The sequence below is a fragment of the Camelus ferus genome, chromosome 5 (genome assembly GCF_009834535.1).
Source record: "Camelus ferus isolate YT-003-E chromosome 5, BCGSAC_Cfer_1.0, whole genome shotgun sequence".
NCBI lineage: Eukaryota > Metazoa > Chordata > Mammalia > Artiodactyla > Camelidae > Camelus > Camelus ferus.
In genome coordinates this window covers 86,505,912-86,578,000 of record NC_045700.1, presented here as the reverse complement: position 1 = coordinate 86,578,000, position 72,089 = coordinate 86,505,912, and the positions used below count along the sequence as shown (strand labels likewise).

Here is a 72,089-nt window from a genome sequence, read left to right as displayed (position 1 = left end):
GACTATATAGAAAGAAGTTGCCAAATATTTTTACTGTAATATTTCTGGATAATATCAGAAGATAATTTTTTTTTCTAATTACTCCCTCCCCTTCCACCTCCAACAGGTGTATTCAATATTAGACCAGATTGCCTTCAGGATGCTGTCCCAATGAATTATCCATCTGGGTTGCCTTTATATTTTTTAAATTGAAATGATGAATACCTGATTTAAAAAGTTTTACAGATGGTGTCTTCTCTTGTTTGGCCTTGTTTTAAAAGAAAATTTATGTTTTATCAGGGGAGAAAAAAAAGCTCATCTCACAGATTTCCCAAACCTCTCCAACATTTCAAATACTTGCTGCTGTAGAAATAAATGGAATGCTCTAGCCTGATTCATAAATGTCAAAAGGGTTTAATTCTGGACTTAAATTATATATAGAATTGGAAATGACATTTTGGATAAGTTTAGAAATGCACAGACTTAGAGAAATTCTAATTGGAAAGGTTATTATTACCTTACTCTTACTTGATATATAATTCTGCTATATAATAGCCCAATAGATGGTTGTGCAGTTTATGCTTGGACACTAATAGCATGTCTTTCAAAATATACGTGAGATTCAAGCTGTGTTTGGTAGAAAAAATGGTGGGGGGAGAAGAATTAATTAGAAATATGATACCCTCTACTGTCTCGGTAGAGGTGAATACCTTTGTTCTTATACTTACACTATCCAATCTTCACTACAAAAGTAGATATTGTCATGTGTTCTCAGAATTTTTAAACAACCTTACCTTGGGTTTTTCATACAACAGTTACCATATTTTCAAACAATAATGGCCTATAAATCTGACTTGTGCAAATTCATAGTATGGTCTATTTTTTTGAATGCAATTATTTCTCTGAAAATGATGCTAAGGTTGGCATCCGCTTTGAAAATTTTCCCGTAATTATAATGAGAACATGAAATGTGTTTTTAATGAAATCATATTGATGAAACTGTTAAGACCAATGTATAAATTGCTTAATCCCCTTTGTCTCTGTTTTAAGCACATAGAATTCTTCATACACATTGTATTTATTGCTTTCCAAATGTATTGGTCACATTCATTTAAAACGGTTTTCTGAGTATCAGAACCTGTCTTCAGTGTCTACCTCCATCTCACTCCACATGCGGTATCTCTGCACCTTAACTCATTCACAGTTTGACATGACATTAGGTTCAGGGGAAATAGTGCACACTTTGTATTCTTAGGTTTATAATTGATGTTTTCTCCAGTTTTTAAATGAACCCAAGGGTTTGGTGTGTATTAGTGCTGTGGTTAAGAACCCATAAGCCCGGGAGTCAGACATCCTGTGTTTGAATGTTGGACTTTCTACTTGCTCACTGTGTGACCTTGGACTAATTACTGAATCTCATCCTTCAGATCTACTCATAATAGTACCTCTATTATAAATTATATTTAAAAGTGATCTTCCATGTGAAAGTGTTAATTTCTCTTTCACAAAGTAAACTCACAATAAATTTTATTATTACCACATAACTTTTTTCTAAGCACAAATTTGAATTGATTATGCCTTCAGAGGCTAGTTTTCTGCACCAGGCTGCACTGGTTAAGAGTGAACACAGACATCTGCCTATCTGAATGACCAGTTCATCCCTGTTTTCCAAGGGTTTGCTGAGTTTTAGTGCTGGAAAACTTACTTCCTGGGAACCCTTCTTATGGCTGGGCAAACCAGGGTGCTTGGTAAGCATATCTAGAACCTACATCTCCAGCCTAGATTTGTGATTCTCTAATTTTATTTCCATCTCCACAATTGTTTCCAATGAAGTAACTGCTAATTATAATTATTAATTTAAAATATAAAAATTTTCAATACCTATCATTCAAAAATGTAAAAGTTTACTCTAATCATTGAGTTCTAGACTAGCAGAGACCTGCTACCTTGTTAGGATAGGTATTATTAAAATGTGTAAGGGGATTATTTTTCTTCCCTACACCCCTTTTGACAAATTTAATTCTGAGCGGTTCTCAAGGTTGGGATCTAGAATGCCTGCATTTTCATTCAACTCACTGGTCACTCCTTGCTCGTCTCCCTAGTGGTTGCCTCCTCTTTCACTGAATCTTCAAAGGTTGACATTCCATCCTAAGCTTGGATGCTCTCAGTGCTCTTTTTCTTGTAAGTGTCTCCTCCTTCCATCTCTCAAAAATCAACTTCTGACTTGGTCCATGTGTAAAATCCTTCAAACTCAACTTTTAAAAATCACCACAAACATACTCTTTCCCCAGGATTCTCCATCTCAATAAATGACACCATCAACCAGTGTTCTGCTCAATGTGGAATCCTGGCTGTGGCATCATCCTTGATGTCTCTTCCTGTCTCCAACCATATTCAGTTAATCACCATTCTCTCAGTTTTGCTTCCATCTCTCCAAATGTAACATTCTATTCTAAATCAATAATGCCTTTTATTGGTCTCCTCTTATCCACTGTTGCTGACTCAACATCGTGCTTCTTTTTTCTTTCTTCTCTAAGCAACCGGAATTGTCTTTATAGACAGATTTTATCATGTGCCCCTCTTCTAATATCTATCATTGGCTTGTCATTGCTCCTACAATAGCCTCTGAAATCTTTAACATGGACTACAAGGTCTAGAGATGATATCCTTCGTACTGAAATCTTAGCCTCATATCTTACCATTTCCCAACATACTCTCTGTGGTACATTCATCTTGGACTCCTTTCAGTTTTTCAATTACCCTGTGCTCCTTCACATCGCAGAGCTTTAGCGCACATCTAGGCAGCTTTTGCCTGCTTTTGCACCTACCTAACACATCCTTCAGTTCTCAGCTTATGAGTCATTACCTTCAACCCAGGACCATCAGCCCACACTCAGACCCATGCTAAGTACATGCACCAGCCTCTCTTGCTCCAACTCTGATCCCCTCTAAGGCAAGGGTGCTGGTGCTGTGAGTGGGAGAGCATACACTTAAAGGGACCAGAACCAGCTTGGACCTTACTGATGGCCTGGACTGGTCTAACCCAACATGAAACCAGAGGACATGGATGAGAGCAAGGCAGGGAAGAGTAGAAAATCCTCTGCTGGATAGAGTCTAGGTAGGGGAGACATCTTCACAGAATACCCAGCACACATCTTTTCTTTCATAATATTGTGCACAGCTGGTTCCTAACTTAGAACTCCTCTGTTTTCAATGACTGTGTCTTTGTCTGTTTTAGATAGCAACAGTAAGAATTTAGTTCTCTCATTCCAAGTATGACCTTTAATGATTTTTTTTTTCCTTAGATGTAGGTAAGATGACTAAATAAGGACAACCCATAAAATGTCAATTTTTTTGTATGGAAACTTTTCTCACAACACCTTTAAATAAGACATAGAAAGAAGTTTTTATAAAGATGTGATCAACATGGAATTGGTGTCATCTTAGCTAAAGGAAAATTATGGCTGTGTGCATATAATATTTTAATCCAGAGTGAACTTCATTTGGATAATGCAATTAAATAACAGACAAGAAACCAACAGAGGTGGATAAAGCCAATATAAGATTTTGTAACCAGAGTGTAAGATTTAATTCTACCTTGGAACACCTTTAAATATTGTAGGTCAAGCCTCCTATTATTTTGCAGTTTTGAGCTTGCCCTGTGTTACCTATGTTACTTGGACAAATAATCAAGAATGCTGTTATCTGATAATAGACATTCTGTTAGGTTCAACCATATGAATTGCTGATAATTGCCCATTTTGACCTCTGAAAACAGTTAACAGTGGCTCCACTTAATATATAATGCATGCTAACTCTCGAGTTTTAAAATAAATAACTAGATAAGTATATGCATTCTTGCTTTCTGATGCTTATTGGTTTCCTCAAAGTACTTGGCCTTTTTAAAGTGGCATTCATTTATTTGGTAGAATAATAGCAATTTTGATGGAAATATACAATGATGTATTGTAGTCAGTGCCAACTAGTGCATCTGTGTTAGAATTAATCTCTTTGACACTGCGCTGTCTGAAAGTAATTTGTTTATCTCCTCCACAGTGCATGCTTGTACAAAATTATTTTGTTAAAATAACACATAGACTCCTTTTTACTAAGCACTTTGAATGCAGTCAGCTGGTGTGCTGATGGGAACATAGCTAACCCCTCTAATATATTTTAAAAAATCAAAACTAGCATAAAGCTATTATTTCTTCTTTGGCATGTTTATTTTTTATGACAATGCTCCATGGATATATTCTCGTATTCAATTTTCACATTTTAACTCCTATAAAATTTGGCAGGAGCTGAGAGTATTAATGAGAACATCCTTTGACGGTATTTTTCAAACGTCTAATTCTGAAGACCTCTATCCACTTATTTGTTATTGGAAACAAACAATAATTTTGATGTGTTGAAGACTTAATAAGAAGCATGTACAACACCTATTTTTAATATAAACTTTCTCCCGTTGGTATTATATATTACATTTTTGTCCAACGGAGATAAATAGATGCTATCTAGAGAGATGTTTATTTTCAGGTTCGTGATAATTTCTAAGGTAAATAATTTGCTTTTAAACTGATGTTTTAATTTCTCTGACAAAATGCAATCTAAAATAATTCCCAATATAAACCATTTTTTTTCCTACTATAATAAAGAGTAGTGGGATTTCATACATTTCTGGGTCTTAAATAAACAGAGAATTGACAGTGAATATAATATCCTTAATTTTATAAACTTAATTAGCACATCTCCAGATCCTATTTACTACAAGTGAATTTCATTGTAAGAAAGGAATAAAGGGTAAAGAAAATAAATAAATAAAGGAAAAGAAAGCAAAGGAAAGAGAGGAAGAGAAAGGAAGGAAGGAAGGAAAGAAGGAAGGAAAGAAGGAAGGAAGGAAGAAAGAAAGAAAGAAGAAAGAAAGAAAGAAAGAAAGAAAGAAAGAAAAGAAAGAAAAGAAAGAGAAAGAAGAAGAAAAGGGGTGAAAGAAAGAGTACCTAAGATCCCTTCTACCCCCAAAGAACCTCCCCACGCTCACGCTCTTATCCTCCACCCAGCCCAAAGATCCCCGGAACTCAAGAAAAACCACCCGTCAAGCCTCTACCCAAGACAATCACCCTCCCTCCCTAAAACCCCCACCTAACTCCTCAAAAAGAACGACAAAAATAAAGAAGAAATCGAAAGAAAGAAATAGTGGGGAAGAAAAGAAAATATGACTGTAATTTAGCAAATTCAAAATCAATTGATAATGGCAGGAGTTACCCCAGTGTGCTGGGAAATTACTCTACTTGTTTTCCATCTTGGCTGTCCCTGCAGTTGATTAGAGATGGCAGGTGACACTGACCTGGGTTGTGTGTGCTGAGGGATGATAAAGGCTGGGAGCAAAGCCCTCCCTTTTTGCCTTGGCAGGCCTTTCTCTCTACATCACCATGGCTCCAACTTGTGTTTTTAGAGGAGAATTTTAGGTGAAAGCAGCAAGTCTGAGGTTACAGCCAATCCTGAATCAGGAGAAATTACAGTAGCAACGGCGACTTCTGCTCAGGTAATTCTCAAATGTCAGCTGGACATTTGCTCAGGGCAGGTGGTCTCAAAGATATGGCTTACAGTATATTTTTTCAACTCTTGAGGAAACTGGAGAAGCTGCCAAAAATAAGACAAGACTAAGAATTAAGCTCTTTTGACAGCTGACCAACTACATTCTATGTGCTGATAACTAAGCCATTTCATGTCTCACAGCCTTCCTTTTCTCACGTGTAAGTTGGTAACTGTCTTGCTGGTCTCGGGGAAGTCTCATGAGCTTAGATGAGAGAATATATACAAAAGTTTTTTTTAACAGCTACCAAAGAATATGCAGGTTACAACTATATTAATAGCTAATTTGAATTCATTGATCTAGAAAACATCTCTGAAAAAGCCAAGAAAGCATAAATTCGCAGGTGGACTAAACCATTTGAACTTTTGAACAGTGTCTACTCACCTCTGTCTTTGGGTCTTAAACACAAGAACTACATGAGGCCTTAAATAAAAACAAGGATACCATGGCCAGATCCCTTATGATTCAAAGTCAGTGCATTTCACAGTTCTGGTGATTCTGGTGAAGAGGTCAGCATGGAGTAGGGCTGCCCTCCGTGCCCGTGCAGAGTATCCTAGCATTTAAGAGTGTTGGCCTTCGGGTGAGCGGTGCCACTTACTACTCATGTACCTTTGGGCAATGTTATGGACTGCGTGTTTGGGTCCCACCGAAGTTCATATACGGAAGCCCTAATTCCCCATATGATGGTGGAGACTGGGTCTTTGGGAGGTACTTGGGGTGGAGTTCTTATGATGGGATTAAAGTCTTTCTAAGAAAAAACAGGAGAGCTTGTTTTCTCTTTCTGCTCTCAGCCATGTACACGTACAACTAGAAGAGTTTCTTCATTGTCCATTCATTCATCATTCATTCATTCATTCTTTATTAAGTGTCTATTAGATGGTAGATACTGGCGTAGGCACTGGGGATAAAATCAACCAGATTGAAATACTCCTTTTTCCTGAAACTCTGATACTAGTGACAGGAAGGCAGACCATAAGCAAACAAAATCAATGATTCATGCCAGGAAAATATAAATCTGTGCTTTAATAGAGACTAATCAAGGGATTTATCTTAGTAAGGTGGTCAGAATTAGTAACACTGCAGGATCACTTGGCCACTGGCCTCATCAATGATGTGCAATCTGAGACTATGATTTTTTTAAACATTCTGATGTTTTCTTGTCTATAAAATGAGAATAAATTTGGGAAATACTTCAAAAGGTTTTTGAGAGGAATGAATGTTGTGTTCCCAGCTTAGTGGATTGTCAGGCACATAATAAATAGTCAATAAGGGTTAGCCAATATTATTATTACTTATCATTATTATTTTAACTCATGGTAAAATGAGGAATCGTAAAACATTCTGAGAAAAACAAGACTAAATAATGTGATAATTTTCCTTTTTTTTGAAATTTTATTAGTGACAACAGAGAAAACGGTTGTCTAAGAACCAATTTGTTCCCTTTGTAAATTAAGATTTACCTGTGTATATATATGTATATCATGTATTTTTTTCCACAAATTATAGTAAAAAAAATTATTAGGTCATATAAATAGAATTTTTTGTACCACTGACGATCAGGCCATGATCAGGCTTCAGGCCCATGTTCCATCAGTCTCTGATTCTGTTCTGGTCTGTGTTTTATCCTCAGGCTAGCAACCAGATGGTTACAGCAGTGTCAGATGGCACATCTGAACTATTCACCTAGACCCAGTGTAAAATAAGTAAGTTTCCAAGGGATTTCTTTTTTTTTTTTTTTGTATATATATTTTTTGTTTAAGTATAGTCAGTTTACAATGTTGTGTCAATTTCTGGTGCACAGCACAATGCTGCAGTCATACATGAACATATATAGATTCATTTTCATGTTCTTTTTCACCATAAGTTACTACAAGATATTGAATATAGTTCCCTGTGCTATTTAAGATATTGAATATAGTTCCCATACTACATAGTTCCCTATATAGTATGAACTTGTTGTGTATCTATTTTATATATATATCAGTCAGTATCTGCAAATCTCGAACTCCCAATTTGTCCCTTCCCATCCTTTTCCCTGCCTGGTAACCATAAGTTTGTTTTCTATGTCTGTGAATCTGTTTTGTAAATAAGTTCATTTGTCTTTTTTTTTTTTTTTTTAAGATTCCAAGGAATTTCCTATAAGTGGGAATCATTTTCTTTCTCAGAGACCACAAGCAAACATCTCCCTGCATCTCCTTTTGCTGTTGGGTGATCTACTTATTCCCGACCAACCCCTGTGGAAAGAGAAATGCTGTTTACTCATAGACATAGACCTCCCCAGCCCTCTCTGATCATGCAGAAAGGGCAGTGGGATTATCCTAAGTGTTGGATAACTCTGCAGCTTGAAAAAATTTCCTAAGTCCCATGAATATACAATGCAGAGCGGACTGTTGCGCTCACCACACACCAAATAAGCAATTCTAGGAACCTCTTCTTAATCCCACAGTGGGCTTCTGCATATCAGGTTGTAAAGTCTAGAGGAATCAAAGCTTGAAGTGCTCAGAAAGCAAAGAAAAGGTGACAAGGAGCAAATTCCTTGACCTCAAGGGCAGGGTTGGTACTGAAGCTGTAAGGGGTGTCGAACTGAAGTTCAGAGATAAATAACAAAGCAGTTATTTATTCATTCTTACATTTATTAGGTGACTATGTGCTCAGGTGACCATGGGCTGGGCACTAGATGTCTGGGATGCAATGTCTACTCTTTAGGAGATTACATTCTAATGGAAGTGAGGGAAGGTGAGCCTCAAAATAGGGTATAAAATAGGGAACAGAGACAGGAATTGTGCTGCTGTAGTCAAGAGGTTAATGGGATGATTCTGAAAGATGAATTAAACCAAAAATAAAAAAAGGCTCTTCTTTATCATCTACCTTCAGAGAAAAGAGACAAGGGGAAGGAGGGGCAGTTGCCTTACTAAATGATGATACCATCTGTTCTAGCATTACCACAACCTTTGGGAAGCATCTTTAGAATCTTTATCCAAATCTATGTGTCATTTAGGTCATTATTTCCTTACTATTTTCCTTTATTTTATTTTTATCCTAACAATCCCCAATCTTCTAAGTTTAATATGTTTGCTATATTTACTACATACCATCAGCCTTCCGTATCCCCTATCCCCTATCTGAGGATACAGAGGGCTGGCTGTACTATGGCATCTTCTATAAAGGATTTAAGCATCCGTGGATTTTGGTATCCCTGGGGGTTCTGGACCCCAATCCATTCAGATACTGAAGAATTTTATATTCATTAAATGCATACTCAAAATTTTAACAAGTAAAATGAAAACAAACAAACAATGAAGATTTCTGTACATTACCCAGAATAATCGTTCATCAGTGGACTTGTCTCACATGTTGGAAAGCATTGCTTATTCTGATCCTCCCTTTGGAAGCCCCTAGACTTTAATTCCAGCAAAAGTAACATATCTGCAGTTGCCTCTAGTTTTGGACATCCTTTACTGACTCTCAGGGAGGCATTTTCTGAAAAGTTTAACTTTTATTTGTAAATCTCCAAAGCCTTAAAAAAAGTCACCCTTGTGGGTGAGTCCTGAGAAAATTCCCTTTATTCCTTTCCCAAGATGGAATCAGAAATTGGGAGTCTCCATCCATCATCCTTTGCTCACAGCCTCGGAGCTCTGGACTTGGCATCTGAAATGAACATACTGTCCATTGTTTGGTCAATGCATCAACGGTGACATTCACCTTTTACAGATTAAGGAAGGAAGGTGTCCCCTTATGTGCTGCTTGTGCTAAATCTCCTGGCACATTTATTTTCGATTTATTGCATATTAGATTTCAGGTCTTCGATTTGCATCTTTCAGGCAAACAGTATCAGAAGGTCGTGTCTTCACACACATCTGGAGTTGTATGTACATAAAACAAAGGCGAATTCAAATTGTGAAGCTCAGAGAAGGAAAGTAAGGACACACCATAATTGTTTAACCTGAATCGCTCTGCCTTCTCTGTTGCAGAAGTGTCAGAATACAAAGTGGCATCACTTAATAAATACTGTAGGTTATTTCTAAGCTGCACATTCATGGAGTTGTTTTGTTTATGCCTGGATGAAAGCAATGGCTGACTTTCTAAAAAACATTTTTATTACTAAATATACAATACAAAGTTGCTTTTCAAATTCATGTCAGTGTTTGAATTGTATTCTGATGAATGCAACCAGAAAAATAAGAACCAATTCCTTCAAACAGGGCCTTCATTAAAACCATTCATGAAAGCAAGCTCTCTCTTTTTTCATTCAGTTAAGAAGTACTGTTAAATAATAATAGCCATATAATAGAATTACCTACTTTTTATAAAATTTCTTATATTGTTATTAAGTAATAAGCTTAGCCAGTTGGATTCTTATTAACCTCTGCTACTCAGGAGTCCAACAATCTAAGCCAAGCACAACCTCTTTGACTCTCAGTTTCTTAAGCTGGAAAATGGGCATACAAATAATTGAGTTAACAGCTGTCATAGACTTGCTGAGGGAATTGAATGAGAAATTTTATGTGAAACTGGTTTGTAAATTCTATGGGACTATAAAATGTACAGTAACATTGGAACACATATATTATATAAGCTTATATATAAATTATATGATTTATATAATATAAATTACTGCATATTATATTTATTTAATGACAGTCACTAATTTCATATAACTTCATACATTTAAAAAGTGATGAAGATTAATAAACATGCTTCCAGTTTCAGGTATTACCATCCATATACGTCTGAAAAGACACTGAGGTGTAGTTGTTCTACTGGTTTGCTGTTTAATACTATTTCTGGATCATTTGTGATCAACACGGATTTTAACGCTGAACCAATTAGTATAGTTGCTTAGAATTTTAACTTTTTATTTTGTATTTTTCAATGACTTTTGCCAGAGTAGCCTTGTTAAATTGGGCTGTGTAAACATGTAATTATTTATACCAACTCACGTTAGGTTCATGGTTTAAGGACTGCCAATTTTCCGCCAATGTAATTATAGCCATAACAGGTCTTCAGTTATTTGAACTAAACAGTTCACTGTCTTAGAATTATACTTTTTGATTTTTTCCTTGTAAGTTATACATTCATCAGATTTTTAAAGGTAAAATTACTTTATATATATGTTATATATACAGACATTTACACTGTGTATGAGGTGTATTCACAATTCTTAAAACGCTGGTAATTCCGAGCTTGAATATATGTTTCAGAAACAGTAAATTAAACTTTCACTTAAAAAGATGTTCTTTATACTTTAAAATAACTTTAATTTCCTTGGATGTTAGTACTATGTAATTAAGCAGTCCCTGTTATACAGAAAAAAAGTGTTAGATGTAAATACATAATTCTGCCACCACAGCTAACAGAAATGTTATCATTAAGTGTTTTCTACATTCTTGAGGAAGGTAATAAATATCCCCAGGTCTCTAAGTCTGTCCTTTTTTCATTTTTTTGAAAGAAGCATTAATCATATTACCTATCCAGTTCTAGCGAGGAAACAGGAGAACACAGGAGACATAGTATCAAATCCTTTTTGAGGGCAAACATTCTGTTGGTCAACTTTGGCTACCGAGAACGGCATTATTAACTACAAGTTGCTATTATAATGCAGCTCCTGTAAGCTGTCACAATTCTTAATTCTCTACGCTAAAATAGATGCTCTTCGCAATATTATAATTCAATGACCTCTGGATTTTTGTTTTTTTTTTTTCCCCTCAAGGGATAGTTTCCACTAATTTATTCAATTTGCTGTATGAGACACAGCTAGTTTCTGGTGAACTGACCTGGGACTAAGTCTGATCTCTTGCCTACTTCTAAATCATCAGCACAATTCACATTATTATTGTGTCTAGGTAAACTCAACATCCACTGAATTCAGAGTTATGTTTTCACCATTAATTCTAGCAAAACTTTTTTTTTTGTAGAAATGTGGAATGTTGGCAAAACTACATTTTTCAGGGTAGATCAAAGAAGTTTATGTTTGAGAAAGGAAATGTTGACATAATGTACTGTTACATTTCAGAGCCAAATATGTACATTAGCTCCATTTTCAACAAGCCCAAGCCACATTCAGAATATACCTGATTTGAGTCAAACTGACTTTCTTTTTTTCCTTCCAGAGCTTGGCCTCACTTATGTATCTCAAATTTTTCTTAGAAAAAAATGAAAAAGAAATTTCTGAACAAAAGTTGTGAAACTCATAATCACTAATTATGCAAATTTAATTCAGCAGTTTTTTTCTGAAAACTATTAATCAAAAGGGGGAAATACCAAAAAATACTTGTGGGTCTATGTATTTTTTTCAACATCTCCTGAAAAATTCTCTTAATTGCATGTAATGAATTATTTGGAGTCACATATAAAAGAAATTTGACGTACATGTAAGTGATTTGTGGACAGAGACAATATATACGCTCAAATTTGAGCTAATTTTCTCTAAATTTTTGTTGCTTTGCACCCATAAAAGGTTACACTAAATTCATTCAATTCAGCTGATTTCAGACTTTGTCCCTGTAAGTAATATTACTGTATTTGCATTGCAAATCACTGCATAATTTCATTTTAAATTTCAAGATTGGGGACCAAAAGATTCTACTAAAATCCAAACAGATGTTTAACATGGAGAATGTTTATAAACTTACTGAGTCAAATGCTTTTGGTCACTAAACTTTTTTGATGTCAACGAACAGTATTTAGAAAAGAAATCCATTTTTGTGTGTGGCCTCGTTTATACAACAATTGTGTATACAATCAATTATTAAAGCTCTTTAGTTTCTATATTACAGAGTTTGCAGGACACAAAACAGTGTTTGTAAAGTAAATGTCTGGACTTCTATTTCTGGCAAGGTGAAATGAAAGGGACCAGTTTTACCCTCTAGTCTTAAACAAAATTTTTGTTGTTTAGGATTACAAAAAAAATTGGTTTTCAAATATTGGACAACAGACAGTCAAGTTTCTGACACTGGAGAAGAGGGAAATAAGCAAGGTAAGTCTTACAGTTGCCCCAGCTTACTGCCTTGAGTGTTTCCAGGCATAGAGAGAATGTGAGCAAAACCATGCAGGTACTTTGCACCAAGAAGACAGAATTGGGCAATTTGGTAGGAAAAGGAGCCAGGGTTCCCAAGACAGAGTGATGGTGAAGAGAAAGTTGCACAGAGAGAGAATGAGCCCCAGAAACTTACCAAGGTTTTCCTTTTAAGTTTTCAGCCAGATACTGATCAGTTCATGAATCTGACAAAATTACTAATCCAGGGAAAGAATTACCCATAAAGTACAGACAGAAAAATCCTGGGGCTACAATGAGCCTTTAAGAGTTGATGTTCTCAACAGTCAGGATGGATAAACCTTATAAAACATGAATGACTGAGTAAGGTGTTAAAAAATGATATTGCCTGGTAGTGGAGAGAAATCTGCCCTGGACTAAAAGCTTTTTGGTCCTGCCTAGCAAAGCTCAGAAGCAAGTTTCAGAAAAGATCGAACTCTTTCCACATGACTTGAGAGTTCTAGAAATAAAAATTCAAGAGTACCAAAAAATACAAGAATATTCGAAGAGATAATCAAAAAATTTTCAAGAAATGAAAAAGAAGCTCAATGAACAGAGTACAAGAAAATTAAGACAACTATACTAAGGTACAGCATAATCAAACTGATGAATACCAGTGACAAAGAGAAAAATCTTAAAGATAGCTTGAGAAAAAGACATATAAAGAAACGAAGATCTGGATGACAAATTGTTTCTCTTAGGAAACAATGCAGACCATAAGAAAGTGGGACAGTGTCTTTAATACACTGAAAGAAAATAAAACTGTTGAAAGTTTATATCCATCATAAAACCTTTCAAAAACTAAGCCAAAATAAAATATTTTTCTAGGATAAAAAGTATGAAAAATTAATAACTATTAGACCTGCAATATAAGAATGTCAAAGTGAGTCCTTCAAGTAGAAGGAAAATCATGCCAGATAGGCATCTGGAGCTATAAAAAAGGAGGAAGAGCCCCAGAATTAGTGGAATACAGTCTTTACAGAATACAGTCAATGCTTTGGCAATTTCTTATTTTTTTATAATTTGTTATATTCTTAAACATACATTTATCATATGGCCCAGTAATCCTAGTTGTTTAAACAAAATGAAATATTATATTTACATAAAAATATGTATTCAAATGTTTATTGCAGTCTCATTCATAATCATTGAAAACTGGAAGCAGCCCAGATGTCCTGCCGTTGGCGAATGGATGAGCAATGTAAAGAATAGAATAAAACTCAATAATAAAAAGAAACAAACTATGAATATGTACATGGCATGGAAATTATCTTGTATCAGTTTGCTAGGACTTTCTTAACAAAACGTCAGAAACTTGGTGGCTTAAACGATTTATTTTCTCACAGTCCTGGAGGCTGGAAGTCCCGAGATCAAGACATCAGCAGGTCTGGTTCCTCCTGAGGGCTGCGAGTAAGACTCTGTTTCATGGCTCTCCTGGATTTTGCTGGTTTGCTGGCAATCTTTGGTGTTCCCGGTTTTGTAGAAGCATCACTTCAATCTCTGTCTTCATCTTCTTGTGGTATTCTCCCTGCCTGTGTCCAACTTTCCTCTTTTTACAAAGACACCTGTTGTATACTTTGGACTAGGGGTTTAGCCTACTCCAGTATGACTTCATTTGGACTTAACTGATTGTATCTACAATAACCCTATTTTCAAACAAGTCACATTCTGATGTACTGGGAGTTTGGGACTTCAACATATGAATTTGTAGGGATACAATTCAACTCATAACAGACCTCGTGTGCATTATGCTGAGAGAAAGAATCCAGACTCAAAAAGCTACAAACTGTGTTGTTCTCTTTATATGACTTTCTAAAAAAAAATCAAAACTGTCGGGACAGAAAACAGATCAGTGGTTGCTAGAGGCTAGGGTAGAGAAGGGTACGCGGGATCTGGGTGGGGTTTTTTTTGGAGTGACAGAACTGTTCTATATCTTGATTGTGGTGGTGGTTATAATGACTGCATTCACTTGTTAAAGTTTGTCAAACTATACACAAAAGGGTGAATTTTAATCTCTGTTAATTATACTTTAATGAAAGAATGCGGAAAAAAGTAAACAATTACCACTTATGGGTATTTTCCACTTAAAATTTTGTATTTCCATGGTCAGAAATTACCTTTGCTATATAGTGAGACTAGAAACTTTCATTCATCATCAACCATCAACTAAGCACAAAAACTTACTTAAATTTTCTGGAAAGTAATTGGGCAAAAAGGAAAAAATACATATACATATGTAACACACACACATTCTTTGAACCATTTATGGGTACTATTCTTAAGGAAATAAAGTTATGCTTACAAAGATGCCTAGAGATTCTAAATATCCTATCAAGAGGGAACTAAATAATTCAGGTAGTGTTTGTATTAATAGGGTTATCATGAAGCCTCTAAAATAATGATGTAGATTTATACTTATCGACACAAAAAATGCCCCCAGTTTAGCAGACTAACGTTATGATGCCTACCAAATTCACACGTCCCTTTTCTTGAGAACTACAGAAATCCCTATTCAGCTCATACAGATGGAGCCAAAATTCTCTCTTCCAAGAGTTTGGAATTGAGTTTAAGAGATACTAGTTTTATCTGGGATGGTTACAAGAACTGAACTTTTAAACTCCAGAACTGTGAGGAAGCCAAAGCAGTGAGGGAAATAAAGAAGCAGATGTGCAGAAAGCAGCAGACATGAGACTTAATGGCCCCACAGAAAAAGAGAAAAAAATGATGGGGTCTCTGATGATCTTTTTGATTCCAATATGTCTTGATACACAGCTGCAAGATACACACAAAACTCTTACCAGTGATTATCTGTAGAATGTGGGACCATAGGTGTTTCACTTTTTCTAATATGCTTTACATGTAGAGAAGAAAGTTTTGTTTTGTTTTGTTTGTTTTGTTTTGTTCTGTTTTGTTTTGTTTTGTTTTTTGACAAGCAGACAGAGGAATGTGTCACCCTGTACCAGGTCTAATCACTACAACTGAAAATTGTTAATGATTTGACATTTGACCTTTAATAACAATAATTTGGAACTCTGAACTACCATATTTTTTCCACTTCCCAGATGGATTTGTTTGCAATGAGAATTCATTTCTTTTTATCATAAAAGGGCAAACACACATCTAAAAATAATTCAAAATGGATTTGACTGTTATGTATATAGCTTGTTTTCAGATATGAAATTTGATGGAATTTTCTCATTTCTTTGTAACATGGAAAAAATTTCTCATTTCCTTACCATTTCCCCTTGATGAAACTTTTCTTTTAAATTAGTGCTAATCTTAACTTCTGTGATTTTTGCACAAGCAGACGGAAAACATACTTATTCTTATCTTTCTTTAAGTAAAACCTCTTTTTAGTAAAGAATGTTCCAGAAGTGCTTCAATTTCCTTGCTTTTATTGGAATGTATCATATTTAATATTGTTCATAAATCATAGGTATTAGAGATAATTAATTTCTTTAAAAACTAATTAGCTAAATCTCTCACCTTTCAAGGGACAAAACTAAGGCCTACAATTGTTAGGTTTCCAAAGACAACCATCAAACTGGTCTGTTTTTGAGAAGAAAGTAATTTTGCACACTGTGATTTATCTAAGGATATTAGATACTTCTGCTCTCAGTGACACTATTTCAGCAGCCATGACTAATTTTTTTTTTCTTAAGGATTTTTACATTCCAGGGCATCCAAATGCAATTGCACATTATCGAATGTACTTCCCCTCCCTCGTCTTCCCGTCCTCTCCTGCTCCCCCTCCTCCTCTTTCTTCCCTTCTTTGTCTTTCTCCTCCTTTTTTCTCATTTAGAATGAAACTTTTTATTTCTTTTTCAAGGGAACCATAGAGCCAGAAGCATTAGCAAAGAATGAATTATCTTTGAAGTTTCGTGTATTTGAACCAGATGTGGCTCATACTGATGGTGGTCCCTTGTGATAAGCTTATTTCTTCTGCATAATCTTCAGTCAAGCTAAAATTACTAATTACTGAAAAATCATATTAACTTACCAAATTGTTTTCATAATGATATGGCAAGGAAAGTATTTGTGGAATATATGGAATGTCACTTGTGCACCATGTAATAATGAACATTTAGAAAAAGATTCAACATTGAAAGACCTAGATTTTAGGGAAGAGCTCCACATATTACATATTACAAGGGAGCCCTGGTCAGATTTATTTAAAATAGTCAAACATTTCCAAATATTTATTGAAACACCTTGATTCAATAGAAAGCCTGGAATTGTACTAATGTTCCTAGTTCATCTTTATTATCCTGAATATCACCTCACTTGCCCCACCACCACCAAAGAAAGGGAAATCATAACAAAATGGAAAAAAATATTTAGGCTGATGAGATAGCAAACAATCTAAATAGTTTTCTCCTCTCCAATAGGATTTTAGGGCCTTATTTCACGTGCGACAACGCTGGGGTAGAAAAAAAAACACAGAACAATTTTTTCCTACACATTTAGCATTTTTCATTTTATCCAAGTGGAAGTGACCACTTTGTTTGGTCATCATCTTTCAGCACTCCAAACTGTTTACCAATGTCTCTCTCCCCTCTTCTTTTCAGATAGAACCTGACGATAAATGGACTCTGGCACGCATCTCACTGGGGACCATATTTTACATATGTATACTTATTCCATAGTTACTTGATATAATTTTTCAACATTATTTGAGTAATGAATCCTGGTAATTAAGTTCATTTGCAAGTAACCACCAGTTAAACTGGGAGGAAATTTTCTACTTTCACAATTTCTCTCTGTTAAATTCTATAAGCATGTTCTTTCATTTAGAAGTAAAAGCAGAATTCTGCTCTCAGAATTACACATTTGAATTGTTTAAATAAATACCCACACAGATTCTTTTTTAAATAAGATTTGGCATATCAGAGAGTTTGAAGATCTTGTCTTCACTCACTTTTGAGCTGTAAACTAGGGAAATAAATGAGAAATGATCTTCTAAACAAACATTTCTCCAATGAAGACATACAAATGGCCAATAGGCACATGAAAAAAATGTGCAATATTGCTAATTATCAGGGAAATGCAAATCAAAACTACAATCAGGTATCACCTCACACCAGTCAGAATAGCCAACATTAAAGTGTCCAAAAAAAAAAAAATGCTGGAGAGGATATAGAGAAAAGGGAAAACTCCTGTACTGTTGGTAGGAATGTAGTTTGGTGCAGCCATTATGGAGAACAATATGGAGGTTCCTTAAAAAACTAAAAATAGACTTACCATATGATCCAGCAATCCCACTCCTGGGCATATATCCAGAAGGAACTTTAATTCAAAAAGATAATGCACACCAATTTTCATAGCAGCACTATTTAATATAGCCAAAACATGGAAACAACCTAAATGCCCATCAATAGATGACTGGAAAAGAAGTGTGGTAAATACGTGTATATATGTGTGTGTGTGTGTGTGTGTGTGTGTGTGTGTGTATGTGTGTATATATATATATAAAACGGAATACTACTCAACCATAAAAAAGACTAAAATAATGCCATTTGCAGCAACATGGTTGGACCAAGAGATGATCATACTAAGTGAAGTAAACCAGAAAGACAAAGAAAAATACCATATGATATCGCTTACATGTGGAATCTAAAAAAAAGGACACAAATTAACTTATTTACAAAAGAGAAACAGAGTCACTGACATAGAAAACAAACTTGTGGTTACAGGGGAGAAAGGAGTGGGGAGGGATAAATTGGGAGTTCAGGGTTTGCAGATACTAATTACTATATATAAAATAGATAAACAACAAGGTCCTACTGTATAGCACAGGGAACTGCTATTCAATACCTTGTAATGGTCTATAATAAAAAATATGAAAAGGGATATATATGTATAAGTGAATCACTATGTTGTACACCAGAAATTAACACAACATTGTAAATCACCTATACTTCAATTTAAAAAATTTAAAAATCAAATAAATAAATGAGAAATGGTCTTGATAGAGAATTGGCATTTGGTTCTTGAGTCTTTTTAGGTTTACAAATTTGAGAAATTAATAACTCACATTTGCCAAGTATGCACTCTGAGCCAGGTACTGAACCAAGTTCTTTAAATGGATTATTTTATTTAAGCCTTTCAACAAGCCAAATGAGATGCTCTTACAGTTCTCCTGTGGTATTTGAGGCACAAAGAATTGCTCAAAGGCAAACAGTTGGGAAGAGGTGGAGTTCTGATTCCAATGAAGGTGGTCTGATTTCAGAGACCAGACTCTAAACTTGGACACTACATTTTGTCAAGGTCACTGAGGCTCAATACACTAACTTTGCATGTGGGAAACCAGTATTTCTGGATCACCAAAATGACTTGCAGACGTGTTTCATTGTGACCACTGGCTGAGTTTCTCCACTAGGAGAGGCTCATGCAGACATCAGCCAAGACTGAAGATGTCTGTTTAGATCAAATTCCAACTGCTTGTTTACTCCTATAGCTATGGTTCCAGGGTTGTCTTTTGGGGAAATTTTTTCTCTGTCCTGAAACTCAGGATGTTCTATGCTGGGAACTAAGTGGCTATATTAAAAAAAAAAAAAAAGAGAGAGAGAGAGAGAGAGTTCTTTCTTTTTAAAGTCTATTTATTTAGCCCCATAAGCAATGTTAAAGTTTACTTTGCTTGCGCTGATTGTTTATGGCAGCCATGGAAATTCACACAGACCGACAGAAGTTTGCCTGGAGTTCCATGACCTCAGAGTCTGTACAAATGCAACGTCTTAAAATAATTAAATATTTGATACTAATCTCTCTATGGAAGATGATGAACAACCAAAGGATACCCTTTGCTTTGATCGTATTAGTGTGGAGTGAGTTTAGGGCTGATAAATATTTTTGGCAGCTTGTATATTTTTACTCTTACTATGTCATTAGATGTTATTTAATCCTAACTCATTAATTAGAGTGCTACTTATAATTTAAAAGAACAAAGGAACTTAAATACCTAGCTGTATGGAATTGCTTAAGACACTTTAATTTATAAGATGAAGTGCAACACTCGTTAAAATATATTTAAGTAGATAATCATAATAAAATTGTGGTTAAATGGAAAAATATGAATAACCACCACACATCAAGATATGGAATATGAGTTCATTTTTATAAAACAATCAACAAAAGAAAATATTTACCTATTATGAGATATTTTAACCTTTTTATTTGTGCTTATTTCTGTTTCAACACTAAATATGTATTGTTTGTATAACAAAACATTACGAATGAAATATTACTTTAGGACAACATACAAAGAGGTAATCTATTCAGGAAAGAAACACAATTTAGATGTTGTGAGATGAAATACAAACATAAAAGGTGCCTCATTGAAAATGCTTTCTTAAGATTTTATTTATGCAAATACTGGGGACCATATGCTGAACCTTGCAGTTTGGCATGCAAATAGCTCATCTGCTAATGGCCCAGGGGATCGTGCTCAGGTTTGGAAGATTATTTAAAGTTATTTCAAAGAACTGAGTTCATTTAGTCTATAGAACCAAGTAGTGTTTGAAAAAAAAAAATCTACCCCAAGTGGGAGTAGATGAGCTATATTATATAAAACCTGTGGGTTTTTATGTTATTAATTCTCTTTGGGATCACTTATGTGTGTATGTATTTGTTTACCTTGAGAATGAAACTTATATTGGCCTGGAGCAGAAATCTTACGCTTCTAAGGCCCATTTGCAGTTTTGCTCAATGTCAGGTTTCCCAAGAAGATCCCACGTATTCCAGAATAGATCTCCTTATACTTAGGATTGCATATAGACTTTGAAATGTGTTGTCAACACACTTGAAATACTTAAACTTCTTAAAAGGCTCCCTCCCCGTTACTCTTTGAGTAAAGCCTAAACTTTATAAAATGACTTGTAAGGTCCTCTGTGGTCTGGCCCTTGCTTGTCCCACTTGTTCCATCTGTCATAATTCTCCAGCTCCTTGGTACGTTCAGATAAAACCGGATTCATTTTGGCTCCTTTGTATACGCTGTTCCCTGTGCCTGGAACCACCCCTTCTCCTAACAGACTCCTGCTAACATTTGGAGTCCGGGCGGAGCCATCTCATTTCCTCTGGGAATCCCAGCAAAGCACTTCCACAGTGAGGACAGCACAGTCACCAGTCCACCTGGAGAGCACGTAGCAAATGAATCTTTCATTCAGGTCCTAACATCTGGAAGGTCTACACTGAATATGTAGTGATGCATACCATGCAGATTCCTTTTGAACATCCTATTTTCAGAAGATGAATTTTATTCTTCCTTAATATGGTATATGTAGGAAAGATTAAGAGATTCGGAGGTAAAATGCTCTGGCCCTTGGGTCCCATGTTTGCTCTGAGCACGATCTGTAATGAGTTACTCAAACTCCCTAATCCGCAGTTTCTTCAATTGTAAACAGGGCCAATAAAAATATCCTCTTCATTAGTTTAACTTCAGGAACAAATGAGACCATGTGTATGAAAGCATTTTCTTAAATGATGAAGTGCCACCTGTGTGTCGCTTACTTCATTGTCCACATTTCAGCTGAAGTCCTGCGAGTAACATTTGGTAGTGGCTGGGTCTTCACGTCTCCTGAAGCTCTCTCAGCATCTATTAAGAGCAACAGCAAATGGACATACAAACTAAGTAAAAGCAGTGTGCCTGCTATGCAAATACATTGTCATGCACCCTGAGCTGCTAATTCCAAATGTGTTTCAGCTCCTTTTATAAAGAAATTCTGGAGGCACTGCATCTTAACATGTAAGATTCTTATAGCTATAAGCATATAGCAATCAAAACCCATCCCAAATGGCTTTTCTTAAAATTAAATTGGCCAGACATATGAGGGAGATTTTTTTTTTCAGTAGCCTTATTCTATTATTGGATATCATTGATGTGAAGTTTTGAATGAAGAAAAAAATAAACTCCATAATTTGGCATAGAATTAGCACCAATATCAGTAGAATGAAAACCTTGCTTTTTAACAGATTTTTGAAAGGATTATCTATAGAAAAGCTTCCATTAGGAAACGGTGACATTTGACTAATTAAAACCTGAGATCATTCAATGGCGCAGCTTTAACGCTGTCTTTTCTTTTAATTGTCAAGCGCTCTCTTTAAATAAGGTGTGTTGGGCTCATTGATTTGCATGAATTCTTCTCGTTTCCATCATCTGAAAGTCGCGTCTTACAGTTTTAAATGTTCATGGGCTTTGACAATTCCCATCTGCTGTGGGGATATCTGAGTGCCCCAAGCCTAGCTGACAAAACTCAGTTAAATCTGTGTTTTCACTTGATGGAATTTAAATTATTTATAGTGGTTATGTCTCACCAATTATTAGAGAGAGTTTTTTATGACAAAGGGATTTATTGTCACCATTTTCTAGATTATGTATAAATGCAAAGCAAAAGACATACACTCCTTATTAACATGAACTTTCTGATATTGTGACCATAATTAATTGGACTGTAGTCCCTTCATTAGTTATTTATTTATTCACCTTCATTTTCCACTTCAATTTGGAGAGGATTTGTGGTGTTGTCATTTCATTAAGAAAAGTACAAGGGCAATTGTATCAGAAATGTCAAGTGTTCAGAAACTGGTGACCTTGAAACAATCATCCTTGTAACTCCACAGAGCAAAAATTTAATTATGGCAGGATGACTTTCGACAAGAAAGGAACTAGGGGAGAGGTCAGCCCCGAATGCCACATTGTCGTGATGGCTGACTCACATGCCACTCTTCATGCCCAATTCATGGGCACTTGTGCTCTATCACTTAATGAATATTAATTGGAAACCTACTGTGTGCTAGTCATTGTCCTTAATACTGGGAAAAATAAAGAAAACAGAGAAGGTAACTGTCCTCATGGAGCTTACATACTAATGAGACAAGTCAGACAATGAATACAAAAAAATTTTTTAAGCGTTCTGGTGAAGGAAATACAGAGAACTGTGGTTGAAGCCAATGGAGATGGGGAGGTTCAGCAAAAAGACATTCTCCTGCACGAATCTCCAGTTACTCTGTTCCTGTGTTTGTTGTAAAATTTTCTTTTAAATTAGAATGTGAGGTTGTGATAGTATATAAACAATGCTGCATGTAAATCAATGAAATTAGAATACTCCCTCACATCATACACAAAAATAAACTCAAAATGGCTTAAAGACTTAAACATAAGACAAGACACTATAAACTTCTTAGAAGAAAACATAGGCAAAACATTATCTGACTTAAGTCTCAGCAATGTTCTCCTAGGGCAAACAAATGGGACCTAATTAAACTGATAAGCTTTTGCACAGCAAAGGAAACCATAAGTGAAACAAAAAGACAACCTATGGAATGGTAGATATACCTTAACATGTCTCAGACCACTGTACCCCTAGAAATTCCACAAAGCGGCAGGTTCCCAAATTTTTCTGGGACTTCTTTCCCTTCCTTTCTCATGCATGCATCCTACCAAGAAGTCTAGCATAGTCACTGCTTCCTACGAATCTGGTCTTATCAGCAAAATATCATAGATGTAATGGGTCATCAGTATAATGATGCTTTGTGGAATGAAGTTGTCAGAGAAGTCCTTGTAGACTAGATTATGGCATAAGGTTGGAGGTGTAATATGATCCTACATTGCTGTTCCTGCCAGAGGAAAGAAAATACATTATTTCTGATGGTCTTTACTGATGGGTAGAGAGAGAGAAAAGGAGACAAGAGAGAGAGAGAAAGAGAGAGAGAGAGAGAAGCATTCATCAGATAGTGGGGATGTGTCGATTTGTTCCAGTAATGACACTACATCTGGACCAACAGCTGCAATTGGATTTCACCACCTGATTAAGTTTACAATAATGCACTGTCATTTTCTAAGTCCCATCTGTCTTCGGTGCAGGCCAAAGAAGCAAGTTGAATTGAGGGTGCGGTAGGATCACCACATTGTATCTTTCAAAAACTTGTTGATAGAATTTTTTCTCTGAAATCCCTCCAAGAATATGTTATTTGCTTTTGGTTTGTTATTTTGGTAGGTAAAGGCAGTTTTTTACAAATTTTCATCTGGACTTTTCCACCTCATTTGGTAAGGAGCTGCTCGCGTATTTGGGTCATGCCGCTAAGAAGCTGACGGAGGAGATGTGGTGGGAGCAGAAGGAGCTGATGCCCTGATTTCTGCCCCATGTTAACTCAGTGAGCTGGCAGACAAGTGACAACAGTCATGAATTACCCCAGTGCCTGTACTCTGTGCTGGCTTCAAAGTATAAGAAGCATGGCTCTTGCTTTATTTTGCTTTCTAAATGTCATCTCATAATAATGAAGATATATTTCTACTTTATCTTACAGAAGATTTATTGTGTATTATTCAAATTTAGATCTACAATCTACATGGAATAGATTTTTATATGTGGTTTAAATAATCACTGAAAGGCATACTTTTCCCTTATTAATATCCATTTGATTCAGCATCATGAGGTTGCTGTGAGGTTCTGTTATCCCTGAGCCACAATTTTGCAAACCAAGGCATAGAGAGTTTCAATAAGAAACTAAAGCCAGACAGAGAGTCAATGATTCAAAGTCAGGAAATTTGATTCAAAAATATATTTCCATAAAGTTAAATCATTAAAAAAATTGCTGATTATGTTTTCAAAAATGGTTTAAAAGTGATGTTCCTGTTCCATGAAGCCCCATATAATAAAGGTTATATATTTGCATTTTTCTAGGTATGATACCACTTTGGCATGTGTGATGGTTAATTTTATGTGTCAGTTTGATTGGACCAATGGATGCCCAGATGGCTGAGTATCATTAAATACATAAAACGGTATTTCTAGGTGTGTCTGCAGGGGTGTTTCCAGAAGAGATTAGCATTTGAATCAAACTGAGAAAGAAGATATTCCTCACTAATATGGTGGACATCACCCAATGCCTTGAAGGCCTGAACAGATCCAAAGGACAGAGGAAGGGTCGATTTGTTCTCTTGTTTGAGCTGAGACATTCATCTTCTGCTCTCAGAGTCTACACTCCTGGTTCTTCAGCCTTCAAACTGGCAATCACACCACGGGCTCTCCTTGCAGTGTCCAGCTTGCAGACAGCAAATCATGGGGCTTCTCAGCCTCCACAAGTGTCGAACTCATTCTATTTTATAAATATATGCTCTCTCTCTGTCTCTATTCTGTTGGTTCTGTTAATCCAGAGACTCCCAATACAGCAAGTTCTCTTTCTTCCATATAGCGGAAGTGCATTTGGACCACAGCTTACAAAACCGGAAATAAGCTTTCTCTTTCTTTTTCACTCTCCTTCCACGTGCACACACTTTCATTCTCCTTCAGCCACACCGACCACTTGCTCTTTTTTGAACACGCAAAGCCAAGGTGTGTCGGATCATCACATGTGCCTTCCTTCTGCCTAGAAATTCTCCCTCAGCCTGGCTGTGTCCCTCATGTCCTTCACTTCTCTGCAGAAGTGCAGTCTTATTAAAAAGGATGCCCCTGACTCATGCCCCCTTCCTATGTACATTATTCTCAAAGACACTCCTTCCTTCTCTGTTCGCCCACAAACAAGTTCTCTTTATTAATTAGTTCTCTTCACTGGTTTCCCACCTCCATTGGTGGGTTATTTTAAATTCTTTCTCTAATTTCTCCAAAATAATGGAATCTCATTTAAAAGGCAAGGCTTTGCTCTGAATCTTCTTTTTAGAGCCCAGCTAAATATCTGGCACATTATAGATGATTGCTTTACAAATATTTGTTGTATGAATGAGCAAATAAATGAATGAGTGAGCTTCCAAGTGTCAGAAGTTACCTAATGTCTCAGAAATTCTTGCTAATTATTTTTTCCTGTGAGTCCAACCCCAAAGAAAGACAGGATTGTTGGTCTCATCATTATCTTCTTTTTATAGCAATGACTGCAGAAGGTGTTGATAGATATTTAACACATCTTTGAGATGCATCCTGACTTTGCCCAAGGTAACTTGGAGGTGGAAGCATTCATCATTTGCCATATGATAGGCTTCTGTTGTTTGCTCGTGGTGCAGGGAGTTCATAATGCCCACTTTATATGCAATATGCTTGAAAAATGAAAGATTATTGTTGATATTAAAGTAAGATACACAATATTATGTGTAATTTGTTTCCCTCAATGTATGCCCCTTAGCTATATTCAACCCTGTCCTTCACACCTTGTCCTCCGATAAATGTAAAAGTAGGGTTCTGTATATAAATGGTGCATCTATCTACCAAATTGATTTCTGGGGCCAAAGAAATATTGTAATTTATGAGATACACTTGTGATAGTCATGAATGTCAAGCAGAGTAGATAGACTGAGTGGCATGACTTTGATTTTTAATTATAGGTCAACTCAGCCTAATTCCATAATTAGGACCTAATTCCCATGTCACCCTTCACCCTTCCTTCTCTCTTGAAACTGAAAGCTAAAAGTGCAACCTTTGAATGTCAACTTGAGTTCCACAGCTCGATGTGCAACTCTGAGCAAGTAACTTGACCTCCTGGGCAATCTGTTTTCCTAGCTTGACCCGGAGGATTTCCAATGCCCTTCCTTAAATCTACAAAATGCAATGGTTTTATATAACTAATTAATAAGGGAACCAGTTTGGGGGTTAGAACTCAGGTGAGAAGAAACATTTTAGTCTTGAGTTTCATGCACAGCTTTCTGATAAAGAGAGAGGGAGGGAGAAAATGAAAAAGAGAGAGTCCTCAGTCAGAAATCTTGAACAAAAAAAAATACAACCCCAGTTTTTAAAACACAACCCCAGTTTATTAGACCTTGCTTACCTGGAAGGACAGATGGAAGTCAGAGTTACAGAGTCTAACAAGTTTTGCTGGAGTGTTCCTTTAACTGCTGACCCAGAATCTCACTATCTTCTGGAACAGCATTCTTCCTCTGCATGAATATGTTGCTAAGAATTTCTAAGGAGTGTGATTAAGAGTGAGGTAGGGGGTTGGGGCAAGGCTCAAGGAAAGAGGTTTCGGTGATGTCAACAGCAAGAGTAAAGTTTCCATGACCTGATGGAGCATGATGCATTCACGAGATGATGTGGTGAGAGCCGAAAGAATGAGAGAGGGGGAAGGGGTAACATAAGATCAGAAAGTCAGGCAGGGGCAAGAGCGATCAGGGGTCTAGAGAACAGCTGTTTTAGCTTTCATGTGTGATGGTTATGCTCACCATAAGTCTAGGTGGGGCTGAGGTGGGAGGAAAATTCAAGCACCAAATACCTTGCTGTATTTAGGGTGGATCCGTCTCCGGCTGCCAAGGGTTTCCTTACTAGTTCAAGTTCCTCCTCAGTGGTTCCTTCTTACCTAAGTGTAGGAGACCTCCCAGAAAGTCCTAGACCTTTCATACATTTCTTGAAGATCAGAACTGCTAACTCACTAGATACGCCCAGTCATATCAGGACCACATTGGAGGTACCAGGTGGAAGTGCCTGTGCTGGGGCCACGTCAGAATATAACTTCATAATAAAAATTTTTGATGCTTTCAGGAATCTAAAAATGTACATGCTAAGTACACCCTGACATCTAATTGGAGGTTTAAGATGTTTTAAATAAAATTATTGCTTATGTCTTTCATCAAAAATGGACTTTAAATTAGCTCCTTTGCTATCTGTTTGCTGACCCGCTAATCCTAGCTGATCGCATGGCTCCTTCCGAGAGAGGAAGCCACACCTCTCTTGAAACAGGTCTCCTTGTTAGTAGAAAAGGCTCGTACCACTGGGATTACTTTCAAAATCTGACAAAATATAGCCAAACTCTCTCAGAAAGGCTGACAGAGCAAAAGCTGGCCTAACTGGACGCTGATATTTAAAACAAACTCAAAAAACTAAAAACAGACTTACTATATGATACAACAATCCCACTCCTGTGCGTATATCCAGAGGAAACTCTAATTTGAAAAGATACATGCACCCCAATGTTCATAGCAGCACTATATACAACAGCCAAGACACGGAAGCAACCTAAATATCCATCAACAGATGACTGGATAAAAAAAGTTGTGCTATATTTATACAATGGAATACGACTCAGTGATAAAAAAGAATAAAATAATGCCATTTGCAGTAACACGGAGGGACCTGGAGATCGTCATTCTAAGTGAAGTAAGCCAGAAAGAGAAAGAAAAATACCATACAGTAACACTCATATGTGGAATCTAAAAAAGAAAAGAAAAGCGAGGACACTAATGAACTCATCTACAAAACAGAAACAGACTTGCAGACATAATAAAAAATTTTATGGTTACTAGGGGAAAGCAGGTGGGAAGGGATAAATTTGGGAGTTCGAGATTTGCAAACATTAACTATTATATATAAAAATAGATAAAAAACAAATTTCTTCTGTATAGCATAAGGAACTATATTCAGTATCTTGTAATAACCTTTAATGAAAAAGAATATGAAACGAATATATGTCTATATACATGACTGGGACATTATGCTGTATACCAGAAATTGACACATTGTAACTGACTATACTCGAATTAAAAAAAAAATAACATAGAATCTTCTATACCACCTTACAGGTTCACTGACTTCATGCAAGCATGTTGAGTGCACACTGCTTTCCCACTAGAGAAGATGATCAAACACATTCTCACATTACATTTATGTGGCGAGGCTAGTTAGTAAGGACTAACAAAATACTTGTTTCAGCCACAATGATAAAAAACAAATGCCTGCAACTGGAAAACCTCCACTGATGAAACCAATCATACTAGTGGAGGGTACACATTATGCTGTTAAAGTTGTGCTCCAATGTAAGACATTTATTTGTGTAAATGATGCTTTATTTGGTAACGTTCACAAAGCTTGATGAACAAGTCAAAGGACTAACAAACTGAAGTACAGTATTATTTTTTGCAAAATATTTTATAAGACTCAAATATTTTGCAGGTTGACTTTGGGCTTTTGTTTTTAATTTTAAAGGGGAAAAATTCATTTGCTATTCTTTCCTCCCTTTGGGGCTCATTAAATGATTTCAGGTCATTTATTGATAAATTCCTATTGGGTTATGTTGCCTTTTTTGTTTCTAAGATTTGATTTTATGGTTATTTGAAATGAACTTGTTAACACCTTTATTTTTCTGTGAAAACAGCAAGTTTTAATCACAAAGTTGCATGGAAGTAGGATGCATGGAAGTTGGTGATATCTGCTTCACTGATCCTGTTATTTTGTAGGGACACCCGATAAGGACTCTGACTCCTGCTACACACCAGTCTAATAGATTTATTAACTAAGAGATGTATGTTAAGTAATTACGTAGGGCTTCTCAGTGCAGATAAATTTGAGATTTAAATTCAGGATTCCCTTCTAGTGCTGATGATAGCATGAAGTATTATACATTGTTTACACAAGTATTAAAATTCCCAACAATTTCTGTGAGTCTATGAAAGAAAATAGTTTTAAAAATAGCTTTTATCTGTTAATTGTTCTGATTCATTTGCCCAGAGGGGAAGAGTATATCATATTATATAAGATTAATCAGACTAGTGAAATATATTTTCTTAGAGGTATAGATACAAATTAAAACCCCAAATTCAAAGAACAGATAACTTTATTTTTGAAGCTATTGACCCTTGGAAAGTTTGTGTCAATAGCGGAGGAACTATGACATCTATAGCATAGTGTGATTCTCAGAAAATTTATAATACCCTGAATTTTGAATGTTTTTTTTTTTTTAGTAGTCAGGTTTCAAATAACCATTTTGGTTATTATGCTTAATTTGGACCAAATTTTATGTAGCTTAAGATGGCCAATGGCACATGTACTTTTGGTAAACATAGACATATCAGAGGCAATGTAGGTCAGTTCTTTTTTATTGCCACTTCTAAAAATCATAACTATCACTTACCTGAAATACCATGTTCTAAAATTCCAAAATTATGTTCAGCAATAGATCTGATTGAAAAACTGTTTAGAGACAATCTCCATCTCGCTGTCGCATTCATGCTCTTCTCTGTCCATCTCAGACGCACCTCATGTCCTGCCATCTTGGTTTTTTACATCCTGTTTTTAACTCTAGCTTTTGCTTTGCCTTTTTTTTTTTTTTTCCAATTTCACATTGTAATTTCCACCAAAACAAAGACTTTTTCCTTAAGTCTCCTCAAATTTACTAGTTTGATCATTATCATGTTTTTGACATAATAAAAGAATTTTTGTAAGTGCCACCAAAAAATTTAAAAATTGTCAGAATTGCTCCAGGAGGGAAGGTTTTGCTAACTTGCACCTAAGGCTTCTGTCTGCCAGACACTTTATGTATATTGCTTATTTAATCCTCACACTAATTCTCCGCAGGGAGGTTTACCACTGTTATCCTCCCTCTAGAGATGATGAATTTGAGGTACAGAGATTAAGTACAATCATGTGTCCAAGGTTAGATGGAAAGGGAGCAGAAGAACGAGGTTCTAAACTCAGAACCTCTGAGTCTAGACTCTGTGCTCTTCACCACTGATCGATCTGTCTACACTCTAGGAATGGAAGCAGATTACTGCCATGCCCTTTGTGAGCGGGTACTGATGCCACCTGAACTTGTCTTGGTTTGAGAAGTTGGAAAGACACATCCAGCTTAAGGTTCCCATGATTCTCCTATAAGCATCTCCAAGGATCAGACCCTCTCATTCTCTGTTCTCTGTCTTGGTAGAAGGTGATGACAATCAGGTTAGTTTTCTGAAATTTGTGAAGGGAGAGATGAAGAGGCGTCAATGTTGACAATGGTTCAAGCTAAGCACAAAGAAGGAGAGCTTTATCAGGACAGGGTGATTGATAATGACTTTCCAAATAGTAAAACCCAGAAAAAAAAAAAGTGAAGAAACTTGTTATGCTTTTGGCCATAATCTAGAATAATAGTTCTCTATTAAAAGTTCATGTACCACTTAAACCAGGGTTTCTTAACTTCAGCACTGCTCATAATGTGGAATGTATAGTTTTGTTGTTGTTGCAGGAGGCTGTCTTGTGCCTTGTGGGATGATAAGCCATATTCTTGGTCTCCATGCACTAGATGCCAGTAGCTCCTCTAGTGTGACAACCAAAAATGTCTCCAGACGTTGCCCAATGATCCCTGGAGACAAAATCATCCCTGGTTGAGAAGGACCAGGGATGTGTATATGCTTATGATCTAAGTAGGATGAAGGGTTTTCATAACTTTAATATTAATATAATTCCTATGAATTTCTATATGTTCAGAAAAATGAGTTTTTATTTCCATACAGATTAGAATTGATATTTACCTTTTAATTAATTAATTGAGTTTTATAGAGTGATTGTTGCATGTTAAATAAGAAAGGTAGGTTTTTTTTCAGGGCATGGAAAAATGAAGGTTAATGCTAAGAAACTGACTTGTTGAGAAATCAGAAGCAATTCAATAGGGATATTTGCAATCCAAGCAGAGTGGAAACGTACTATGTAAAAAACTAGGTAGGGCTTGGAACATGGTGTCAAGAGATAGATGAGGATGGTAACTTTATCAACTTCCTTGATTAGTTTCATGCCAGGTCAGGGGCTGAGAGCCTGTTTAAGATCATCTCATTTTGCAAAGAAACAGGGAGCAGGAAGGTTAAATTACTCTACTTTGTTTCTAGCGACAAACATAGGAGTAGAAGTTTGACTTCCTGACTCTCGCTGCTACTAAACTAGTTTCTCTGGGGATTGCATGAAATCCAGAAGTTAGCTGTTAGGGACAGACTTCATTTCCCATCCATGGAATCAAGGGGCTCTCTTTTCTTTGCTTTCATAATTCATTTTTTTCCTCTTTAATATTTCTGTTATGAAGCTGTCACCCTATGTTTCTCTTTCATCAGGTAATTTTTTTTTTTTGGTAGAGAAGATACTATATTTATATCATCTTACTACCTAGCATAGTCATTCAAGTGTTTAATAAAATACTTTATGAACCTTAAGGACGATGGACTCCCAGCACTGTGGACTGATGCAAAGGCTGCTGCGACAATACCTGTGCTTTCCCAGTATGGAGAAAACTCTTTTCAGATATTATTCTTTTATTTGATTGATTTTCCTGTTCTCTCTTCAGAATGATTCCATGAGAACAGGGTTTTTTTCTCCCTTGCTCAATCTTGGTTCCCCAGGGTTTCAAATATGGCACTTGGCAAATAGGAGACTCTTAATAAATGCATCCGTTGAGTGATGAAATAAAGGAGTGTATTTGCCAGGGTGGACACAGTGGAAATTTTCAAAATGAATTCATGTGCAACGCCTGTCTCTTGACAACCATTTACCAAACAGGGTAGGTATCGTAATGTTTAGAAACAGCAGACCCAGGCAGCCAGCCTTGGAGGTGAACTCAGTTCTGATTGTGATTAGCTATGTGACCTCAGTTGAGTTGTTTAACTCCCCTGAGCCTCAACTTTTGTCAAAAGGCCTTCAATTTTTAATGCTGTAATCATAATAAGCTAGTAGTTATTTAATACAGGAGTTACATTAGTAGTATTTATCTTTTAGGATTCTTATGAAAATTAAATGGAAGAATGCAGGTAAACTGATTAGAACAGTGGCTGGCACCTGGTGTGCACTTAATAATTGTGAGCTGGGTGGAAATGATACCTCTGTCCCACCTGGCCATTTTTCCCAGCGAGAAACTTTCGCTGGCCAAATTCCAGGTTTTTCGGAAGATTTACTATGCTCAAGTATCAAGATTTATGCCAGGCAAGCCCTTCATTTTTCCAGCATCCAAATAGTAGTTATCCCTGCTTCCTTCCCTCCCTGCCGTAGAGTCGTGGGAAGCGCCCCAAGGCAGGCCAGCCATCTTTATCCAGTGACCAGCTGTGCAAATGGACTGAGAGCCTCACCCGCAGGCCAGTTATTCTGGATTCATAGAGAGGGTGAAGGAAGCAGCCCTTCGCAATCGGCCTGAGTTCCTTGATTCCATGGTGCTTTCCTGGGAGAGGTACTAAGTGTTCAGTAATTACCAGTTAAATGGGACTCCTCTTCCACTGGGCTATTTTTTCCCTTTATATCAGGGAACTCTGGAGAGTAGCCAAGTGCCATGTACCAAGACCCAATCATTTCATTTATTATTGAGAGAAATATGAGCCTTAGGATCCTACCCTTCTTCTATAGGAAAAAATAAGATATAGATGATTATGAACAGTAGCTGAGGGATGGGGTTCATGCATAAAGGAGGAAAGCAGAACAAACTATATTTAAAGTGCTGAAAAAACATACGCAAAAATGCTGGCTATATTACAATCCGTCTTTCGCCTCCATACATACAGCCAGTTCAGCTTAGGCCAAATTGTATTAACATCTATTTACTTTTGCATAATGAAGTCACATACCTCCCTGGTTTGCAACTTTAGAGTTGCATATATAGACTTTTTGAGTCATCCTGAATGGATTAATTTGAGAATAAGAACACTGGGTACCAGGAGACTGGCAAAAGGGAAGGCTAAATTGAATAGCGCCCCCTTCAGGGAGAGGGAGAAAAAAGGAGGTAATGCAGCTCAGCCTGAGGAGAACGGGAGGTGAGGGGTGAAGTCGTGATGGATCTGGCAAATGTGATCACAGAGGATGGCTATATTCTGATGAGCACTGGCCATGCTGAACTGAGTAATGCAGACAATATAAAATTTTAAAAATTACTCATTTGTTTCTCCTCAATTGTGGACATTTCTTTATGCCTCTGGAGCCACTGTGGGCAAGAGGCAAGAACTCAGCAATTTTGAGACTTAGACCTTGAACACTTGAAGAGAGAAGTTATTCATTCTTTCATTCACTCATCCACTTATTTATTCCTTGAATGAACATGTAGTGTGTTCCTTCTATGTCCCAGACAAGGAAAAAAAAAATGAGATTCACATCCTAGTGTGTCAACACGCTTAATGAAAATCCTGAAGATAAAAAATTTAGAAAGATTCTAGCAATTCAGAGATGGCATATTAAAAATAACTGAGCAGCAGCTGTTACTGTAAATGAAGCATGCAGGAGATACCAATATGCTTTTTTTTTAATTATTTTATATATTAGAAAAAATACCTTGTCTGCTTGTTTACTGGTGTACTGTAAAAAGTTTAGATCTTCAACAATGATTCTTTTTTTTTTTTTTTTTAAATAATGATTTTGCAGAGCTGGCGTTCTCAGTTTGGTTGTAACTGCTCTATCCAGCAACAACAGAATGATAAACAGAAATGTAAGACTTTTAGATTAGATTATCTATCACCCTCTTATAACTGAGTGGATAGGTGATTAATTTTAGTTCATATTGTTGATTGGCTCTTTATGATAATTGCTTTTTGATTGTTTTATGCAAATTGGAACTTGAAAGTTAAAGGTGAGATTTATAACACCAGGAAGATTTTTACTAAGCCCTGAAAAAAATAAAATGTGTGTATAAAGTGAATTTTAATTATATTTTTCTGCATAAAAACAAGTTCATATTTCATGATTAAATAAAAACCACTTAGGATTAAGAAATTTCTATTGATGAAATATTCTGAGCTCCTTGGAAAAGGTAAGCCATTAAATAACAGGGAACTGGGATTTGGGAAAATGTGTTTCATTTTCTTATTCTAATAATCAAAATCACACATAAATTCCATAATTATAAGAATGATAATGGTAGCGTCTTTTTTGATCATGTAGGGTGTGCCAAGTTGAGTGCCAAGCACTTGTCTTCAAGTCATTTTACTTAATATTCACCATAGCCTTCTGAGGGAACCATCCTTATTCTTCTCATTCTATGGATGAGCTGCTGTGGCACCGAGATGTTGAGTCATTTGTCCAAAGTCACACAGCAGATAAAGAGTAGACGCTGGAGTTTCCAGATATGTCTGGTTCCTAAACCCACTGGATTAACGATGCTTGATGGCTCAATATATTGAGTAAAGAAGTTGCTTTCTTTGACACTGTGAGCTGACATTTGCATTAGGGGGAAAAAAAGTCTTACTGCAATCCTTGTTTGATTTTGAAACACAAAGAAGAAAATAGAGAGGAAAGTGGACCCTGTCTCTTGATGAATCATAAATTCTATCTTTAAGGGATTCACCTTTTTAAGTTTCCTTCCATTTCAAAGCACAGTCCCTCACTTAGTATTACGGACTGAATTAATTCTAAGAATATCACATCCAAAACATACAGACTGAGAAAATTTCCCTTGAGTGTGCGTTGCACAGGGAGAATCCCAATTATAATGCAAAACAAAATGAGATGAGAAAAAGAAACATAAAAAAAAAAAAAATCAGCTCCATTCTCTGTTCTGCCCCACAGTCTCCATTTGGAGACAATTTCTCAACCTTCTCAGGGTTTAAGCACATATTTAACATGTTGAGAAACCGCTGTTGGTCTTAGGCTAGAATTTCCTTCAGAAACATCCTCTACCTACTTATTTAGGGCAGCTCCTGTTTCTTCTCACACTCTCTTCTTGCACATTCGTGTTGTGACAGCAATCATATCCTCCCAAATGTAGTCATTAACACTCAGTAATCGGAATGTAGGGGAGGTTATTTTTGGTTTCCATTACTCCAAAATGAAGGTTTCTTTTTCTTTAAGACCTTGGGGGAGCACTAGGTAGTGTGACAGTTTTCTTGAATTTCCAAATCTCCTTCCTGAAGAATTCCATCCACAGGAATCAGCCAGTTGGAATTGTGCTGAGATCTGTGCTAAAATCCCTAAAAGCTCCTGAATGAAGAATGCCCCGTACCCTTTTAGTCAGAGATCCAAAACTGGATTGACTTCCTTCCTGATCGTTGTTCTTAAACCAATCAGAGATGTTTGTGGTGTACATACATTTGGAGTGACTAGCCAGACAAGTGTCGGGTTGGTCGAATAAAGATGAAAATAGAAAATGGAGTTGAAAGACAGACTGGGAATTAAGATGAATGCTATGGGAATTCGTGTAATGAAGCAACACATTTATTTCTGTTACAACCCCAAATATCAATGTATGAACAAATGTATTATTTGGGGAATAATTATATTCAGAAAGATTTGGAATTCTTAAGTTGATTTTCTATACTTTATACCATCTTCATGTTTAGCTTTGTCCTGATTCGTTCTCTTGATCATTCAACTGGACTGCTAATCAAATTTCTCTAAAGCTGGTTTTAAGGAGCCTTTGCAAACTATTCTCACAGTTCCTATTTAAGTGGCTAAACCTCTTAGCATGCTCTCCTCTCATACTAGTTTGAGACCACTGGCTCTTTATAAGGGCTCCCTACTCCATTCCGCATTTATCAATAGTTTCCAATACTCTCCAGTTGTAAGAACATTTGCTTCCACTTTTCTTGAGGAGAAGAAAAGATTGAGTACTGTTCTTTTTTTTGAGCTAGAACATCTCAATGATATAATTTCAAGACATTGCCTTTTGTGTTATGTCTTTCAATTTTCCCCAAAGTGATAAAATTTTAAAGATGTTGGGATAGTGTAATTGTTCTTTTATGAAAACACACAAAAAAGAACTAATACAAAATATTTGGTCCTCTTTCCCTGTGGAATAAAGCAACAAAAATGTATTGGCCTTCCCTTTCTAGCTCTGAAATAGGTCATTTATTTCTGGGATATTTGGAATCGTTAACCACTTGCCACAGTGCTTCTGCACAAGATGGAGAAAATTACTATCAATTTTGAAGGTTTACCTTGATTTATGGTTGTCATTTTGTTCTTCAGAGATCTACATCTTTATCACATTTGTGAAAATAAAAGAAAATAAACAAACCTGTAGATCCAAGCTCTTGAATATAGGTTTGTAAAGTCAACAATATGGAATGGGATCTGAAGGATTCCAGAAGGATCTAGTTCCTGGCCCCCTTCCCCAATCTCTCTCCACCCTTTCCTACTCAGAACCATGTCTACATGCTGGATTAACCATCTGTTTCCTCCACTTGAGTTACATCTTTCTAATTTATGAGTTTTAAGTCCTATTAAACTGCAAGAACATCTTTCTTGTTGTTTTGCAAGAAAACAATGCATTTAATTTGCAGAGGTTCCACTGTGGTTGCTGCAGAGTGTGAACATGATTAATATCACCTTAAAGTGTTATCTCGCCCTGATTTGCTTGTGTAGGCTGTAGCTTCATTAAGATGGAATCCCATCTTATTTTCCAAATGAAGAATCTGGGAGAAGGTTTTGATGAGGCAGTAAGAGGTTAGACATGGCTTTAACTACCTGAAATGCGGGTCGTGATGCCAATGAAGAGGTTGCAGGGCACAAAAGGAGGAGAGAAATACTGAACACAGACAAACTCACCCTGCTTTACAATTTCGCTTAAAGCAGCTTCAGCAGAAGCCCTCACTTATTTTCACTTGACTTGTTTACAGCTTTCACCGCACACTTTAACCTTACCTCAACCTTCAGAGTGCATCCAAGACACATAATTATATAAATAAGAACACCTAACATTCAGTAACAAACTGTTGGGTCCCGAGAAGCTAGGGTGACAGATGACAGTCCTGGATTGACACAGTTGTGAATTTCTTTATTTAAAACCTCATCTCCCATTTAAGCTCTGTTGATTCTATCTTTGCAAGCAAGGCTTTTCCACAGCAGTATCAAAATATAAATCATGAGTGCTTCTATTAAAATAAGTTTTCGGGTAAGGCTGAGTTGTTATTCATTCTTCACCACACTATTAGCATATTAATGTTTGGGTATCTTATGCATAAGTAAATAAAGTGTCTTTGTATCCACTTAATAATATATGCTATTATTATACATATACAATATACACACATATATACAGACACATGTATGTGTACTGCACACATACATAAATGTGAAACAACCTTCTGTTTCCCTTATTAGCTTTAACAACCTGTAACACATGATCTCTTATGAGTCTAAGATTGTTAATATTGTTTCTCATTTGACAGAGGAGTTACCTTGGATAACCTATCCCCACATAGAGTTTTATGGCCTGCTTTCCAAATTATACAAATCACTCTGAAGTGAAAACCATAATGGAAATATTCCAGACTCACATTCCTGGCTCTGGAACACAATGCTTTGGTGGTTTGCCAATTTTTTTTTCTTCATCATTCAGAGTAGTCTATAAAAATGTTTTTGTATGCCAGTATTGAGTACTGGCACCAATGTGTTCTCCTTTAAATTTATTGCTGGCAGCTACCAAGATAATTAGGAAATAACATACCGGTATCAATTGAATAGTACGTCTCAATCCAGGAGATCTCTCATTATCTTAAATAGAACATTAATTTGTATCGTGGAGACTCCATTTGAAATGTAGGGTCAGAGATTAAAAGAATAAACCAAGACTTAGATGAACTTGCTGATAGAACAAGATGCTACTGCCAATTTAGGGTCTTATCAGGGTAAATTTTTCAATGCCTCAATAGTTTCATTACCAGTGTCATCAAAAAAACATTTAAGAATTCTGTACAATGCCCTGGGCATTTAAACAGTGCTGTAGGAAGGAAAACGATGCAAAGAACATATATTCTGTGATCAACATCTGAAGCAATTAAAATATATTATAAAGCATAAACATGACTGTGTAAAGTTCATTCAAGAATGCAAAAATGTTTTACTATTAGGAAATCTTATTTAGCTACTTACATCATTATATTAATAGATTAAAAAGAAAAAAGAGGCAACTCAGTCAATAGATATTAAAGATGTGATAAAATTGCATGACATTGGTTGGTATGTTTCATTTTGAAAACCTTTTTTGAAATGGTTATGCGTATTTTCTTAATAAGATAAGAATGTAATCAAATTCAACCAATAATTTGCAGCACATGGAAGGATTCTATTTAAATAAAGAACAAGACATGATCACCACTATCATCATCACCATCCAGCATTATCTTTCAAGAGCATATTCCCCCATGAGAAAACAACAACAACAAAAGAAGTGTAATGATGATAAGAAAGGAGGCAAAACTGTCAATAATTGATTTTTTGATTGTATTATACAGACCACAAGATAATCAATTGGGAGGAGGAAGCCATTTAAAACTAAATTTACAAAACTCTTTTTATTCCATTTTGACAATAATCAGTTAAAATGTAGTAGGAACAAAAATAAAATGCCTAAGAATAGCAAAGAATATCTGGTACCTTCATGAATAAAATTATAAACATTTTATTGAAGCACATAGAATAAGAATTTAAATAGGAGAGTTGTTTCTCCAAAGATGTCATTATAAATATTGACCAAGAGTTTGTGGGTTTATTTCTGGGCTCTCTGTTCTGTTCCATTGATCCATATGTCTGTTTTTGTACCAATACCATGCTGTTTTGATGACTGTCGCTCTGTGGTATTGTCTGAAATCTGGGAGGGTTATTTCTCCAGCTTCATTTTTTTTTACGAAAATGAATATGTGTATGTTCATGTATGACTGAAGCATTATGTTGTATACCAGAAATTGACACAACAATGTAAACTGACTATTCTTCAATAAAAAAATATATAAACAAAAAATGTATAAACATAATTCAATCCTAATAAAAATCTTTCTAAAATATGATAAAATGATCCTGAGGTTGATCTGGAAGAGTAAATACCTAACCATAGGCAAACATCTATGATGTACTGAAGGAAGATATTGAAGGGGACCTTCACATACATTGAAAAGCCATAGTAATCAGAAGATTTTGGTACTGGAATAAATGTAAAGAAATAGGAAATTAAAATCGAGCTGTGCATGCTCATGATATTCCCTGAGTATGTGTTGAAAAGGTCATTTCTGAGATATGATTATTAGCCAGTTCATTCCCATTATCCTGTGTCTACACACAACCAATATTCATTGAAAAATGTACAGTTCTTGCTATTGTATCCAACAAGCTATTTTTCTTGATATGATTGGACAGGTTACGTAGGCACAAACAAACTCTACTTTTTTTTTTTTAACATTTTTTATTGATTTATAATCATTTTACAATGTTGTGTCAAATTCCAGTGTTCAGCACAATTTTTCAGTTATTCATGGACATATGCACACTCATTGTCACATTTTTTTCTCTGTGAGTTATCATAACATTTTGTGTATATTTCCCTGTGCTATACAACATTAAAAAGTAGAGTTTGGATGGACAAACTCTACTGTTTAATGTCAAATGTGTTGATTTTTTAGTCCCCATTTCCAATAAAAACCCATGCATTTCACAACCAATTGTTTTATCATTTTTAAATATTTTAATGCAACATCTATGAGTAAGGCATATTTAGAGACAAATTAGAAAATACATACCTTTACCCACCTTAGGATATTATCTTTTCTTTCATCACTGGCAGCCTGAGGAGCTAAAAATAGTATCTTGTTCTTTACGTTTTATATTTAAATACTAACAAGTTCAAAATTTTGCTTTGTGTTGATGGGCTACTGGTGTTTTCCCGGGTGGATTGCATGTATTTTTAGGCCATTTTTTTTCCAATCTAAGTTTAGTCTTTTACAAATTGATTTGTAAAATATATATCTATATATTAAGTTTATTAGAGTTTTTTTTTTCAAACACATGGCAAATATTGTCCCATATTGTCCTTTGACTTACAATGCATTTCATTGTAGAGAAATTGTAATTTTGATGCAGTCAGATTCATTGATCTTCCCCCCGTGCCAGTGATGCTAATAGGACCTTCCTCATTCCTATACTCACTTACACTTCTCTTCATAAACTGGGGGTTTCATTTTCATATGTAAATCTTCCATCCATTTAGATTTATTCTGGTGTAGAATACGTGAAGGGACTATAACTTTATTAGCCTGCTTTCTTTCTATTATGAAATATGATCTTTATTTGACATAAATCAATTTAATTTCATATATATATAAAATATAATATATTTGGTATATATTTATGTATTTAATATAATATGATCTGTTGTTTTTTTCCAATCTGCCTTAAATTCATGATATTTTTAAAATGCCCTGAAGCTCTGAAGCCTATTTAAGGCCATGAAATAGCATTACAAAGCTTTTGTCTTTTATAGAATGGCATGGAATGTGAAAATCCAAAAAGAAAAAAAATCAATAATAATTTGATACATAATAATGTACAGACATGAGTTAACCTCTGTAATACCTTCCTTTTCTCCCTTTTAGTGCTACATCAAACAGAATTTTGCTGCTGATGCTGAGTGAGAGAAAGCAGCTTCCAAGGGGGCCCAGAGGACAAACCTCAGGAAGACAGAGACCTGCCGCACTCACAGGCAAGCCGCCAGCATTTTGAAGCGCATATTGCAGCATAATGAGGCTTTCTAAATAAATCAGGTGTAGTGCTGATTAATAATATTCAGTATATATGCATAAGCAGGCTGTAATTTACCTTCACATGAGGCATAAACTGTTACAACCTAAAAAGAAGTGTGAAGAGACAATTCAGAGAATGTTTAGCACAATGCTTAACTGTCAAGCCACGAGCAAGTTATCTTTAGTGACATCTGACACCTACTGTGACCAAAATAGACGCTTGACAGGTCATAAGTCTCCTAAAGCCACCATTTCAAATTGAAGTTGTGGAACTGCAAGCAGAAGCATTGCCAGTGGACCTAGAAGACCACTCTCAAGTATTCCATTCCAATTCCTTGCCCCCTTGATAGCCGCCATTATCATCACTGCAACCATTGGCAGCAAGGTCTCTCTACTGTTCCACTAGGAATCTCAGATGTCAATAATGAATGAATATACACTGAGCGAGGCCCTTCATTACTATTTTGATACAGGCATAATGTCATTGATATTATTTTTAGTTAAGGTACTACCAAAATTAAAGTGCTTTATGTAAACAAAAATATACTTGCTTGGTGAAATTTTAATTGTCCCCATTTTTTTGTTTATGTCCTGAACAGGTTCTCATACCAAAGAGAAGCCTAGAAGGTACCACTTGATTCAAGTGATCAAAGGAAACGCTATCAGTAATGGAACAAATCTAAACTGCTGATATGATGCATCAGTGAAGTGTGATTACACAAAGGGCAAAATGCAACAGCGATATTGGGTAGGTGAAAACAGATGACTGGCAAGGACTGTCAGCTGAGCTACAGTTTGTAGCTGCTGGGATCTGGATGCAAGCTTGTGGATTTTGAGTCAGCAGAATCCAACATTCCACTTTCAAACTGAAATAAGGCACACATAGATCCTCGTTATTCTTTTTCTTGTCTGTAGGACACAAAGAGTTTTAGATGATTTTTGGAGCAGCACTGTAAGTACACCATCATGCCCACATCCTTCAAATCTTGTCTTTAATATAGTGCATGAATGACACATTGGTATTTTAGATTCCTGAGGATCTTGGGACTTTTTTTTTGTGAAAGGATTAAAGCATTTTTGTGTGAGCTGACTGGTACTGAAAGGTCTCTTGAATAAAGATGGCACTATGGCTGGATGTAAATTTACTGAGGCCAGGGTAACACATCCTTCTATCTGGGGTATGTTCATTTGTACATGATGTTGGATGTTCTCCTGCCAATATGCCCTCTTCACTTTGCTTCTTGTACCAAGAAGGTCCCTGAGCTTTCAATGACTTTGATCAATATGAAATTGTTCCCCGTACTGACATGTTAAAATCAGTTGGGGAGGAAAAAAAAGCCCACAGCTGATTCATACACACAAAAAAGTGAATTAATTGGCTTGGGGAGGAATCCAGTTATTGTTATTTTAAAAATCTTCCCTGAGTTCTAAAGCATCATCATAGATGAACTTTAGATGGACTAGCTGGCAAAGGACTCCTAAGAAATCAACTTGTTTATCCATCTTGTTGTACTGCTCAGATGACTGTTAGCATGTTAAAACGGTTTTTGACCAAAGAGATATAGTGTACTCATACTCATATTGTGTGGAAACTCTGAAGCTGCTTGGATGGCAGGGGAAGGAAACAATATTGAGAAATACAGTAAGAAGATGCAAAGTTTTCAATGAGTCTACCTCCTGGACGAGCTTTAAACAATGAGCTCAGATGGGAAGTAAGTGAGCACAATAACGGAATATTCCTACGAAATGAACTTGTTTACTAAACCAGCACCTAACATGAGCCGTGTCCCACACTACACTTTGAGGATTTTAAGATTGAGAGTTGAAGGAGATTCCATCGACGAGAAAGGCAAAGACAACAAAAACCCCTTGAAACTGAAACATGCAACAGTAGAGAAATGCAGGGTGGGAAAAGGAACTAGGGTATTTGGTGACAAATAGGGAAGATCATTACTCTCCCTGAAAGTCAGATTTGTGTGACTTTTTTTTCCTTTTTTATTACCATGGTAAATTTCCTACAGTTCTTACTTTTACTGTGGGAACCCTTAGCCCTTGTTTATAATTTTTTTTTCTTCTTTGTTTGCTTACTTTTGCTTGCAAAATAACAGAACACCATGATCTGGGACTCAACTTTGTTTGAATAAAAATGTTTATTTATGAGAACATAGAAAAACAAACGGGTCAGTTTCAGTGAACTCTCTAGGGGTCTCAGCAATAGCTAATTGCTTCCACCCTGGGGCAGTTATAGCCAGCATTTCCCAAGACTACGACTTGGGACTTTTCCAGAGGTGATTGATAGGACAAACTCCAACAAAAGGTTCCAAGTCAAATGAATCTGGATTAGGCAAAGTTAAGTATGTTTATTTATCTCAGGATTACTTAGAATCTTTAATACACTCGTACACAATACGACTCAATACATAAGCAGAAGGTATTTTGTTCAGGGTTTCTCCAGGGTGGGGAGTATTGACCCCTTTTTTTCCTTAGAGTTGACAACCATACAGCCCTGTGAATCTTCCAGTTGCCTCTCCTAAGAGTCTATGATTCAAATGTCGCTCTACCAGAGAGACTGGCCAGCTACCTGGTCTAAATTAATGTCAGACTCGCATCACTTTCGACCCTCTTACCTTTTTCTCCATAGAACTTACTAGTACCTGCCATCCTTACTATCTGTTTCCCACTCCCCCTTAGAATTTAACGCCCACGAGAATAAAGCCCTGCTTCTCCTCAGCGCTTGCCACGGGATAAATTCTCAAAATATATTTGTTGACCAAGTTTGTTCCTACACCACCATCTTTTGTGTATGGCTTTTGTTTCCATGGCCACAAGATGGCTGCTCTATTTCCAAGCGTTATTCTGTCAATGTTCTAGAGAGAAAGAAAGGCGAATGATAAAAATCTTGTGCCTGCTGGGGTCCTCCTTCCTGTCTGGGGAAAAAACCACAGTTTTCCGAGTGGTTTTGCTCTGTAGATTTCTGCTTGTATCTTGTAGTTATATCTGCGTCACCTGAATACCGTGGGCTACAAGGGTTTCTACAAAGATGAGTATTCTCACTGGGCAAACATCATTCTGAACAAATAGGATTTCTGTTAACAAGGAATAAGGCTACACTGGGTATTTTGTATGCCACTAATGGGCGTCGCTACCTGCCCGAGGAGGCTGTGGGTGTCATAGCTTCACTCAACGTTACTTGTTTGACTCCCTGGGCATTGGAGTTTGCAATCTTGAACTAGAGATTTCTTAAAGTCATTCCCAGTTTTTAAACTTTGTGATTTTATGATCACTACATTTCCAGCAGATGCCCTTGACTTATCTATAACAGAAGATTTTCATGCATTAAGTTTAAATGATTAATTAATTGATTATTTAAAGGAAAAGAGCTTCCCTTTTTCCTGTTTTAAAAAAAATCCCAACACTTCCAGGTAATGATCAGCTCTGTTCTGAAGTCATTCTGAGTCGTGTTCACTGAAGTAAAACAAATGTTCTGGAACAAGTGAGCGTCTGTCCCCTGGGAAGTTTTGTCATGCAGCCGTCACGAGTCCTAATCACAGTCTCAGGAACAATGATGATGCTGTCACTTGGAGGTCAGGAAGGGAAGCTGAAAGGCTCAGGAATCTAAGCCAGAGCAAGAATGACAGAGGACACAGGAAAAAAAAAAAAAAATCACTCTCATAGAAGGAAATGAAGACACACAAAGAAAACACTTTGTGAAAATTGTTGAAAACTGGAACATTTGGTTCTATAAAATATCCTGTCACCTTCTAACAACTTTCCATTTTGCTATTGGGTAAGTGACAAGTTTCACATTGCACAGGTGACCAGTTCCACTAAAGACAGTTGCTTGAGCCTTATCAGTACTGTTTATCAGAGAACATTGCACTGGGCTAGAAACATTCATTCCAGTCCTAATCTTCACTCCTGGCTGGCCAGGGGAATTCGGGATAGGTCAAGAAGAGACGTTGATATTTACTGAGTGCCTACCTTTTCCACACTAATCATATCATTTATTTTTTTGTGATAACTCTGCTAACCTATTGCAGAAGAGGAAATTGAAGCACAGGGTATAAACTATGACAAATTACTTGAACCTGCTGCTTTTTCCATTTTCTCTAATCTTTTTGGCATTGGACTGGATGACAAACTTCTTCATTCGTTTAATGATTGCATAATTGTCAGAAAATGACTTCACTTCCTTAATATTCAGTTTTCTCATTTGCAGAATGGAGATAATGAAGTCTACCATTATATACCTTATAGGAATTTCACAAAAACAAATAAAATGATAATAGGTGAAAGTAAATTTCATGCTGTCAACTCTGTAAAATTCAGTTGATTTTAGGACTTCCCATTTATGCTTTTATTATGTTTTGACAAAAAAAATCTGTAATTCCCTTTTTGATAATTGGTGTGATGTACAAGGCAAAGATTTATTTATTTTTTCCCATAGGGATATTTAATTAGCCCATCACCATTTTTAATCAGTGCCACCCTCCCCCCACGCTGTTCCGCATTGCCACCTTTTTAGTGATCGATGATATATGTCTACCAATCTGTCTCGGGATTCTGTTTTTTCCCATTTGTTTGTATATACCCATACTGATGCCACATTATCTTCATTACTATTGATTTTAAATGATCCTTGACATCTGATATTGTAGTAGATTTGTTCTTTTTTCAGATTGCCTTAGCTAGATGTGGCCCTTGACAATATTCAATTTACCAATCCCTAAATATATTTTAATTACTTTAATTACTCAGACTAATGTCTTATTGCTTCCAGTGAGGAGATCTTATATATCTTTCCTTAGATTTATTCCTATGCATTATTTTTAAAGAATTCTTTGTTAAATATGATTTTTATTTTAAATTTTACTTTTTTTGCAGCTGGTATGTAGAGATAGATGGAGGGTTTTGTTTGTTTGTTTTTCACATTGACCTTGCATCCAGTACCTTGGTAGATTTACTTATTAATTTTAGTTTGGCGATTCTTTGGACTTTTTAATGTACACATCTATGTTATATGTTAATAATCATAGTTTAAATTTCTTTATTCCTAATTCTTACGACTTTTGTTTCTAAGGCTTGCCTTTCTGCACTGCCTAGAACTGGTAGTCTGTTTTCAGTAGAGGTAGTGGCAATGAATGTCCTTGTTTCATTCTCAATATCAAGGGGGATATTTGCAATACTTGATTAATGAGTGCTGTATTTGCTTAGATTTTTAATAGATATCCTTTATCAGATTTAGGAAGTTCCACTGTGTTCCTAGTGTGCTGAGATTTAAAAAAAAAAAAAGAAATCTAATTATCTTTTTTAAAAGTCTTTAACTTTTAAATAACTAAATAGCCAAAGAATGTCTATACACACACACACACACACACACACACACACACACACACACACACACACACACACACATATATAGAAAGAGAGAGAGAGAGTTTGCAATGAAAAATATTCAAACAGGCAAATAAAAACTGTAAATAAGGAACATGCATTTCCAGATTGAAAAGATCCATTGACTTTCTTGCACAGTGAATGGAAAAGAGCCCACATCAGTGCACATCACTGTGACATTTCAGAATGCCAATGACAGAGAAGATTCTAAAGATTTACAAAGTAAGAAAGAAAGAAGGAAAGGATGAACCAAGGGCATATATATAAGCTCAGAATCAGACAATCTTTAGATTTCTTAAGACCAGCGCTAAAAATAAAAAGATTAAATAAATCAATAAAGCAGTCACTTCAAAATCTTGAAGGAGAATTATTTCCTCCTTGAATTCTGTACCTAGACAAACTATCAAGAAGGCATGAGGATAGAATAGAGATATTCAGACTTGCAAAGTCTCCAAAATTTCATCAGTCCCATGTGACTTCTCCCCTGCCATCCCTCTATCCTGCAAAATTATGAACACTTTTTCCCTTTCTTCAAAATTATTACAGCACTGCCTCACATGCAACATTATTTTGTGAAATATAATTAAAAATGAATTATTAGAAACAATAAAATACAGCTCAAATCTTATTATTTGATTCAACAGACATTAAATTTCATATTAATAAATATGATCTGAACAAACCTAAGGATTATAAAATCTATACATATTTATCATTACAAATGAATGTGTGTATATATATATATATATATAAATTAAATTGGTAGTCTTCATTAAACTAGAAAATTTTAGTTGTTCCACATTTGTAGCTTAAAAAAATAGTCATTCCTTGTTTTAGACACATACATGTATAGTTTAACCACCCAAGTTTTTTTTCCAAATTTAATGTTTTTAATTCCACAAATGTGCTCATTTTTTGCTTGTTAATCTATCCATACTAAGTTGGACTAATGGCAACAGTATCCCAGGGTATAATGTATACCTAAAATATTTCTATGTTTTGTTTTAATTACACTTATTGGAGTGAAACTAGTCTCCCAAAATATCTGACAGAAAGGGAAGAAGAGATTTCAAAGCAAATTGGGCATACTAAGGATATTCAGTTACATCGTTTATTTAGAACAAAGCACACGATGCTATATTTTCAACATTCATCTCCTATTTTTTACCAGTTGCTAGTTCCAACAATCTATCATGTGAAGTCTTAAGTTTAAATTATTTTTCAGTGAAAGAAAAGGATTCTGAATCCTTGAATATTCTATTGAGTATATAAATATATATATAATAAAAATAAAAAGTTGTTTTATCAAATTTATGAACAAAGGTGTTCAGTGATAACTTTTCCCAAATGTGCAATTTCAAGATTATCTTCTACTTCACTGATAACTATGCTAAATTATAAAATATGTTTTAACAATCTGCAAAAATTCTCTAAGCTGATCTGCCATTATAAAGTGTCTTACATTCCTCCCTCACATGAGAGTATTAAGGTAATTAAAAGTACTAATGAGAGCAAATAAATAAGGAAGTCTGATTGTTCAGTTTATCATTAAAATTTGAGACCTAATCTATTTTATTATTTTTCAAAAAGTCATGAGGTCAGTAGTCTAAACAGAGCTTTTTCCCTTGAAAACCATTGTACCTCAGCATGGAAAGAAGCTGCTTGCAATCAGTTGTCTTTATTATCCCCATAATTAGTTCAATCAGTTAAAATTTAATACATTAATCTTTGCATGATTCATACCATATAACCTAGCTGACATTTTTTTGGCAGTAAAAATTTCTTGATAAAGAATGCTGTGTTGAGCTCAGATCAAGATGGCAGGGAATAGAAGGACATGGCTCTCATCTCCTCCCACAAATATCAAAAACACATCTATATTCTGGAAATTAAACCTTTGTTTACAAATATTTTCTACCATTCTGTAGGTTGTCATTTTGTTTCAGTTACACTTTCCTTTGCTGTGCAAAAGCTTACAAGTTTAATTAGGTCCCATTTGTTAATTTTTGTGTTTATTTCTGTTGCCTGGGTAGACTGCCCTAGGAGACCACCACTAAGATTTATGTCAGAGAACGTTTTGCCTATGTTTGCTTCTAGGAGATTCACTGTGTTTTGTCTTATACTTAAGCCTTTAAGCCATTTTGAGTTTATTTTTGTGTATGGTGTGAAAGAGTGTTCTAACTTCACTGATTTACATGCAGTTGCCCAGCTTTCCCAACACCACTTGCTGAAGAGACTGTCTGTTCTCCATTGTATGTTCTTGCCTCCTCTGTCAAATATTAATTGACCGTAGGTCTGTGGGCTTATTTCTGGACTCTCTATTCAGTTCCATTGATCCATTTGTCTGTTTTTATGCCTATACCATGCTGTTTTGATTACTTTAGCTCTGTATTATTGCCTGAAGTCTGGGAGGGTTATTCCTCCAGCTTCGTTCTTTTTCTTCAGTATTGCTTTGGCAATTCTGGGTCTTTTGTGATTCCATATGAATTTTAGGATTATTTGTTCTAGTCCTGGGGAAAATGTCATAGGTAATTTGGTGGGGATCACATTAAATCTGTGGATTGCCTTGGGAAGTATGCCATTTTAACAATATTAATTATTCCAATCCAAGAGCATGGGATATCTTTCCATTTCTTTAAGTCATCTCTAATTTCCTTAATCAATGTTTTGTAGTTCTCCATGTATCAGTCTTTCACATCCTTGGTCAGATTTATTCCTAAGTAGTTTAGAATATATAAACAGCTCATATGGCTTAACAACAAAGCAAACAACCCAATCCAAAACTGGTTAGAAGACCTAAATAGACACTTCTCTAAAGAAGGTATACAAATGGCCAATAGGCACATGAAAAGATGCTCAATGTCACTAATTATTACAGCAATGCAAATCAAAATGACAATGAGGTATTACCTCTCAACAGTCAGAATGGTCATCATAAAAATGTCTACAAAGAACAAATGCTGAAGTGGATGTGGAGAAAAGGGAACCGTCCTACACTGCTGGTGGGAATGTAAATGGGTGTTGTCACTATGCAGAAATGAAGAACAGTATGAAGTTTCCTTAAAAATTAAAAATAGAGTTACCATATGATTCAGCAATCCCATTCCTAGGCACAAATCCAGAATAGTTGAAAACGCTAAATGGAAAAGATAACATGCACCCCAATGTCTATAGCCGCACTATTTACAATTGCCAAGACATGGAAGCAACCTGAATGTCCGTCAACAGATGAATGGCTAAAGAAGATGTGGTATAGATATATACGATGGGACACTACTCAGCCATAAAAAGAATAAAATAATGACATTTACAGCAAATGGATGGACCGAGAAATGATCTTGTTAAGTGAAGTTAGACAGAGAAAGATAAATACCATATGACATCACTTATAGGTGGAATCTAAAATACGACACAATGAACTTACTTATGAAACGGAAACAGACACAGACATAGAAAACAAACTTATGGTTACCAAAGGGGAAAAGTGGTGGGTGAGGGATAAAATAGGAGTTTAGGATTAGCTGATATAAACTACAGTATTTGAAATAGATAAACAGTGCTCGCTGCGGCAGCCCGTATGCTAAAACTGGAATGATGCAGAGATTAGCATGGCCCCCTACACAAGGATGACACACAAATTTGTGAAGCATTCCATATTTTTGGAACTATATTCAATATCTTATAGCAACCTATAATGGAAAAAAAATATGAAAACAAATACATGAATATGTATGACTGAAACATTATGTCGTACACCAGAAATTGACACAACATTGTAAACTGACTGTACTTCAATGAAAAAAAAACAGGGTCCTACTGTATAGCACAGGGAACTATATTCAATATCCTGTAATAAACCATAATTTAAAAGAATATGAAAAATAATGTATATATGTGTATGTATAACTGAATCATTTTGCTGTACACCAGAAACTAATACAACATTGTAAATCAGCTGTGTACATAAAATAAAGAATTTAAACAAAAAAAAGCTGTATCACTGATACACATATTAATAGACAATGAAATATCTCATAATTTGTATTCTAGAGTCCAGACCTAGGTGCATTTTTTGAAATAAAAAGCCTTCCCTTATAGCACCATCGTAACTAAATTTCACGTATTCTGAAAGAATTCCCACATTAGCAATCTATCAGTATGTGTCAACTTGCAATAAAAAAATACTTGCTAATTGATTTGTTCTGGGTTGGGCTTTTGTGCTATGGATGTCCCAGTTCCTGAATGTGTTTCTCTGTGGTGCAGTTGTAAAGTGGTCCTTGATCTAGTGTCTTTACCTTCTTAACACAACATTTAGTTTCATACATATATATATATTTCTCTCTTTATATATTTGTGTGTAAACGATGCTTAATTTTTGAGCACTTTATTACTTCATTAGCAGTACATCTGTGCACAGAGCACCACGTGGTTCTCCATATCACCATCAGTTATTTACTTAAAAGGAACAAACTCAATACAGATTCGTAAGCAAATGAGCATGAGCTCTTTTGGTCTTCAATTTCTTCAGAATTCCTTCCCTCTCATCTCTTGGATGACTTCCACTGCCGCATTCAGAAAAGTCGTGGCTCTTCTCAACAAGAAATCCAGTGAAGCTGATTTCATCTTCAGTATTTCACCACTGACAATAATGTGAAGTTTACCACCCTTATTTAAATGATAAGCTGTGTATTTAGAAAAGACTTACTAAAATGAGAACTATTGTAAAGTACCAATTTAAAATTAATGCTCATATTTTTTTCAGAATTGTATGCACTTTTGGGTTACTATTGACTACTTCTAAAATATCACCCAGTGTGACATAATCTTACTGCACCTGTCTCTACGGTGCCTTGCTATTTTGTTTACTAATATCTGAACAGGTCTACAGCCGGATTAAATATGTGAATGGAGTAATGATTTCAAGTTATTATAAAAGCTTTTAAATGCTTACTAGTGATTCTTGTTCTTATCTCATCGCAAAGGATGGATGATAATCTCTGGATCGGAAGTGGTTTGTGGAGCATGGCACTGAGCATGGCTCTGCATCACAGGGTGTATGCCACCAAAACAGCGAGGAAAAGCAAGAAAGGGGAAGACACCAGACATACAGAGATCCAGAATGAGTGAAGCCACAGGACAGTAACTGAGAAACAGGCAGAGAGCACAACTTCTAGATTGGACAGGGACAGAGGACTCAAGGAAGAAGCTGCAAGGGAAAAAGAAACAGTTGCACTGTTGGCTGCCTGCCGCGCTTGACCATGTGACAAAGATTTTTCAAGAGTCTTTTTAACATACTTGGAGAATTTGGAAAGCTTTAATGATAATGACAGAAAGTCATGAAAGCAAATAAAAAAGATACAATTATTAGCTGCAGGAAAAACAACATAAATCATGCTTAAACTGATCATAATGGAAGTATGATATAATTGCATTGGAGGATGTAACTAAGGGATGCAGAGCTTGGGGGATAGAGAATGATTTTTTGTTTTCCAATAGAATGTTATTAGATGATGTCTAAGAATTACAAATCAAGAGGTAAAGGAAAATTCTTATTATTTAGAATTATGGAATTGGATAAAAGAGTAAACTGCTTAAGAATTGTCAGTAGTTACTTCTGGAGGGCGGTATACAGAATAGAAGTGAAATAGGAGATTTCTGATTTCAGGATAAAGTTTGTAAAATGATTTGACTTGTAAAGCTCTGCACAAGTATAAAATAATTTAATGAAAGCTACTAGTCTGAGTTAATATTTTTTATTGTTAACTGTATCAAAATTTTGATCTACTAAAATATCTGTTTCACACAGATTATTTTTCTAAATATATGTGTATGTCGATCTCTATTAACTGTTTAAAATTACTCAATTATCATGACTATATCTAACATTCTAATATAATTTTAAACCATTCTTAAAATTTTTAAAAATTTACCTGAAAAATAAATTAATTCTCATTCCATGGATCTTTGTGTTTAAAGTTCAAGAATTTTGACATTTTAAAAGTTCAATAGGGATTATTGCCTTTCATGCTTATGACTGAAAAGTGGCTCAGAAAACTTCAAATTATCTTTTTAGAAAGTTACCTCACCTCTGAGCAGAAAAACCCCTGCCCTTTAGAGGGAAAGCATTTGTACAAATTTCAAGTAAGAAGAAATGAGGTGAGAGTGGAAAGTATTTGGCAATAATAAATTTTGGCCCTTGCCAGGATTACACTTATTGTGCTTTAAGTTTGCAAAATTTCATATTGTCATGCTTAATATAAAATATAATGATATTCTTTAGATACGTAAGTTAAATTTTACATTAAAGCACATAGAAGCATAGACGAACTTGGCTTCATCAACTTGCTAACAAACTCTGACAAAATCTTTGTGGAGATTTCTTTTCTTCTTATTATTTTAATTACAAGGGTAATAAAAGCGTGAGACAAAGGGCTTAAACTTGGAATGAATGCTATTCATTCTCGCATCAGCCAGATGATCTTTGCTTGTTCTTCAGTCTTCTATAACCCGTAACTTTTCAGAAAATCTTATCCATCTAAATAAAGAACTACTCTTTGGCTGCAAGGTAGGGGATCTGCAATTCCCACTGGAAATGCTACTTGGGATGTAAAGAGAGGGATGCCTGGGGAAAAAAAAAACATAAGAAATTGCCTTGAGTTATTCTGGAGCAAAATGATATCTATGCTTAAAATGGAGACGAGCTTGCTTTCTTGCAGAATACCTGTGCTCCAAGGAAATCATACCCTCTGTCTGAAGATTCACTGTACGGTTCTTACTGGACTGGAAGCAATTCAGTCTACAGAGATCGAGGCCAGGGGGAAGAAATATGGCATAGAAACCGATTCATAACTCTAGTCATCCATTCCTAAAATGAATGTGCAGATGCTGTCAGGCTAATATGAATATCGGGTCACAAAGTAGCACAAGGAGAACATGTGGAAATGCAAGGGACAGGATGACCTGCTTAGCCTGGGTCATATCATGACAAGTGGGTTTCAGTTTTAGGCTGCTTTGGCAACGTATTGTGACAATGAGACTTTTTCTTCTGGCTACCTGCCCAGGGTACATCCTAGCCCTCTCTTTCTGTGGAGTTGCTGAAGGCTCTGGGTTCAGGTTCACCAATTTAATTCCTACACTTGCATCTTCTTTCTTTCTTTTAGCACCACAAACACCGGAGGGGTAGGCTCCGCTTGCTGCTTCAGATCTCTCACCTCTGCTTATTCTTCAGCCCACTGTAGTCAAACATAATGGAAACCACTGTCTCAAAGCCACCAACTATCTGCTGATTTTAAAGGCAAAGATTGCATTTTGTCCTTATCCTGTCCAATCCCCTTGAAATCATCAAGATTGATGCATTTGTCTCTTCTCTGCAATTGTCTTTAGTGTGGTTGAACTACAGCCTACCATCCCATGTCTCCTCCTGTATCTCCCGTTATTTCTTCTCCTACTTTTTCACCTGTTCCTCTTCTGCTTGTCCCATATACAGGGACCCCCTCCCCCCAAGTCAGTATCCATCTCCTTTCCTTCTTCCTTTCTTACACTGTAGCTACAACCTTCACTTTACAGATAAAACTCAAATGCATAGTGTTTACCTTTCTTTGTTTTTCCTCCTCTGCATTTCAATTCTACATGTCTAATTATCTCTTGAGTAGCTCTCAAATTCAAAGAGCACCTCATCAATTTTCATCTTGTTCTTTCCCCAAATGATGTTTTTCTCTTGTGTCCCCCTTATCAACTATGTTTTGGTGTCTTCAGTTCATCATTAGAAGAGTATTTTCCCTTGCCCTCCACATCCAGATGACCTCCTAGTGCTGTCATTTCTACCTCCACAGCGCTTCCCAAATTGTTTTCCTCCATTTCATTCTTGTTGCCATGACATTGGTTCACAATCTATCTTTTAAGCTTTTTAGTTTTTGTTTTTTCTTTTGGAGGGGCAGGGAAGTAATTAGGTTTATTTATTTACTTACTTTTTTTTAGAGGAGGTACTGGGGACTGAACTGAGAACCTTATGCATGCTAAGCATGCGCTCTACCACTTTGAGCTATACCCTCCCCCTCAAGCTTTTTAATAGATGCTTCATTCGTACCCCTTCTCTCCAATCCTATGTTATCACCACAGCCCTTTCTAAAAGCCAAGATCTCTCCATATCATTTTCCTGCTTACAAATGTGCTTTTTCCCTACTTGTTAATAAAATAAGTTAAAAATATAATTTTTAAAAAAACCCTATGTGGTTTAACATTTATCATCATCTGGCTCAGTCTCTTTTTCCAGCCTTGGTATTTGCAATCCCATCTCAGAATTATCAGAACACTAATTTCAGAACTTGATCTTTACATCTGTCTGTTATTTCTCGGTTTATAAATAATAATTAAAGACTTGCTGTATACCAAAATTCTAGGCTGTCTACCAAAGATACATAGTGGACAAGACAAACACATCCCTTAATATTCATAGAGATCACAGTCCTAGTGCAGAAAAAAAGAATCAAAAGAAAGAAAGAAAGAAAAATCAAGTGTACTACATGCTTTGCTAGAGGAAGTGTGAGATTCTAAAAGGCAGCTTACCTCATGCGCATAGTGGTAGTGGTGGGGATATGTTGGGCAGAAAAGTTAGTTACAGAAGTAGGCACTATTTAAATTGGAGAAGATAGGTGAGTAGACCAATTCCTGGCAAAAGAAAATAGCCACAGAAAATATGAAAATGAAAGATGTTCAGTACAGTGACTGCCCAGGATATGAAGGGGAGAATGCTGACTATGGTGGAGCTGGTAGAGTAAGAAAAAAACGCCGGGTGGGGAAAGTCCGTGTAAACCAACACAAGCGCTCTGGACCTTGCACGATAAGCAACTGGAAGTCTATTTGAAAGAGGACTGTGATCAAATCACATTTGTATCAGGAAGAGTCATCTGGCTGCAGTGTGAAGGGTTAAAAGGAAAAGAGGAGAGGAAGTGGCAATATTTAGCAGCTATTGCTGAAATTCATGGGAGCAACCACACTGGCTTTAATGAGTTCTTTGTTATATGGACAGAGTAAGGTGGACTGGTTTAGAAAACAGTTCAAAGGAATAAAAAAATCAGGATTTAGTGATTGCTTTATTGTTGGTAGCATATGACTGAGTAGGATGAAGGATGGTAATAGGGAGGGGATATGTAAGTCTGGAACTCAAAACAGGGACCAGGGACTAAGGCGCAGATTTGAAATTTGTCAGCATGTCGGTTTAGCTAGAACAATGGAAGTAGATCAGAGTGCTCAGGGAGTTTGCATACAATGAGTGTAGTACCTAAGAGGACCTCCAGTGATGCCCAGCTTTTATGTAGGGTTGAAAGAAAACAATGGCGGTCCTAGGAATGTCAGATAAGCTTATTTAATAAAGAAGTCAGAAATGTCAAACACAGCCTAGGGGAGAAATGAGGATTACTCTTTTGGGGGCAAGGGAGTATTGAGTGTCAAAGATACCATTAGTGAGCTTGATGAAAGCACTTTTAGCAGAGCATTGAGTGGGAGGCTGCATCTCTGTCTTCATTCACCCACCTTCACGTCCGTCTCCTGGGCGAGCCAGGGAGGTGAGAGCCCCGGCCCTGCTCGGGGCGGTGGCTGTGGGGAGGGGCAGTGGCTGTAGGCTACTATGCTTTACTTCTTTTTCCGAGCATAAGTACAAGCCAGTTTTGACATTTCTGTTTTGTTGAAATCCCAGATACCCTCTGAAAGCCTGCGGCGGCAAGGCCTCCCTGCAGGTGCGACTGACTTGGGCCCCCTGCTGCAGCCAGTCATCCCATGCCCCGTATTCTTCTAAGGACAGAACTACTTGCCACCTCCTCTCTGTTGAAACCCCGTTCGGTTTGAAGAAACAGATCAACTATCACCTCCTCCTAAAGACATCTTCACTTCACAAGAGAATGACTTCTCTTCAGTATTCCTGGAATTTGTATATAAATCCCTGAAGTATTGAAAGCATTCTGCTTAAGAATGTCATTACATATGTAGATCTGTCTTCCCCTCTTGGGACAATGTCTCGTTCATCTTTATACCACAGATTTCACCCCATGAGTTGAGGTATTTAATCCTTGTTTAAGGAATTAAATCAAAATGTTTATATACCATTGTGTGTCTGATTGCAATTGATTATTTTTAAAGTCCAGACAGTATTTCATGATGGAGAACTACATTTTCGTAGAGAAAAAAAATACAAGACAGTTGAAATTACTTTTGCTCCTTCTTCAAACTGTGAAGGTTGCTACCTTCAGGTGCAGTTCTGAATCAAGTAGCGTTCTACTCTTTGTGTCTGAGGGAGGCTTAGCTAAAACTTTCTTGCATGTAGAGGAGAGAGATAGATTCTATAAATAATATTTTGTGACTATAGCCTGTGAACAGCATTCCAAAAAGTACCCAGTAATCTTGAGGCTGCCTATAAACTGGGTTTGCTTTGGACAAGCAGCTTACATCATATGACAAATAAGAGACTTGCTACCAGGAGCTATGGTCTAATTTACAATCTTCACCTAAGTAAAGAGATTCTAAAGTAGTGCTTATATGAGGTTTAAGCTCCCTGCCAATTTTCTGCCTTTAAAAGATATAATTTTATTTATATGGTTGGAGACCTAGAAGACTTCTGTTTAGTACTTTAAGCTGATTATTGCCAATGTAATGTTGGATTTTTGACATGGTTTCTTCTCTGCAGTAGAGTAACATTTGAAATAAGTATCAGTTTTCAAGTGTCAAATGAATTCTCAATGTGCATGAATATCATAAAATCTGAATATCAACTTAAAATTTATAACTTCATAATGTAGCCAATAGCCTTAAAGGAGTTGTGGATTTCAGGATTTTTTTTCCCCGTTCTACCCCCCGTGTTGGCTATCCGTGAGCAAATTGATACTTGGCTGAAGACTTGATGAGAACAAGTAATGCTGGAAAGTGCTAAGAACTCTTGAAGTGTGTCCATGCTTTAATTGCTATTTGACCTCATTCGTCTTCCCACCAGACAGAGCACAGAGCAAATGATACGATGGATGTCAAATGCAGATTCATAATTCACCACAGTTAGGAAGACTTACAATGGTACATCTTTAAACTCAATGAAAATGCCCAAGCAGATCAACATCTCATTTAGTAGAGTCAGTGCTAATATAATGGAATGTTTTCTTCAGTGTATTCAGTGAAGCAGAAGAAGGGCTAAAGTCCAATTATTTCTTATGGTGATGGAGGTCAGTATGCTCACAGATGCACAAGAGGACATGAATCAAATTTGTGTCCTTTCCTGTAGAGTTTGTGTATTGTGTGTGTGTGTGTGTGTGTGTGTTTGTGTATGTGTGAGAGAGAGAGAAACTGAGAAAGAGCAGTGACTCCAAGGAAAAAAATCTATCTTTAGGTATTAAAAATAGTTTAAATTTCCTCAAGTGTTACACGAGGGAAAAAAGCGTCATTGGAAAAACAATACTTCTTTGTGTTAGGGTTATGATAATATATTTTAATGAATGAGTTCCCTGTTATTAAAGCTTTAAGCAGAATATTAAGGAAAAATTTAATAAAGTGGAATCATTTCTTCAAACTAAAAATGAACTTTGCTCATGTTGGTTCACAATGGAAAAATGACAATAAGTATTTTAGACATGTTTTTAAATGGTTCATTGAGAGTTTTCCATGAATAAATGGTTTCTTTCATGTGTCTAAATTCACTGCCAAATATTTGGGACGGGACACCTGGGGCATTTGCTTCCTCTTTGGGCCCAGGCCTCCTTCTCAATTCACATACTGTTGACCCAATCAGTTCCATCTGTTCTAGTAAGAACCCACATGTGGCCAAATTCAGAGAGAAAAAACTTGGCACTGGTGTCCACAACTTCACTTCCTGCTTCATTGACCCCGCTCCATGGTTCCCCTCTAAAGCTCCATCCTTTCAAGGATCTCAGGCATTTCTTGATCTCCTTCTGTTATTCTTCACTAAGCTTTCAGTGGTTTCCAGTCATTTAGGGCTCATTGTGATGCTTGTTTTACGGATTTTTTTCAATGTCTTTGTATTTCATCCAAGCTCTGATTGGAGCATGAATGGCCCTGCCGCGCTTTATGGGATTTCCAGGCATCACTGTGCAGGTGAGAAAGCAATGGTACCGTCCTGGCCCTCAGAGATGGTACCACACAGGTCTGTCCTGACTCCCAACCTATCTATGGACATTCTGGTCCACATGCCCTAGGACTCTCAGTGCTATTGTCTCCTTTAACTTTTAGCCCTTCTGTATTTCTTCAGTTAACTTTGATAGGTTCTCTGTGGTCTGTAAATTATATAAAAATTCATGCATTTCTGTTTTTCGCTATATGATGTATATTTTAAGGTGAGAGGGATCTTCTTAGTTTTTCTTGTAAAGAACCTGCTCTTTGATTCCATTTGTACCCATTATTCAAACTTAGCTGTGTTCTGTGGGATAAAACCAACCATTAGATCCAACGTGGGTCTGATGACAGGGTCTTTTCTCCTGTTTTTAAAAAGTGTGTGCACAGAAGTTTTATGGGTTTCACCTCTGTTACTACTGGGCATGATTCTGCTGAAGCCACACTTATTTTGCAAGTCAGCGAGGACTTCTCCAGCACTGGGTTGGAGCTGCATTGGTAACTTTGCTCTAAATTTTCCCTTTAACGGAAAAAAAACATGGAAGGAAGGCAGAGGAACATAAATCTTGCAAGTTGCTTTTCCAAGACCAGCCAGAACTAGCCCGAAATGAGCACAGTGTATGCTGCTGGAGGCTGTATTCTCCTCATTCCGATTTCAACAAGTAGTTGCCAGCCAGAGGAGCGTTAGAAGGTAAAAGGAGATCAACCAGTTGTTAATCCAGTTGTGACTTTGGTTTTGGGTTCCCTTTCTTCAAACGGCCGAGCCATGCTTTGTTCTGTGATTGAGTGCCTTTGTCCTAACAGAGCTTCTCATTTTGTACCTTTCACCATTGTTTTTGGCCACAGACCAAGCCTCACATCTTCTGGTCACAGAATTCCTTTCTGCAGGCTCCTCTGAAGGCTGAGGCTCCGTGTAACCTAAGACGCCTCGATTTCCCTGCAGACAGCACATTAAAGCGAGGTCTGTTGGCCAGCTGCAGAAACAGGTGTTTTTCTCCTTTCATTCACACCCGCCCCCATTTATTTGTCTGAAGAATTCCTCTTTCAGGGCTGTTCACAAATGCTGAAGGAACTGGGCAGATTGCACTGGCGGTAGAGTCTGGGATTAAAATGCTTCACCTGCTTAGCAGTCCGGCCCCATAAACGGTGCTTCCAGATGCAGCGCACCATGGTTCTGTTGTTTTGCTTGCCCCTCGTTAATGAGCGGGAGGGGATGCAGGCATCTCGGAGGCCCACCACACCGTGTGTTTACCGACTCAGATTCCATCTCTGCTCTTTGGAGAAGGCTGACTCATGCTGCTTTCTGAGAAACTGGAGAAGTTAAGTAAATGCTATGATTATTGTCCTTTTTTTTTTAATCCATGGAGCAGGGTCATGAAAACCTGAAGCGGTTTAGTCCTATTGAATTTAATGTTGGTAGGGCTAACCCAGATCAATTTTTTATAGCGCTATTGTATAGATGCAAAGGGTCAAATATCATAGGGTTTACTACCAAATCTGCTGTTACTTCAGATACGTCCTGGGAGATGGTTGTGATTTTCTTCAGAGAACAAGCTTGTAGTCTGAGTGGGCTGTGGAGATGTCGTCTTTCTAGTAGAGAGTGCCACGATCTACTATTACCTCTTCTGATACTGGCAAATCTAAATTGCAGGAATTTGACTGTGAAAATCCCTGTTTGAGTTGCCTCAGAATTTTTTCACCCCATAAGCATATTTCACATGCAACCCTCTGGGCCTTCTCTCACAAGCTTTGGTCACTCTGGTTTTTCTTTCCTTTGCAGGATTTGGGGTGAACTGGAATATATTTCAGACTTAATGTAAAGGCTGTTTAATGCAAATGAATATTATAAGTTATTAGCATAAGATATTGCTTTTTTGATTTAGGTAATACATTATAAATAAATACATATTGTCAGTGAAACTATGAGACTAACAGGGTGACTATGAGTTAATTTAATTCTAACATTCAGAATTATCCATTTTAAGATGTTGCAAAGGACATGGGCCACAGAGGAGAGTCTAACCCATTCCCTGCCTTCTAGAATTCCTGGGAGCTGGTTCTTAAGGAAAATGGTAGAGTCTTCATTTAAATGCCCTCAGGCTGTCAGCATCTTTGGACATTTCCTCTCTTCCTTCAAGCAGAAAATCAAAGAAGTAGGCTGGTTGCAAGACTTCATAAGTAGCCTCCCACCATACTGTTACCTTCGACCTTTCAAAAACGTGTCTTTGCTATGTTTGCAAACCCCAGAGGCTGTCTCAGAATGACCTGTGTTCCAACCACAAATATTGCTAGGCACGTGCTGAGCATGCTGAGTTCTTCTGGACCGTGGTGCTTTTGCACAAGACATTTCCTCTGCCTGGACTCCTTCCTCGTGCTCTCTTTTTTTTTTTTTTTTTTTCAAGCTTGGTTAGTTCCTGTTTTCTCTGTAGCCCTAAAAGCGAGCCTCTTTTTGTTTGAGAAAACTTCCCAACCTTTCCTAAGCAGTGCTGGACACTTCCTTCTCTCTTGGTCTCTTTCCCACACCTCATTTTGTCATGCATCACATGATTTTTGTTCTGATCTTTGCCTTGAATCAATTGTTTTATGTATCTCACTAGACCTTGAGTTCCTTGAAGTAAGGACTGTATCTTATTCATCTCTGTGAACCTAAGTCTTTCTTTACACCCTTCCCTTCTGACTTTTCTCCCATGCTACTGCCTGTCAGAGTCCCATGCATGCAGTATGTGCTCAGTTAATATTGATTAACTTAATGAGTGAACATAGCCATACTTATAACTGGTCTTGAACAGTTTGGGAACACAAAAGCAGCCTCTAAACCTGGAAAGGGGACAGTGAATGAGGGACTTAAATAAGGGAGGCTCGTAACTTCAGCTACTAATTTTTTAGGACCGAGTACAAATTGGCTAAAATAAACTAAGTCATGTGTTTCGCCTAACTATTACCTTTCATCTACTTATTACTACTCTGTTCCAAAGGGGCACATGACAAGTGAGGCAAGTTGGAAAGTCACAGTATGACATCCTTCCCTCTCCAACAACTGTGATCATGGTCCCTTTTACCTAGAGTTTCATATATAACATGTCCGAAAAAAACTGATCTTTGCTGTAAAATAAAAGCAGTATTAACACATTGGTGTACATATATAAATATCAAAGAACACAATGTGTATGTGTGTGTGTGTGTGTGTTTACTTTGTGGAAGGTAGTTATTTCTAAATCTATTTTCTTTTGTGCTGATCTGTTTCTTCTTTCTTTTTTCTCCTTCTATTCATCTCACAGAGCTATTGGCAAACAGTTCCAGGCAAGGTTCTGAGCACTGTTAAAAATCCTCAAAACAACCATATAACGGGGATGCTATCAAATCCCAGTTTTATAGCAGAAGAAACTGACTCAGAGAGATCGAGCAACAAGCCCCAAGAGCAGACAGCTGATAAGTGACAAAGGTGGGATTCAAGCCCATTCAGGCTGGGTCCAGAGTCATGCCATGATACAGTGTCTCTTCTTCAGAACTCGACACCAATCTTGTACAAAGGGAAAAGTATTTATAGGGAAGGAAACTGAGCAGTTAACCCCTTGGAAATGCCCCATAAAAGAATCAAGAGAAATAATAATTGTTTAACTTATAGTCCCAGAACCTGGTAAACTTTTGAATGTTCATACAATGTGTACCTCCGACTAAATCGGTGAATATTTTCTGAAGTCGGTAACTCGTTCCATAACTTGGCAATGATCTGACTACGTAACCCACGTACAGCGTCATGGTGTAGGGCCTAACTGCCCGAGAACTTGAAGTCAGGATACACTTACAGAGTGAAACTATTTCTGTTGTTGTTGTTTTACTCTTTCATTCCTGCATGAAAAAAAATAAAATTCCAGGCTGTCTATATATTGTATTTTTCCCTAGAAAGCAGAGATCATGAAGATAGATGTTAGCTGTCAGAGAAGCCACCAATGAAGCTGATGTTCTTTTACCATGATATTGGAGAAGAAAAGCTATCAATTAAAACCCAGAGATTCAGAATTTCTAATTCCAAGTCTAATGAGATGTTCAAACTTGAGTGTGGCCCTTGGGAAAGCCCTGATTTCTGAGAGATAACTCTGTCTCATGGGGGATCTGGAATAAAATCTAGCAGACATGTTCATTCAAGTTGAATGGAAAACACAAAAGGGAGTGTTGTGTGGAGCTCACACGTCTGGCAACAAAAGATTCACTCTATGTATGAAAGATTGGCGTGAGTGTCCTTACCATAGTTGCCTACTAATTGGTTTATAAAGAAGGTCCTACACGTTAATATTTCTCTACTTGCTTGAATATAGTTATACATTCCTAAGTAGAAAGCCCACAAGTTAAATATGTATGGACACTCCAAAACACATCAAATAATGTTTTTACACCTATCTGTCTATCTATCTAATCATTTCCTAAGAAACAGTATTGTGCCTAATTTGAGTAGAATACTACATTTTTATTTTATTTTTAAATTTAGGTATTTCCAAAGATGATTGAGTATTAATTTACCGGGAAATTATTATACTCCTTTTTTGGAATAAGCTTGTCTAAATCTGTGGCATGAAATGCACCCATTTCTGACAGGATTCCTTTCATCATACTCTCGTTTTATGAAATTTCATGGCATCATCACATGACTGAATAAATCACTCTCCACCGAGAGTCTAATTTCCCGTAGTCATAATTCTTAACTATTTTTCAGACTTTTTTCAGCAGTTTAAATTTTGTAAGATTATCAAATTTATTATTTTACTGATGGGCAGAATTTTACCTGAACTATCTTAAAAGTGCCTCTTTTCAATTAACAATAAAAGCTACAGCAATGAAAGGGATCTATTATATAACTCCTTAGGGTGGCTCCCTCTCCTGTTAACTAACTCAAATTTTCAGGAAGCTTGAATTCCTCCAATGCCATTTTAATGCCGTTTTTTCTCATTCTGTTTCAGTGGCAACGAAGAACAGCTGGCCACCATCCTCTGTGATAATAACCTTCATATAGTCGAAACTGGAATGGTTTTGGACATGGCGCTTACAAACACATCTCCCTGCGAAATGATGTAGCCTATTTGGTATTTCCCCCTGTAAATAGCTAGATTCCTTATAGCCGACCCGTCCAGTGAATATCAGATTTTAGCTCTGTTCAGTATAATGTGAGCATTTTCTGCCTTGTCTATTCAGGAATGTCTTCTGAGAGGGTTTCACAAGAAAATTTATTGTGTTTAATTTATGACATACAATGTAAGAAGAATGGAATGCTTTTCTATTAGGATTTGCATTGATAATGAAAGGTTACCATAGTGCCGGTCTGCTTTTTACCAAATTTGCCAAATTCTGAAGGCGATGCCAATTAGAAGGCAGTAATGCTTTTCACTGCAACAGATTGAGACCAATACTTGCTGGTGGCACCCCATCACGGTTGGCCGGACCCACTTCTCATTGGGAAGAAGGCAAACGCTAGATCATATAGTGTTTATGAAGTGATAGCAATCGTTCCAAGTCATAGCCACACCCCAAGAAAGCTGAGGAAGTGATTCAGTTACTCTTAGGTCATCCTTTCTACTAGTAGCAGGGGAGCCAAATGTCTGAAAATGCTCACATTTTGCTCTCTTTAGGAAAAAACAACATTGATTTTAGAGGCTTTTGTTATGGCGGCCAGGGGGATTTTCCCACTGCAGCACAGAGGAAGCTGGGTTTGGATTGGGAAGCCAGACATTTCTTGGCCTGAATTTCTCACTTGAATGGGATTCGAGTGTGCCCCCTCCTCACCCCTCCTACCCCCAAGCAGCTAGAAGCCCCACCTCCTCCCTTGGACCATATGGGGAAGCTGGCTCAGTGGCTGTTATTCTACTGACTCCAAGTTCACGCAGCTGTTCATTCCCTGCTTAATGTACCGGTAATTACAGCAATGCGCGCTTCTCTTTTTCCAATCATGTAACTTCTTCTAATGGAAAATGATTTGTTTTTAACAACTTCCATGCATTCTGTGCTTTAATAAGAAAGGGTGTCTTCTGGCATTGAGGGATTCAATTCTCTGTAAAAAAAAAAAAGTTTTGGTATCAGTTCTCAGCTCCATAGGAGGGCTCAGTGGGACAAGCCAAAACTGGGGGGAGGTGGGACTTAAGTGGGTGTAACTAACTTGATATGAATAGGTCAGCTGGGAAACAAAGCAAGCTCATAGTCTTCTGCACATGGAAGTGGTGAAAAAGCATTAAAAAAATGTGAAACTGGGAAAAATCAAAAGTACAAATTGAGCTCTGCTTTCATGATCCAAATTCAATATGTTCTCAAAGGATTTTAAAACATATTTGAAGAAGCTTTTCACTTATCTTGGTTCTATCTTTCGGAGCATGCAAATTTTTTGCTTTGAAGTTTGGGATTGGGTGGGGGACTCAGAAGATAGCAAGGAATGCATCCTTCCATTAGCCATGCCAAGCTCAGGAGCATGGATCAAACATCTGTTTGCTCACACCATCATTTCATTTGTGGATAAAATAGATCAGCCTTGGAATCTCTGCCCTTGTGCCTCCCTAAATGGCACAGGGAGTCACTCACACAAAAAAAAAACTCATTCCTTTTTTTTTTTTATTGTAAAAGCAATACTCTTTCAACTCATTAGAATATTTCACTTGGAGGCTCTTATTTTTAAAAAATTAGTTAAGCAGCATTCGTAGCAAAGAACACCAAGTCAAATCCCTGTGTGTGGTTGGAGACACTCCTTCTACACAATATCTGGAACTGATAAGATCAGAAGGATGATAGCAAAATGAGCGTTTCCTTTGTATGAAAATTCAAAACTGGATGAAGTTGAGAGCATGACAGACTATGATTGCAAAATGGATATACCTCATTGGACATTTTAAAGATTTATGTAATTTAAGGCTTAGCTAAAGTTATAAAACACATATTCAGAGCCCCAAATCTTTCTGTGCTAAAATGTATCCATATCTTCTAAGGGCATTAATTTCATTACTTGTGTTTTACCTTTATGCTAATATGATCAGTAATAGCACAACTGCCAGAAATCACCCATCTTCTTCTCTGTGTATCTAGCCCACCCCCAACTGCCTGCAAAAATCTTTTTTTTTCCTCTTAGAGATTTTTTTCAGAAATTGTATTACACCAAAAGGAGGAAATTTAAAATACTCAAATTTAAACTTAGAACTAAATAATTTCTAAAATTGTAATAATTTAGGATAAACAACTGCTTTCTCCAATACCCACAGTAGCCACAGCGTTGATTAGAAGCTCCACATGTAACAAAGTGCAGTGAGAAATCTCTGTGCTTCATCCCTTATGAATGCAGCGTGTGTGTCTAGATCCAATTTCACCCTGTAGGAAATCATTGTCTCCTGTTTCATGAGAAGCAAACATGCTCTTTAATATACTTAAGCAAGTTTTGAGAATTGGATTTTCAGAATTCTTAGCATGACTCTGATCCAGATGTCCATGCTAGCTCATAGTCTTATCTGTTTTGATGATTCTATCAGTATCTTTGAGAAGAATTATGTTTAAAGCTTAAGGTCATTTTGATATATGTTAGACCATCAAAGCTATTATAAATGCGATCCGATAAATGTCAAAATAAGTAGGTGTTTGATGAATGACTGTTCACACTCCTCATTATACTCGTTCATTCAGCAAGTACTTATTTAATTTTGACAAATTAAATTCTGTACGTTTAAAGTGTACAAACATGATGATTTGAAATTCATATGCATTATGAAATGATCGCCCCTATCAAATTCTTTAGCACATTCATTTAAAAAGTTACCTTTTGTGTGTGTGTGGTAAGAATGCTTAAGATCTACTGTTTCAGCAAATTTCAAGTGTGCAATACAGTATTATTGACCATAGTCACCATGCTGGATATTACAGCTCCAGAATTTATCTTCTAACTGAAAATTTGTACCCTTTGATCAAATTACTCCATTTTTTTCACCCTCCCACCCCCCAGCCCTGGAAACCACAATTTTACTCTTTTCTATGAATTTGACTTATTTTTTTTATGCATTTATTTTTTAGATTCCACACATGAATGAGATCATAGAGCATTTGTCTTTCCCCATCTGGCTTATTTCACTTAGCATGATGTCCTCCAGGTTCATAATGTTGTCACAAATGGCAGGAATTCCTTGTTCTCTATGGCTGAACATTCCATTGTGTGTAAACATCACATCTTCATCCATTCATCCACTGACAGACACAGGTGGTTTCTCTATCTTATCTATTGTGAATACAGCCCCGATGAACATGAACGTATAGATATCTCTGAGATGTTGGTTTCATTTTTTTTGGATAAATGTTCAGAAGTGGGAGTGCTGGATCACATGGTAGTTAATTTTTCATTTTTTTGAGGCACCACAACACTCTTTTCCCTAGCGGCTGTACCAATTTATATTCCCACCAAGAGTGTGCCAGGATTCTCTTTTTGCCACACCCTTGCCAGTGCTTGCTATTGCTTGTCTTTTTGATATTAGCTGTTCTAACAGGTGTGAGGTGATATCTCACTGTGGTTTTGATTTGCATTTCCCTGATGGTCATTGATGTTGAGCATCTTTCCACGTACCTGTTGGCCATTTGTGTATCTTTGAAAAAATGTGTATGCAGGTCCTTTGCCCATTGTCAAATTAGATTACTTTTTTTTTTTTTTTTGCTATTGAGTTTTATGAGTTCCTCATATATTTAGCTATTAAGCCCTTACCAGATATATGATTTGCACATATTTTCTCCCATTCTGTAAATTGCCTTCCGTTTTGTTGAGTGTTTCCTTTGCTTGTTCAACACCTTGTAAGTACCAAGCATTTTTCTAGGGACCAGGGATTCGATAGTGAACAAAACCCAAAATCTCTGTCTCATGTAGGGGACAGTTTAGAGCTTAGTAAGAGGAGATATACAAACAAAATATATCAGTAAGACAAAAATATAGATTAAGAAGCAGTAAGAGCTAAGAAGAAAAAAATAAAACACTGGAAAGAGACAGAAAGTTCTGGGAGGGTTACAATTTTACATGAAGTAGCAGAAAAGACCCACTAACAGTGATCTCTGAGCATATATTTGAAGGGAGTCAGATACGAGCTATCTGGACATCTGAGTGGAGAACTGTCTGGGCAAAGGGAACAGTAAGCACAAAGGAGGTGTGGACTGAATGTGTTCAAAGAGTACCAAGGAGCCATGTGGCTGGATTGCAGAGAGTGATGGGGTATGTGTTAGGAGGTAAGGTCAGGGAAGCAGGAGGGAGCCAGCTCACGCAAAGCCATAATTTATTGTAGGAACTTTGGCTTTTACTTTGAGATATGTGTAGCCATTAGAGACTTTTAAACAGCAAAGTGACAAAAATCTGACATACCTCTTAACAAGATCACTCTGGCTGCTATGTTGAAAGTCAAATCAAAGGCAGCAAGGGAGGAAGCAGAGACCAGTTAGGAAAACTATTATAATAAACTGGGCAAGAGGCCAAAGGGGAAAGGTAGAGATAGTGAGGGAGTTCCTGCCGTGTGCCAGGCACTCATCTAAGCTTTGTGGACATAGCAGGGGGGAAACAGAGGCTCTGTTCTCATGGGATTTACATTCTGCTAAGAGGAAATACTCAACCAATAAGCCAATGTATATATAAAATATCAGGTGGTGGTAAGTCCTATTTAGAGAAACCCCAGTCACTCACTGTTCCCAACAACAAGTCGGTTCATGATGACAGATTCCTAGAAATCAATTCATGCCTGTATAGAGGCAACTGGAGAAGTAAATTCTTACACATTCCATCCAGGAATATTATACAGAAGTGAATTTGAGTGAGTGTAACTATAGGCAACATTATCAATGGAACTTGGCACTATAAATATGGGGCAAAAATAAGCTCTTTAGATATTTTTTAAAAGTCATGACTTTTTTCATGAAGTCAAACACATATACAACCCAAACATATACTTTTAAAGGAATACATACAGATGTGTCGAATGTATATAAAATAACATTTAAAAAATGTTAGTACAAGATTTGGAATAGTAGTTATCCTGGCTGAAGGCGGCTGGGAGTGATCAAGTGGGTTTCCATGAGTGTTCTAGGTTCCATGTTGGATGTCGGAGTTCTGGGTTTAATTATATTCTTTTGAGGGGAAAAAATGAAAGAAGGAAGGAAAAATGGAGGGAAGGAAGGAAAGAAGGAAAAGAGGACGGAAGGAAGAAAGAAGGAAATGAAAGAGGGAGGGAGGGAGAGAGGGAGGGATGTGGGGATGTAGGTAGAAAGACCCTTTTGTGAACTAATATTGAATGTATGTTGTGAACCAAGGATTATGATCTGATTTTTTGCTCCTGAGGTGGGGGACTGGGGAGAGTTCCAGGGTAGCTGTTTTTAAGTTTGTTTGTTTCTTTGTTTTTGATAGAGTTGTCCGGGGAGTCCTCTCTGAGGAAATGACATTTGAGCAGAGATGTGGCTGGGCTGAGAGAGAAGGCAGAAACACAGGGAGAGCCCTGCAGCGGGGGCGGGGTAGGTGAGGGGACCAGTGCAGGCGGTGAGGTCAGGAAAGTAGCAGGAGCGGGTCATCTTGGACTTCACAGGCCATGAGAAACACTTAGACGTTTCCTCGATGGGAGACTGGAAACCACTGGAAGACTCTGAGCAGGAGTAACATTATCTGCTGTGTATTTTAAAAGGATCATTCCTGCTGCAATGTGCATTTCTCAGCACAATTGACTTCTGGGCCGGACCATCCTTCGTTGTGGAGAGTTTTCTGTGCATTGTAGGTTGTTAGCAGCCTCCATGGCCTCCACCTTACAGAGCTAAAGCACCCCCTGAGGCAGCTGTGACCACCAAAAATGTCTCCAGACATTGTCAAATGTCTCTCAGGGGTGAAGCCACCCCTGGTGGAGAACCACTAGAAGGCAGTGAAGCTGGCGAGATACAGAATCCGGAAGATAAGGTATGAGAACATTGCTGTGTCCACCGGAGACAAAATCTGTGACTAGTGTAGAAGTGCTTGGTGTCTCCTCTTTGATTTCTTTCTCCTTTTTTCAAAATTGATGTTTTTATTTTTTAAACCATGTTTTATTATTTTTTTCATTTTATTCAGCTTTATTGAGGTACAACTGACAAATAAAATTGGAAGATATTTAAAGTGTGCATCCTGATGACTTGATATCAGCATGCGTTCTGAAAGGATTCCTTCCTTCTAGTTAATTCACACACACACCCATCACCTCGCCTGTTTATCTTGTGTGTGTGAGAGGGCAAGTAAGTTGTACTCTCTTAGTAAATTTCACTGATGCAATTCAGTGTTAGCAACGTTAGTCACCGTGTTATACCTTAAATTCTCAGACTTTATTCATCTCATTTGGTATTCTCCTGTTTTCTAAATAACACACTTTCATAGTTGGCGGGGGGGGGGGGTGTCCTATCCTCACGTGTCTGGAATCACTACAATTTTAGGATACCTTTGAAATCCCCCCGAAAAGACATCAAATACTTGTTCATATTCAAAACAAATATTTTCCAGGTGCTGTAGAAACGGTATATTTGAGCATGAAATCATTTACATGGTTGTTCTGGAAGGACTAGTTCTAAACTAACCACCTTGTTTCTATTGGTTTTATCAAGTCCTACAACTCATTTTCTGACCAGCAACCAGGTGAGGTCCTAAAGCCCTGAAGCGAGCACCTGTGCACTTTTGCATTTGGTCAATTGTAAGATAGTCTGATTGATGACATTTTTAACACTGAGCACTATTTAAAACAAAAAATGACGGGCACGCTCCTCATCCCTAAAATGCTCACTTCTGAAGGCTGGTTTCTTTCAGAAGGTACAGGAGGCTGTGACTGTGATCATCAGAGAATCAGCCTCGCACCCCAAACATGATAGGGCAGGGGAGTCAGCTGGGAATTTTATTCCATGCAGGATGCTGAGCGAAACGGCATGGTCCAAGACATCAGAGCCCAGGAATGAAGGAATATTGTAGAACACACAGCAGCAGGGCCGAGAGCAGAGTTGACAACATGAACCTTGAGTGCTTTCCCCTGAGGGCTCTGTTCGTTTTCCACAAAGCTCTCTCATAAGGCCAGCTCTGAAAGGTAGAAACGCGGACGCAAGGGCACTGACTGGCCTTTGGTTTGAGAGTCAGCCACAGATCTTCTATACAAACAGTTTCTGGGATTCCAGAGTGGTACTGGGAAACGGTTTTATAGGAGAGACAAATCATCCAGCTGCAGAAAATGCAACCTCACTGAAGCAAATCAACTTCCTTCCCTGACAGGGAGAATGTAATCAAGACCCAGAGGCTTAGCATCCTCCGCTGCTGCTGGTGGGGCCTCTGCATATTGTTCATTTGCCAGATGACATTCCTTGCCAGGTTTGATGTGCTGAGACAGCCATACCTTTGAAGAGGAGGCCATAGTGTGCATAGGGGTAAGAGGATGAGTGACTGTGTGTGTCTTTTAGACGAGGTACTGGGGATTGAACCCAGGACCTCGTGCATGCCAAGCATGTGCTCTACCCCTGAGCTACACCCTCCCCCAAGACTGTTTTTATTCGACTGTTCATCTCTCATATTCACACCTGAGATCAGAAGCCCACACCTTGCTTGGCTTTTCCAAAATAATGACTCTAATCAAACACCAAAAAGAGCTGGGACATCTCACCTTTGAGAGGTAGGCAGAGGGGCATACATCATAACAATAAGGTGAGAGAAAGAAGTAATTATAATAATATTAAATGTTATTGCCACCAGCCAGAGAGAAGTTCCGTGGGATGAACTGACTTGATCACCACTCATGATGTGATCAAAATGCAATTTTACTTTATGTGTCTATTTATTTTTTCAGTTGTTCATTTGTATTTTAAAAGTGTAGTCACTGGCAGTAACTGCCCTACCCCGACATGAAAACCCCAAGAATTCCATGAGTTTGCTGCTCACTTTTGTTCCTGTAGTCACTCTATGTTACACAGCCTTAATTTAGAAAGTGGAATGTTCTGTCCAAGATATTAATCAAAACTGTAGCTTGTTATGACTTCAAATATCCAATCTTCTTCCTTCCCAGTTTAGACCTGCTTCTGGCTGGAAATCTACAAAGAGCAGTGAAGGCAGGTTTAGGATGCATGCCATTCACTCCCTATTTTTTATAGTGAAAGTCCCTCCTCTCCCTCCAACAGCTTACCATCTAGTGTCCATCACAGCAGTAGGGGAAACAGAGGAAAAGTCTTACGTGAGCTAGACCTCTCCTTAACAGGCCTTGAGCTTTCTAGGTTTAACAGATGGTTAAGGTTGTCTTTTTCCCTCAAGAGTCTTTTGCGTGGATACTCATAGGGCCCTACTCCTACAGTCCCCTTGATCTAAGCAGATACATCTTTACTTAGGATGGTAGATTACAAAGCTTGACAGCACCCAGGGGCATGGCAATTATTTCTGCATTCTTTTTCTCATACCCTTGACTTATCAAGTTGTTTTTGTTAGGACTTAAGAGTTCCACCTTGGTTCTCTCTCCCATGTAGCATGTATTAACAAGACACATGTTTCCTTACTCCAGCACTCCGGTGTATAGGCAGGTCCAGCCCAGGGCAGCTACTTCATGCCTCTGGGCCTTTCTCAGTCATGAGTCAAGTTGAGCTCACATTTTATCCACATTTCATGACTCTGAGTCATTACATGGTCACCGTTCACTAGGTTTGGAACAGATGGGACACCACCACCATCTGAGGGAGGATGAGTACCACAGCCAGCAACAGTTTTCTCCCAAGACAAGTCTTCAGTACCTTCTTTTTTCATTCCCTCTGTAAAGATGTCCATATTCTTGAAGAAAATCAAGAGAAAATCAAGAGTCATGCAATAGATTCTTCCCATTTTCTTAGCAAAGTCTGTTTAT

The 72,089-nt window shown here is 37.0% G+C and overlaps 1 long non-coding RNA gene and 1 other non-coding gene across 2 annotated transcripts; one reads left to right on the top strand and one right to left on the bottom strand.

The window, feature by feature from the left end:
- Positions 1–35,048: 35,048 nt before the first annotated feature.
- LOC116663885 lies at positions 35,049–48,332 on the bottom strand. Its single transcript, XR_004320246.1, has 3 exons — positions 48,183–48,332; positions 35,881–35,885; positions 35,049–35,061 (listed from the first exon to the last, which is right to left on the bottom strand). It is a non-coding gene; the product is annotated as an uncharacterized LOC116663885 (long non-coding RNA).
- A 1,352-nt stretch (positions 48,333–49,684) lies between these two features.
- LOC116663946 lies at positions 49,685–49,789 on the top strand. The gene has a single exon (XR_004320300.1). It is a non-coding gene; the product is annotated as a U6 spliceosomal RNA (small nuclear RNA).
- The last annotated feature ends 22,300 nt before the right edge of the window (positions 49,790–72,089 follow it).